At 39.6% G+C, this 72,089-nt stretch overlaps 4 protein-coding genes across 4 annotated transcripts; 2 read left to right on the forward strand and 2 right to left on the reverse strand.

Moving 5' to 3' along the window:
- Window positions 1–4,197: 4,197 nt before the first annotated feature.
- Window positions 4,198–12,412, reverse strand: LOC124284200 (neuronal acetylcholine receptor subunit alpha-2-like). The gene is made up of 6 exons (XM_046720265.1): window positions 12,008–12,412; window positions 8,703–9,029; window positions 8,226–8,441; window positions 6,641–6,935; window positions 6,458–6,463; window positions 4,198–4,289 (listed from the first exon to the last, which is right to left on the reverse strand). Exons 1-6 carry the CDS (start codon window positions 12,410–12,412, stop codon window positions 4,198–4,200), a joined length of 1,341 nt encoding a protein of 446 aa, XP_046576221.1.
- A 6,266-nt stretch (window positions 12,413–18,678) lies between these two features.
- On the reverse strand, window positions 18,679–22,455 carry LOC124284201 (acetylcholine receptor subunit delta-like). Its single transcript, XM_046720266.1, has 4 exons — window positions 22,051–22,455; window positions 21,574–21,789; window positions 19,806–19,811; window positions 18,679–18,708 (listed from the first exon to the last, which is right to left on the reverse strand). The coding sequence occupies exons 1-4, from the start codon at window positions 22,453–22,455 to the stop codon at window positions 18,679–18,681; spliced, it is 657 nt and encodes a 218-aa protein (XP_046576222.1).
- A 6,044-nt stretch (window positions 22,456–28,499) lies between these two features.
- On the forward strand, window positions 28,500–53,727 carry LOC124284216 (valine--tRNA ligase-like). Its single transcript, XM_046720278.1, has 21 exons — window positions 28,500–28,596; window positions 29,439–29,523; window positions 30,807–30,907; window positions 31,475–31,614; window positions 38,002–38,166; window positions 39,783–39,864; window positions 40,371–40,490; window positions 40,846–40,954; window positions 41,578–41,757; window positions 43,027–43,255; window positions 44,394–44,475; window positions 44,976–45,052; window positions 46,240–46,306; window positions 47,511–47,610; window positions 48,440–48,510; window positions 48,768–48,893; window positions 49,709–49,813; window positions 50,525–50,672; window positions 52,391–52,518; window positions 53,191–53,346; window positions 53,674–53,727. The coding sequence occupies exons 1-21, from the start codon at window positions 28,501–28,503 to the stop codon at window positions 53,713–53,715; spliced, it is 2,409 nt and encodes an 802-aa protein (XP_046576234.1). The 5' UTR covers window position 28,500; the 3' UTR covers window positions 53,716–53,727.
- LOC124284218 (valine--tRNA ligase-like) lies at window positions 53,700–58,340 on the forward strand. The gene is made up of 5 exons (XM_046720279.1): window positions 53,700–53,881; window positions 55,453–55,564; window positions 56,272–56,447; window positions 56,995–57,129; window positions 57,297–58,340. The coding sequence occupies exons 1-5, from the start codon at window positions 53,783–53,785 to the stop codon at window positions 57,363–57,365; spliced, it is 591 nt and encodes a 196-aa protein (XP_046576235.1). The 5' UTR covers window positions 53,700–53,782; the 3' UTR covers window positions 57,366–58,340.
- The last annotated feature ends 13,749 nt before the right edge of the window (window positions 58,341–72,089 follow it).

Below are 72,089 nucleotides of genomic sequence, written 5' to 3' on the forward strand. Positions count from 1 at the left end.
GGCCACTTTAATAACAGTTAACAATAAATGTGGTACAGCAAACATTCACATGTAAACTATGATATATGACTACACCGGAATATATACGTTAAAAAGCATGTCACATATGTTTCACTCTACGCCGTTACATCAGAAACTACTAGCGCCTCCTCAAGTCTATCAGGACAGTTCAGATTGGCAATGTTGTTACAGAACTCAATTTAGTGGGGAGTTGTGACATGCTTGAAAGAGAACCAACCTAACCATTTCCGTATTTTGAACTGTTGCAGTTTCAGAGGGAGGTGCAGTATCTTAACTCACTCTCAGCCCCGTTCACTGATCGTTTCTGAAAAAACAAACTCTTCAGATATATAATTATTTGATGTAAGATCAAGTATATTACCAGAGTGATCTCCCATTTTATCCTTGCGTACCGAACTCTTTACTCAACTCCATACGTGCAAATCATTGTAACGCAGCTGACTTGAAAACTTGACCGACCAGACTGAAATTTCTTTTCATGCTTAATATAGTTCATTCTAGATGTAGTCTAGTTATTCTTTGAATGCTTCACTCAGAGTGAGTGGATTTGCGTTTCACGCAGCTTTGAGCAACATTCAATCAATATCACGGTGGGGACACCAGAAATGGGCTTCACACATTGTACCCATGTGGGGAATCAAACCCGGGTCTTCTGCGTGACGTGCGAACGCTTTCGTGGATGTGCTAACGTGTCGTGATGGGGTGCTACACTGTTATATGTTAGAGACGCATCTAATATGTACAGTCAAGACAATTCTTACTGACAATAATGGTTCCGCCTGGCTTTTTGTAGGGACTTCAGACGATGATAGCATCATTAGGTCTGGTTAAAAAATCAGAAATATGAGAACTTGTAACGATTATTGATCTTAGAATTGTCATTGATAATATTTTGCATACATTATGGTGATGGAACACAGATATCATTTACACACACAATACTGTATCCAATATTATGCGCTAGCAAAGTTACATATGTTCAGAACATGTTTATTCCTCACATGGGTACAATGTGTGAAGCCCATTTCTGGTGCCCCCTCCGTGATATTACTGAATATTGCTAAAAACGTCGTAAAACCATACTCGCTCACTCAGAAAGTGTTTTGTGCTGCTAATCATTTCATAAGAATGTCGCCTCTCACACTGTACATGAACTATGTTGGAATTTGACGGTTTCTTTTGGTTCTTTGTCATGTTTCCCCAGTTATGTTACAGAAATGTATCTGCAATCGATTAATATTAGTTAACTATTACAAATGACTATATCGATAGACAACTCTAATATGCATCTATTGAATCGTTGACCATGTATTTCATTATCACAAATTGATAACATATCTTTGAGACCAAAATGTGCTGCTGATGAAAAGATAAGAAAATGTGATTTATAATGTTGGTTGTTTGTTTTTTTAAAACATGGACTTTTTTAAAATGTTTCTTTATACGTGCAAAATAATGTGTAAAACATGAAGTATTAAAACAATATGAATACTGAATGCGACCCAGGACAAATGCACAAAAATAGATGCGCTTGTTATAGAAGAAAACATATATTGAGAAAAACCTGGCAATAATGATCTAGTAGAATTAAAAAGAATTTCACTACATTTTAAAACAATAGATATGCATTGTGAAACATTAAATGATGTCTGAAGTAATCAAACAGCATTTTCAGGATAAAAGGTAAATAAATACCCTGCTGTTTGTACAGCTTCAATTGAAATAGATAATAACCCTTGCGAATAACGATAACATCTAGTAGACAAACATGCTTACTACATTTTCAAGAGCAGGACAAAACAAACAATGGTGAGAATGACTGTCAAACAAAATATAATGCAGAAACCGATTTTGTTTAAAAGATTTTCAACTTCTTTATTGCAATGAGTGTGACGTTTCGGTGTAGGTAATGCTTGATAGCGGTGTTAGTACCTACACCGAAACGTTGCACTCATTGCAATAAAGAAGTTGACTATCCATACAACTTGGTTTTCCTTCACCTTCACAACTTCTAAAACGCCTCTCAAAGAGATATTATTTGTTTACTAGTATGAAGTGAATGATAATAATGAAAGAATTGGGAACATTTCACACCAGAAAGGGGTTCTTGGGGAGGTTGTAAGATCTGTTTCCAGGCAGGGGTATTAGCCAAAAGACCATAATGGAATGTACGTGTGGATCAGTTCAATCAAATATGGATTTGCTGGGACAAGACTCTACCTGGTATTTCATGGAAAGGATTAAATGATCCACTCTTGGAGCAAATAGAAACCAGTGGAGTGCTTAAAACATAGGTCTTAATTGTCTTGTCACAAATATGTCGCCATCGGATCGTTCGTATCTTGTTTAGGAGGGTCGATGACAGGTAGGGTAAGTGACTGTTTAAAATAGTCCATGCAGAGCATCAAGGATCGAGCAGGTGCACCATCATGTTTCCAATGTTCTTGAGGTGGATGCAGCACTTTCTATACTCATCAGTCACATGCTGTTCCATTGTCAATCCAGAGTGAAATAGATCATCTAGTTCTTTGACAATATGAGACATTGGTATGTTTGCATGTCCAGTCTTCAGAGTGTTGAAAAAATACTTCCAACGAGCCCTCCGTCTTTTCATCGTTGATGAGGTTTGGCTCACAAGATATCTGATCCAACATTAATTTGCAGCAAAGACATAAGTTGGCATTAGCTTGACGTTCATTTCGACTTCACTGGACACGACCATGCCTATCATTTTGAGTCAGAGTGAGACGGGACCCTATCCCAGTTTCGTCAGTTTTGTCACCCATGGTACCCGTTGGTTTCGTTTCTATTGTGAAAATTAAAGCTATCACCGTGTGCATCTTCTTCCGACAGTGTTGTCATGGATTTTCAGCGATTCATCCACATACTTTTCACAGCTATTTTTCCTTAACCCAAAATGGAATTAATTGTGACAAGTATTTTTTCATAAGGTTAAGACCCACCTTACGCTAACAACCATGTTTCCTAGTAATACCTGTAGTGGATAAGGTGAGACATATTTTCACACAAATATCTTCTTCAATGTTATGTGAGGTGATAAAGACATGTGCTTGAGCATGTATATTGTCTTTATACTTTTGCAGTTTCGAGCATAGGATACGCATTAGTCGTTACGATTTACTGGGTGACTGTATCAACACTTTATATTAGATGCCAACATATCAGAAGAAGATGGTTAGGCACTGAACTTTGATTCTTGGCACATATCCCTGGTAAAAGAAACTATAACCCCCATCTTCGTTTTGAGAAGTCTACAAATGTCTCACAAGCAATCACCCACGCGAGGAAATCTTGCAGCTGAGTCAGTGGTTGGTTGACCCCAGTTCGTGGATGGTGAGCATTTTGTTCTTTAACCTGCGAATCCAATTACGTCTGTCTCTTGGAACTGCATTGTTATTATTCATCTGGACAAGAATTTCCTCTTTTGAGGAACCATGGTGTGTTAGTGAGATCTATGCAGTTGCTTACTGAAAGCTCCTTGTTCTTCAGAAGCGGGTACCAACATGTCTTTCATTACAATTAGGTCTCTTATGTCACTGCATTGTCGGGTATCTGGAATTGGACCGGAAAGTAACTTTCCATTTTAATGTCTGTTTTGTATATTGTGAAATACAAGGTAAGCCTTCCCCAGTCGTTCTTCTTCTCGTTCTCGTTAGGGTTTGTTTTACCATAGCGATCAAAACATAAATAATTAAAAATATGCATCAAATAGTGGCAGATTGTACAAGACACTGAACACACAAGACCCTCGTCTGGTCAACAGGTTAACGTAGGTCTATTACGTGCTCTACGCAACCTCTGTGTTCTGGTAGTATCACTGTAGTTATTGCCGGTGGGATCAATAACGAAACCGTGATATTGAGAACTATTATATGTTTGATGTTAAACAATCTCCAACTAGACATCAATACCTGTGACTCTCTTTAATTATAATCACAAACCACATTGAGATCTATGTCAACATACATGCTATGTGAGCATAAATAGCATTTCAATTGCTCTGTATTATTGGAAAGCAACGATGAATGTGTCCTCGAGACTATTTTATGCAATCATTACACAACAAATGTGTTTCGTTGCCTCCATTGTATGGTACATTAAATCATGATATGTGAGCATCACAGTTATTAAAACCCTTTACAAAACAGTGTTTGGTCACAGTGTAAGACAGCTGATGACGACGTTCTTGTGGCAAGCATGGAGATTCAGGGAATATTTTGCGAAGCTAGCTCTTTTGTTTTTGATGTCTGAAATAGGAAACATGGTGCATTACAAATGAAACTACACATCCACGTTTGATGTGCTTTGTTGAAGGAGAATACTGGAAAATATATGACTGGGTAAAGATAAAGTCATCAGAAACGTGTATCCCAATTCCAAAAGCAAAAGACAGATTTAGCCAGGAGAAAGGTTTGGATTCACAGGTGTCAATAGGCTTCATAATGACGTCAGGGGATTCCCCACGGGCTTTACAAGTAGCAAAATGGCATAAAATAAAAGCTGCAGTGCGTCCTTAATGTGCACCTATCCAACAAGTATACAATCTTTATAAACAATAACCGAAATACTTAACAGAATTATTACAAAATCAGCTCAGCCAAACGTCCCAATACATGTAATTAGGATCCAAAAGCAGAGCGCCCATCCTACGCCTCTCCCCACTCTGCTGTGATGGCTGCTCTTTGTGCTGAACTTGTAAAACTCCCGAATAGGTAACTTTATGACCACGTAGTTTAATTTTTGTAATTACTTCTACATATTGTTTTTCTGTAGATGTCGGTAGGAGCGTTTCCAAACATGGAGCGCCTCCTATTGAATTTCAACCAATTTCGAGATAGATACGTTCATGTTTAAATTGCGGTTAAAACAGTTTGCATCAGGACGTGTAACAAAAGACATTGAAAGTGCCTCCGTTTCGCTTGATTCTTCTTCATTTTGACTGGAATTTTCTTTTGCAAGATCTAAAATCGGCTCGTACTGATACGGTCTAACATCCATGTCCAAAATGACATCGGAAACATCTTTAACTGCTTCAGAATCCATGGTCACTGTCAAGTTGTCCAGCAAAATCAAAGAGGAAGCCATTGGCAATAGGTACATATGACGTCATGTCACGTGATATCTGCTTCTGCATTAACTGTCGGGTGTTTCCGTAATAGGCGGAAATAAGAGTGTGTTTTCGGCGTTTATTGCGATATTAAAAGTTTTTGTTCAATTTTAATCACGAAAGGTGACTTTTAGAATACTGTTACCCCTATGAAAAAAAATTGGCGTTAGTTTTCTCCTTTAAGCGACAATCTTTGCCCCAAGCACCGCCTAAAGACAAAAGTGATGCCCCATCATAACTGTCATCTGGTACATACTGATAGCGGCAGATGTTGGAGGATGATCAAGCGTCCCGTATTGTCATATTGCAAGGCTTTCCTCTAGGGTTCCCGCTTCATGTCAGCTGACGACGTTGCTGGTCTACTTGGCTTCTATGCTTTTCATGTGTTCGTGCCGAATATTACCGTGAAATATAACTGTTTGAGTATATAAACATTTTGTTCAGAAGCTGTCATTCAGATGCACACACCGCATAACATATTGCACCCAGTTCCATATTTTTTCTATTCAGCTTAACGTGCTATTTATTCATGGTAGAAAGAAAAGAAACATACTGCATTATGGTGCAGATCTAGACAACCTGTAGATTTAACAACACTAAATAAACATTTGAAGCGAAATGCTGCTCATTTGGTTCCAAATTTAACATAACTCTACTTTGATTCGTAGTGTGTTCACCTCCAGTTAACACTTCACTTTTCAGATAAAGTTTTTTATAAAATGTTTGAATCTATACACCATCGTCATGGCGTCATTATGATTTACAAACTGCAAGATCGCTTATTGTGACGTCACAGTAGGTGAGGGAGTAGTGCATGATGGCAAGATCTGTTGATGTTACTGAATGTAACAGTACACACTGGCAACCCTGCTTAACCAGGATTTCTGTCAGGTCCTTTTTTGCATTTGTTGTAAAATATCTAGAATCATCACATTATACTTTGCAAGGTGTCTACAAAGATCATTGTTCCAAATACATTTTAATCATCTCTGTTTGTCTGCTGTACACACAACATACACGTGTAAGATGCATGCATGTATATTTGAAAGGAAATGATTTTTTGTGAACTGTCCATTTTAATCAAATTTATTCCAACAACAAAACTCTCCAACACTAATACTGTACTTAGACAATCTAATGGGACAAACATGATCTCCAGACTGTATGGCAAAAGTGCTGCTAGTTGTCCAAGGAAACATTATTCAATGATGTTGAATTTACCATTTTCAAAAACAATATACGCTGGACATGCACTGTACCTGCAATGAATAAACACTGTGAAAAAGTAAACGTGTGTGACGTACGTACCGTCACCTACAAATCACAACAAAGTGGTTAATTATCAAGTCTTTCAACGGCCATTATACAAAATGAGTATAAAAGTTTTTTATGACTGTTTCAGTGTTCCAGCAATATCACAACAGTAAACACCAGAAATGAGCTTCATACAAATTACTCATGTGGAGAGTCAAACCCGTGACTTTCACGTACAGCAAAGTTGGCGTTCACAAATATTTCTTTGAAGAGCTTTTGAGCTTAGCAGTGACACGGAGGTCTTAAGATCTGATGGTAGAGAGTTCCAGAGGGGGGCAGCAGCATGGGAACATGAATTTGCACCAAAGGTTTTGAGTTTGATCACAGGGACAACTAGCAAGAGTTGATCACTGGAGCGGAGAGATCTTTCCGGTTTGTACAGTGTTATCAAGTCCTGGAGGTATGCTGGGCCAATGTTATTAATAGACTGATAGACAAGGGAGAGCAGTTTAAATTCAATCCTCTCGCGTATCTGGAGCCAATGAAGAGAACTGAGAGCTGACGTAATATGAGAGTGTAGCTTTGTCCTTGTGACGATGCGAGCAGCCTGATTCTGTATTTTCTGGAGACGCTGTAATTGCTCATCAGAGATACCAATTAGTAAACTATTACAGTAGTCCAAGCGTGATAGAACTACAGATCGAACGAGGGTGGTCGTTGCTTCCATGGTTAAGATGTTGCGTTGGGAACCAATATTGCGGAGATGGAAGTGATATATTTTGCATAAGTGGTTGATATGACTTTTCATATTAGTTAAATGTGAGTCAAAATAAACACCAAGATTTCTTACAGAGGAAGAGAAGGGGATTGAGGGTTGCCCAATGAAAATGGAAGAAAGCTGACACTTCTGCTGTCTTTGACGTGGAGCAATAATGATGGCTTCTGTTTTACTATCAATTAAGACCAGTTTGTTTTTTGTCATTCAATGACTTGACATCATTGAGATAAGACTCCATGTTATCCTTGGCCTTTTGCTGACTGTCTGGACTTGGTTTAAAGCTGTCCTCAATTGGGAGTCATCAGCATAAAAGTGTTGCCCAATGTATGGTTTGTTGATTATGGTTTCTCTGAAGTTGTATAATAGCAGAGTGGTTGCATTACAGCAATACAAAAGTCAGTCCATATACTCTCAATTTCAAGTATATTTGCTTGTGAGTCCTGTGTTTTACAATAACCCACGGCCTTGAAACATTCAATGAGTTTTGAGATGCACATCGTTTTTCAATGCCTATTGAGAGTAGATAATCCGCCTGGGAAGTAGAACGGTAGATGTTTCTATAAAAATACCCATGCTGATGATAGAATTATAAATGAAACAACATACAGTAGTCAAATGTACCTACTCCAACTACATTTTCAAGAGCAGAGCAAAAGAAACAACAGGTAATCCTTGTCAACAATTATAGTATGCAGTATTTAAACATACTTACTACAGTTTCAAAAGTAGGACAAAACAAACAATGGTGAGGGTGACTGTCAAACAAAATATAACGCTGAAACCGATTTTGTTTAAAAGTGAAGCAAGCTGTTTCCTCCCTCTTGCTCCTCTCTTCCGTTCAGACATGTTCTCAGGTGCACGATCGCATGTATCATGTGATGGAGATTCGTTTTCTGTCTCATTTATTCTACGGCTCGGGGAGTTTCCACACGAAACGTCCTTTGCTCTGTCTCCATGGTAAACGTTCAAAATGGCAACAGTAATCAACGTTGTCGTGACCTTGAGAAACATCATTGCAAGAAGGTAAATGCTGAAGATGCTGACAGTATCGGACACTTCCGGTAGACGTCCACTGATGGCAGACATGTAGACTGCGTAGCACAGCACAATGGATATACACAGCGATACCTTCTCCCCAGTCTCCGGTGGAAGCAAAAACACACCAAGGTTAAGGACGGAGAGAAGCATGACGGGAAGGATGTTGGTGATGACGTAATAGAGGTACTTGCGTTTAAAGACGAATGTGAAAACCATCTCTGTCTGAATAAGAGTCTCAGCATATGAATGAACAAGTGCATGCTCTAACTTTCCTACTATTTCCCATTCTCCATTTCGTTGAAATATAGTTGGTTCTATTTGGACCCAGTCTACTGTCATATTAATTTCTTTAATTACAGAAGACCATTGGAGAAAGTTGATACTGCACGTTTGGGTATCAAACGGAAACTTCCTCATGTCTAAAGGGCATTTCGTACGTTTTCTTATCCATTTGTACCACTGTACACGTCCATCGTTGCTTACCCTTGCTGTTTCTCCGTCCGGGTATATGAGAGGCGGGTCATCTAATCCATTTAGCAGGAGCAAGTCTGGAAACCACAACTTTTCAACAGGTATTGTTATATTGGTTATATTACCGTATCTATCTGAGTTCCACGTCAGCAGGTCGTCCGTCCATTCAAGCCATACGTAACCAGTTGAAATGAGTGTCTGAGTGTTTTCCTCCAAGGGTTCAACAGATGCCAGACTGTAGGAGACCAGCACATCCACAGTCTCACTGGCGTTCTTCCTGGGTCTGATATACGTCTTGTAGTTCTCAAGCAGGTCATTATATACGGCGTACAGAGGACCCTGGTAAGTAGCAGACTCAAGACTGCAGACTCCACTCAGAAAGACACACAGTGCTAAGACCCTACACCGGTCCAACATCATAAACCAAAGGGTACACAATCAAGCTTGATGGACGTCAGTACGCAACTGAATGATTCTCACAAGGCGATGTACAGGCTCCGGTAGAGCAGGGGCGCCATAAAAGACCCAAAGGGAATGTACATGTGAAATAGATTGACGATCACGTAGTTGTTTCACATTACCACTATTCCAAAAAATATCCATTAAATGCTCTCATTAGTTCTTGTCACTGTCACTGTATTTTCTTTACAATCGTTGCTCCTCCCATTTTAGAAAATAATGTCGCACATTTTCGGAAGGTCATGTTAACCTAACCTGTAATCACGATCAGCTAATGGAAGAGACAGCTTTGAATACTGGCTTAACACAAGACATAATTGTTCCGTAATAACTGAATGTTTGTCCAGCGTCATTCCATGGTGCTGTGAAGCAAAATCAATCATAAAGCGAGATCAAGTAAGGAGGTAGCAGTTTTCCAGAGTGCTAGATATATACAGGTCCAATGTGTTTGATGTGTTACAGCTCTGCCCTATTGTTTACTGTACACAAGCGAGCGCCGGTGTCACTGTCGAACGTGTTTAACTATGCAGCATTACAAACATCCATTAGCTGTCCAAATGAAGAAAAGCATTACCTTACTCATAATGCATATAAACGACTGCATGTGTACTCTTAAAAGACATGGGAAACTCGGAAATAAGTCAGAATATCCGAAATTATAACAGATATTCTAGGGGAGCTTGGACATGAATACACTGGTATGTCATGGAAAGGACTGCAGCAAGTGGAGGCCAGTGGAGAGTTTAAACATTTGTGTTATATGGAAGTGTATAACAGTTTTTGTCACAATTATGCTTGTTTCACCACACAAAATGACTGTATTACTCAAATTTACTAACGTTAGGAAATCTACGTTTCATCCGGCGGCCATATGAACAACGTTTGAAATCTACGTATCATCTGGCTGTCAGATTTACACACGTTTAAAGAGGTGTTAAAATAAACGAACACTCAGCTCTACATTTACATGTATTTCACAGGTGTGTAAATCTGGCCATTGTTTTCATGTGTTTTCTAGCATGTGTAACATATGTAAATGCTGTGATTGTAGGACTTGCATTTCAATACCTTTGAAATCTCGTATGACCAGGGTTAGGTTTGTCATATATTTAGTACACGCGTAAATAGTTGGTAATGGGTAAAAAGAGTGTTACATATTGACACTACTTTAACATGTATTTCAATGGTTCTTTAATATAACTGTCACATCGGGTTCGTTAGCGCGTCCGACCATGCCATAATGCACTGGGATCATTAGAAACACATGGCGAAGTGATACCCATGACTGAGCACCACTATTAACGTGCGTGCCTTTCTTGACGTACATATGATGTCTGTTTAAAAGGTTCAAATATCGGGTCTTTGAGCAGGCGATATGTATGTTAGGGAGTGTGTGCATGTGTGTGTGTGTGTGTGTGTGCATGTGTGTGAGCGGGTGTTTGATGGGATAGGCCTAGGGTGAGGTGGTGGCGGTGGGGTACTGATTAGCCTTTCCTATCAGTAGCTAATATCGTTTATACACTTTTTGTAACGGAAATTACATTACAGTTTAAATAACTGATCTTAGGTCCCCTTTTATATATTACATACAAAAAGACACTGCTTATTGCAATAAAACACAGACAGATGTGTTCAAACAGACATGAACCGGTAGGTCCCTTATTCTAGTGAACACTTGTATGAGTTATCTGACTGGTCATAGCTGCACAATTGTCATTACCTATACTTTCAAAACAGATGATTACAATGTATTAATGATTCCAGATGTAAATTACTGTTGTAAATGTGTAAACATGCACATACTTGGTGTGGCCTCTTTTTGATTCGGAATACAGATACTATCCCATACGGACGTTTTCTCAAATTTCAGTTACACGACGGAATATACTGTACACCTATTTTGATTCCATCTCTTGGGTAGATTATAGAAAATTCTAGTGATTGCAATTAGTTCATAAGCTTAGATAACTAAGCAGTTTCGATAATTATTGAAAGCTTACTACCTGACAGCATATATGTTGCTCATGCGTTTTCATTTTTTACTTTTTACTGTCTGATTTGTTATACATTATATAATAATATTCATCATTTTGGCATCCCAATATATGGAATATAATGTGTGGACAGAAGGAAATATATGTTTTCGTTTTAGCTTGGGTCAGCGCGCCCGAATACACCCGTCGCTATGCGTATATGTACGTGGGTTTTAAAATCTCGTGCATTTCGTGGGGATAGCTGACGACAGCGTTAATCAGTTTAACATCGGCAGTTAGTCAGACATATTGCTGAGGGACAGGGTCGTCCATATCGAGCTCCAGCCAGGAGTTACAAATTACTTAGTAGATTGCTTCCATTATCGGGAAGCATAGAAGCTTAGTTAACATTCACACTTTCGGTGAATGTACAGTGCGGGGGATTTTCATTGGGTTTACTGTTTTGTTTCGGTTTTGGTGTATTAAATGTTCAGACATAATTATTTTGACTTTTCGTTTAATTTATAAATGGGGAATACGAACTGCCTCATTCCCAATGTGTACTTATTAATCTATCAAAGTACCAGAACGTATTATCTGTATGTTTACTATTAGTGGGTGCAACTGTTAAATGTACCTACGTACAGAATTTCCAGGAAATACCGGCATCCTGACCACAACGACCATTCATTATGAACAAGCTCAAGGCGGCACACCAATGGAGTAGTTTTTTACCAGAATGATTCAAAACTTTATCGCAAAGACGACGTTTTGTAGTCACTGTGTCGAATATATACTTAATATCCTCATCTCCAATTGCATCTGATACACACTCATCAACGCTATCAGGTTCTTCGCCAGTTCTTGCATTCCGTCGTTGCTTACCCTTGCTGTTTCCCCGTCCGGGTATATGAGAGGCGGGTCATCTAATCCATTTAGCAGGACCAGGTCTGGAAAACACAGCTTTTCAACAGGTATTGTTATATTGGTAATATTACCGTATCTATCTGAGTTCCACCTCAGTAGGACATCCGTCCATTCAAGCCATAAGTAACCAGTTGAAATGAGTGTCTGAGTGTTCTCCTCCAAGGCTTCAACAGATGCCAGACTGTAGGAGACCAGCACATCCACAGTCTCACTGGAGTTCTTCCTGGGTCTGGTATACGTCTTGTAGTTCTCAAGGAGGTCGTTATATACGGCGTACAGAGGACCCTGATCAGTAGCAGACTGAAGACTGCAGACTCCACATAGACACAAACACAGTGCTAGGACCCTACACCGGTCCAACATCATAAAACAAAGGCTACACAATCAAGGTTGATGGACGTCAGTACGAAACTGGATGGTTCTCACAAGGCGATACACAGGCTCCCGGTAGAGAAGACTCGCCATAAAAGAACCAAAGGGAATGCACAGATGAAATAGATTGACGATAACGCAGTTGTTTCACATTACCACACGCTATTCCAAAAGTATCCATTAAATGCTCTCATTAGTTCTTGTCACTGTCACTGTATTTACTTTCCAATTACAGCTTCTCCCATTTCAGAAAACAATGTCGCACATTTACGGAAGGTCATTTTAACGGAACCTGTAATCACGATCAGCTAATAGAAGAGACAGCTTTAAAGATTGGCTTAACACAAGACATAAATGGCCCGTAATTGCAGATTGTTTGTCCAGCGTCATTCCATGATGCTGTGAAGCAAAAAACAATCATAAACCGAGATCAAGTCAGGAGGTAGCAGTTTTCCAGAGTGCTAAATATATACAGGTCAAATGTTTTTGAAGTGTTACAGCTCTGTCCTATTGGTTACTGTACACAAACTCCCCGACCGCGTCATACCAAAAGACGTTAAAATATGGTGCTTGTTGGTCCCTGCCTGGCGCTCTGCATTAATGGGTACAACAAGGACTGGTCGGGTCGGAGTAAGTATAATGTGTCTGAGTGGGGTATTCATGCTTCACTGCGGCATGGTATCTCAGTGGGCTAGCACTATAAAACCAGCTTAAGTCTGGGCTAGTACAAGCAGCTGCACATACATATACACACGCATGCACGTCGTCATATGAGCGAAATATTCTCAAGCACGACGTTAAACCCAATTTCACCTCACCTCACCTGTTCACGAACAAGCACCGGTGTCACTGTCGAACTTATTTAACTATGCAGCAATACAAACATCCATTACCTGTCCAAATAAAGAAAATCATTACCTTAGGTTCACTCATAATACATGTAAACGACTGCATATGTACTCTTAAAACACATGGGAAACTCGGAAATAAGTCTGACTTTCCCAAATTATAAGAAATATTATTTGAAGGAAAACCATCTTGTATGGATGGTCAACTTCTTTATTGCAATGAGTGCGACGTTTCGGTGCAGGTACTCTGTATAACGGTGTTAGTACCTACACCGAAACGTCGCACTCATTGCAATTAAGAAGTTGACTATCCATACAACTTGGTTTTCCTTCACCTTCACAACTTCTAAAATGCCTCTCAAAGAGATATTATTTGTTTACTAGTATGAAGTGAATGATAATAATGAAAGAATTGGGAACATTTCACACCAGAAAAGGGGTTCTTGGGGGAGACTGAAAGATCTGTTTCCAGGCAGGAGTATTAGCCAAAAAGACCATAATGGAATGTACGTGTGGATCAGTTCAATCAAATATTGCATTGCTCGGACAAGAATATACTGGTATTTCACGGAAAGGATTAAAAGATCCACTCTCGGAGCAAATAGAAGCCAGTGGAGTTCTTAAAACATAGGTCTTAATTTTCTTGTCACAAATATGTCTGCTTTGCTTCGGATCCTTCGTACCTTGTTTAGCAGGGTCGATGGCAGGTAGGGTAAGTGACTGTTGAAAATGGTCCATGCAGAGCATCAAGGATCGAGCAGGTGCACCATCAGTTGAAGAATGTTTCCAATGTTCCTGAGGTGGATGCAGCACTTTCTATACTCATCAGTCACATGCTGTTCCATTGTCAATCCAGAGTGAAATAGAACATCTAGTTCTTTGACAATATGAGACATTGGTATGTTTGCATGTCAAGTCTTCAGAGTGTTGGAAGAATACTTCCAACGAGCCCTCCGTCTTTTCGTTGATGACGTTTGGCCCACAAGATATCTGATCCAACATTAATTTGCAGCAAAGACTTAAGTTGGCATTAGCTTGACGTTCATTTCGACTTCACTGGACACGACCATGCCTATCAAGTTGGGTCAGAGTGAGACTGGACCCTATCCCAGTTTCGTCAGTTTTGTCACCCATGGGACCCGTTGGTTGCGTTTCTATTGTGAATAATTAAAGCTATCACCGTTTGCATTTTCTTCCGACAGTGTTGTTATGGATTTTCAGCGATTCATTCATATACTTTTTCACAGCTATTTTTCTTTCACTCAAAATGGAATTAATTGTGAAAACTATTTTTCTTAAGGTTAAGACCCACCTAACGCTAACAACCATGTTTCCTAGTAATACCTGTAGTGGATAAGGGGAGACATATTTTCACACAAATATCTTCTTCGATGTTATGTGAGGTGCATTGTCGGGTATCTGGAATTCGACCGGAAAGTAACTTTCCTTTTTAATGTCTGTTTTGTATATTGTGAAATACAAGGTAAGCCTTCCCCACTCGTTCTTCTTGTCGTTCTCGTTAGGGTTTGTTTACCATAGCGATAAAAAACATAAATAATTAAATTATATGCATCAAATAGTGGCAGATTGTACAGGACACTGAACACACAAGACCCTCGTCTGGTCAGCAGGTTAACGTAAGTCTATTACGTGCTCTACGCAACCTCTGTGTTCTGGTAGTATCACTGTAGTTATTGCCGGTGGGATCAATAACGAAACCGTGATATTGAGAACTATTATATGTTTGATGTTAAACAATCTCCAACTAGACATCAACACCTGTGACTTCTCTTTAATTATAATCACAAACCACTGAGATCTATGTCAACATACATGCTATGTGAGCATAAATTGCATTTTAATTGCTCTGTATTATTGGAAAGCAACGATGAATGTGTCCTCGGGACTATTTTATGCTATCATTACACAACAAATGTGTTTTGTTGCCTCCATTGTATGGTACATTAAATCATGATATGTGAGCATCACAATTATTAAACCTTTTGCAAACAGTGGTTGGTCACAGTGTAAGACAGCTAATAACGACGTTCTTGTGGCAAGCATGGAGATTCAGGAAATATTTTGCGTAGCTAGCTCTTTTGTTTTTGATGTTTGAAATAGGAAACATGGTGCATTACCAAAGAAACTACACATCCACGTTTGATGTGCTTGGTACAAGGAGAATACCGGGTATTGTAAACCAATAGTGAGTGCTTTCCGCAATCGGATTGGTTAATTACCCTTGTCGAATATTGTTCGACATACCTGAAAATGATGGCCTAATAACCGCACATTAATACGTTGGCACTAATACCGTACTATTTTCGCTGCATGAATTTGCATAATTGAGGAACATTACCACCTCAAATTCTTTCTCTGGGATTTTGATACAATCTTTGAAGACGACAAATTCTTGGAAGAATTATTCAAAGATGATGGTGTATACAATCACATGGCACATAATCATATGTGATCAGATAACAGTAAAGTGATTGAAGAGCCATAAAATAATATCCTTCAATGATGTTTATTCACAAATGAACTGCTCCGCAAATTTCAAGCATTCGAGTATTTAATTTGGTACAATATTCCAAGTTTAAAGATTATTATTCAGCCAAAGAATAAGTTAATGATACTAGTTTCTAGATAATGATCTTCCAAAATACACCAATGCCAGCACTCCGGACGTTTCCACTTCGAAATTCCAGCGCTAACGCTGACCCGGCTCCATCTTGTACACCGAGCGTCCCTCCACAGTCCCGCTTTGCTAAGGTTGATGAGAATGGCCTGAGGGAAATAATTGATGGGTCATTATCGAAAGCAACTGAGAGAAATACAATTTTCTTCAGAGGTGTGCAACGTTTAACATTTTGTAAACAAACCAAAAGGAAATTACATGTTAGTTACCTCCCTTTCGCTAGACTGTCACAAGGCTTCTAAACAGAATTATCAAAGGCATAAAAAACAAATATAGTTATTATTTCTCAAAAACAGCTTTCAACAAGATTAACATCTGATCTAACACTGAATGATAATATTATGATATACTAAAATAGCAAAAAATAAATACTAATCGGTAATAATGAAAAGGTACTAATGCAGTCTAGAAAAATCCCACTGACACAAGCCCAAGCATATCAAAACAATTAAAAATGTTGAAATCTTACCTTTTGTGTCCGGTTTCATCCTTCATACGACAAATCCCACATGAATCCCAATAATGAATCGTTCTTTCAACATCCGAAATCTGTCGTCGATATCTGCGATTCTGTTGGGTACACCTCACTTCAGTCACGATGCGTTGGCAAAAATTCACTGTCACAAATGATGAAAAACATCTCCAAGAATGCCAAGTTGCCACACACATACACAAATCACTGCCTTCGCGCAACAGCCGTCATTCTGCTATCCCATGCCGGAATCGAGTTGAAAGTTTAAAATCATACTGCACCGAATCCAGCAGTGTACAGAAGAGGTCGTACTCGGCCATTTTGCAAGGGTCTGATCGCCAACGCGTCGATTCTCGTGCCGTTGCCACTGTTTCATCATCTTGGCCCTTTTCACACTCGCAAAGTTCTTCAATTGTATCCGTGATGGGAATGTTTCAGGGCATACACAATTCTACCATAAATGTCAGCTTCGTTAATCGACATTCTACCATGAATCAAGAAAATACTAGATTCTGATTGGTTGTTCAGAAAAATCAGACGGCATCAATTGTGGATTGACGCTCATCTGATTGTAAGGCCGCTTCACCGCGCATTAACAAATCTTATTGTGAGAACTACTTCCGTTTGACCACAATGATGGCGGATCATAACAACAACTCCATGGATTTTGACGCTGACTTTCGAATATTCCACATAGGCAATTGGAAATTTTTGGATTAAAAATGCGTTTGATTTCATTGCGCTTCACTGCGTTCGGTTCCAATTGAAATTTAGTCGCCATCAATTCAGTAAAGCATGTCTCTGATTTTCAAACACACTAGGTTTATCTCCTAAGTAGGACTAACTTTACACGATCAAATCCTTGTGGTCATTCTTGATTGGACCAGTCTACGTAAGATTACATGAGGTGGAGAAGGTAGCATAAAATGGAATTCTTTCATTGTCATTGCAATTCCAGTGGTATTGCAGTAATTGAGATTGTAATGTTACTCATCAAGTTTAATTTTAAAAATGACTGAATACATTTTGTTTTGTGTATTATAGTGACAGTTATTCATTTCGAACATGACGTAACCTATCTCCCCCATTAGATAATAGCGTAACCCTTCTTTTGTCGTTTCTCGTATCTGGGGCGACAGCGAACTTGACCACGAGAGGCTAACCGCATTGCGACAAACGATCGCGCTACATTCAAAGAACTCCTTGGAAAAGGCTTCTCACTACAAATTGGTTTACAAAATCGATAACGCCGTCGGTTTTAAACTAAATTTGCCTATGTTGAATTCCAATGAATCCCGGAAATTGAACAAACCAAACTATTTATCTTCTAAATGATAAAGTCATCAGAAACATGTATCCCAATTCCAAACAAAGAAGACAGATTTAGCCAGGAAAAGGGTTGGATTCACATGGCATAAAATAAAAGCTGCAATGCTTCCTTAATGTGCACCTATCCGACAAGTAAACAATCTTTATAAACAAAAACCGAAATACTTAACAGAATGATTACAAAATCAGCGCAGCCAAACGTCCCAATACATGTAATTAGGATCCAAAAGCATAGCGCCCATCCTACGCCTCTCCCCACTCTGCTGTGATGGCTGCTCTTTGTGCTGAACTTGTAAAACTCCCGAATAAGTAACTTTATTACCACGTAGTTTAATTTTTGTGTACTTCTACATATTGTTTTCTGTAGATGTCGGTAGGAGCCAAAACCTCCATGGAAACATGAAAACATGCGTTTCCATGGAAACTCATGGAGCGCCTCATATTGAATTTCAACCAATTTCGAGATAGATACGTTCATGTTTAAACTGCGGTTCAAAACAGTTTGCATCCAGGACGTGTAACAAAGACTTGCCTCCGTTTCGCTTGATTCTTCTTCATTTTCACTGGAATTTTCTCTTGCAATTTCTAAAATCGGCTTGTACTGATACGGTCTAACATCCATGTCAAAAATGACATCGGAAACATCTTTTACTGCTTCAGAATCCATGGTCACTGTCAAGTTGTCCAGCAAAATCAAAGAGGAAGCCATTGGCAATAGGTACATATGACGTCATGTCACGTGATATCTGCTTCTGCATTAACTGTCGGGTGTTTCCGTAATAGGCGGAAATAAGAGTGTGTTTTCGGCGTTTATTGCGATATTAAAAGTTTTTGTTCAATTTTAATCACGAAAGGTGACTTTTAGAATACTGTTACCCCTATGAAAAAAAATTGGCGTTAGTTTTCTCCTTTAAGCGACAATCTTTGCCCCAAGCACCGCCTAAAGACAAAAGTGATGCCCCATCATAACTGTCATCTGGTACATACTGATAGCGGCAGATGTTGGAGGATGATCAAGCGTCCCGTATTGTCATATTGCAAGGCTTTCCTCTAGGGTTCCCGCTTCATGTCAGCTGACGACGTTGCTGGTCTACTTGGCTTCTATGCTTTTCATGTGTTCGTGCCGAATATTACCGTGAAATATAACTGTTTGAGTATATAAACATTTTTGTTCAGAAGCTGTCATTCAGATGCACACACCGCATAACATATTGCACCCAGTTCCATATTTTCTATTCAGCTTAACGTGCTATTTATTCATGGTAGAAAGAAAAGAAACATACTGCATTATGGTGCAGATCTAGACAACCTGTAGATTTAACAACACTAAATAAACATTTGAAGCCAAATGCTGCTCATTTGGTTCCAAATTTAACATAACTCTACTTTGATTCGTAGTGTGTTCACCTCCAGTTAACACTTCACTTTTCAGATAAAGTTTTTTATAAAATGTTTGAATCTATACACCATCGTCATGGCGTCATTATGATTTACAAACTGCAAGATCGCTTATTGTGACGTCACAGTAGGTGAGGGAGTAGTGCATGATGGCAAGATCTGTTGATGTTACTGAATGTAACAGTACACACTGGCAACCCTGCTTAACCAGGATTTCTGTCAGGTCCTTTTTTCGCATTTGTTGTAAAATATCTAGAATCATCACATTATACTTTGCAAGGTGTCTACAAAGATCATTGTTCCAAATACATTTTAATCATCTCTGTTTGTCTGCTGTACACAACATACACGTGTAAGATGCATGCATGTATATTTGAAAGGAAACGATTTTTGTGAACTGTCCATTTTAATCAAATTTATTCCAACAACAAAACTCTCCAACACTAATACTGTACTTAGACAATCTAATGGGACAAACATGATCTCCAGACTGTATGGCAAAAGTGCTGCTAGGTTGTCCAAGGAAACATTATTCAATGATGTTGAATTTACCATTTTCAAAAACAATATACGCTGGACATGCACTGTACCTGCAATGAATAAACACTGTGAAAAAGTAAACGTGTGTGACGTACGTACCGTCACCTACAAATCACAACAAAGTGGTTAATTATCAAGTCTTTCAACGGCCATTATACAAAATGAGTATAAAAGTTTTTTATGACTGTTTCAGTGTTCCAGCAATATCACAACAGTAAACACCAGAAATGAGCTTCATACAAATTACTCATGTGGAGAGTCAAACCCGTGACTTTCACGTACAGCAAAGTTGGCGTTCACAAATATTTCTTGAAGAGCTTTTTGAGCTTAGCAGTGACACGGAGGTCTTAAGATCTGATGGTAGAGAGTTCCAGAGGGGGGCAGCAGCATGGGAACATGAATTTGCACCAAAGGTTTTGAGTTTGATCACAGGGACAACTAGCAAGAGTTGATCACTGGAGCGGAGAGATCTTTCCGGTTTGTACAGTGTTATCAAGTCCTGGAGGTATGCTGGGCCAATGTTATTAATAGACTGATAGACAAGGGAGAGCAGTTTAAATTCAATCCTCTCGCGTATCTGGAGCCAATGAAGAGAACTGAGAGCTGACGTAATATGAGAGTGTAGCTTTGTCCTTGTGACGATGCGAGCAGCCTGATTCTGTATTTTCTGGAGACGCTGTAATTGCTCATCAGAGATACCAATTAGTAAACTATTACAGTAGTCCAAGCGTGATAGAACTACAGATCGAACGAGGGTGGTCGTTGCTTCCATGGTTAAGATGTTGCGTTGGGAACCAATATTGCGGAGATGGAAGTGATATATTTTGCATAAGTGGTTGATATGACTTTTCATATTAGTTAAATGTGAGTCAAAATAAACACCAAGATTTCTTACAGAGGAAGAGAAGGGGATTGAGGGTTGCCCAATGAAAATGGAAGAAAGCTGACACTTCTGCTGTCTTTGACGTGGAGCAATAATGATGGCTTCTGTTTTACTATCAATTAAGACCAGTTTGTTTTTTGTCATTCAATGACTTGACATCATTGAGATAAGACTCCATGTTATCCTTGGCCTTTTGCTGACTGTCTGGACTTGGTTTAAAGCTGTCCTCAATTGGGAGTCATCAGCATAAAAGTGTTGCCCAATGTATGGTTTGTTGATTATGGTTTCTCTGAAGTTGTATAATAGCAGAGTGGTTGCATTACAGCAATACAAAAGTCAGTCCATATACTCTCAATTTCAAGTATATTTGCTTGTGAGTCCTGTGTTTTACAATAACCCACGGCCTTGAAACATTCAATGAGTTTTGAGATGCACATCGTTTTTCAATGCCTATTGAGAGTAGATAATCCGCCTGGGAAGTAGAACGGTAGATGTTTCTATAAAAATACCCATGCTGATGATAGAATTATAAATGAAACAACATACAGTAGTCAAATGTACCTACTCCAACTACATTTTCAAGAGCAGAGCAAAAGAAACAACAGGTAATCCTTGTCAACAATTATAGTATGCAGTATTTAAACATACTTACTACAGTTTCAAAAGTAGGACAAAACAAACAATGGTGAGGGTGACTGTCAAACAAATTATAACGCTGAAACCGATTTTGTTTAAAAGTGAAGCAAGCTGTTTCCTCCCTCTTGCGCCTCTCTTCCGTTCAGACATGTTCTCAGGTGCACGATCGCATGTATCATGTGATAGAGATTCGTTTTCTGTCTCATTTGTTCTACGGCTCGGGGAGTTTGCACACGAAACGTCCTTTGCTCTGTCTCCATGGTAAACGTTCAAAATGGCAACAGTAATCAACGTTGTCGTGACCTTGAGAAACATCATTGCAAGAAGGTAAATGCTGAAGATGCTGACGGTATCGGACACTTCCGGTAGACGTCCACTGATGGCAGACATGTAGACTGCGTAGGACAGCACTATGGATATACACAGCGATACCTTCTCCCCAGTCTCCGGCGGAAGCAAAAACACACCAAGGTTGAGGACGGAGAGAAGCATGACGGGAAGGATGTTGGTGATGACGTAATAGAGGTACTTGCGTTTAAAGACGAATGTGAAAACCATCTCTGTCTGAATAAGTGTCTCAGTATATGAATGAAGAAGTGCGTGCTCTAACTTTCCTACTATTTCCCATTCTCCATTTCGTTGAAATATAGTTGGTTCTATTTGGACCCAGTCTACTGTCATGTTAATTTCTTTAATTACAGAAGACCATTGGAGAAAGTTGATACTGCACGTTTGGGTATCAAACGGAAACTTCCTCATGTCTAAAGGGCATTTCGTACGTTTTCTTATCCATTTGTACCACTGTACACGTCCATCGTTGCTTACCCTTGCTGTTTCTCCGTCCGGGTATATGAGAGGCGGGTCATCTAATCCATTTAGCAGGAGCAAGTCTGGAAACCACAGCTTTTCAACAGGTATTGTTATATTGGTAATATTACCGTATCTATCTGAGTTCCACGTCAGCAGGTCGTCCGTCCATTCAAGCCATACGTAACCAGTTGAAATGAGTGTCTGAGTGTTTTCCTCCAAGGCTTCAACAGATGCCAGACTGTAGGAGACCAGCACATCCACAGTCTCACTGGCGTTCTTCCTGGGTCTGATATACGTCTTGTAGTTCTCAAGCAGGTCATTATATACGGCGTACAGAGGACCCTGGTCAATAGCAGACTGAAGACTGCAGACTGCACTCAGAAACACACACACTGCTAGGACCCTACACCGGTCCAACATCACAAAACCAAAGGGTACACAATCAAGCTTGATGGACGTCAGTACGCAACTGAATGGTTCTCACAAGGCGATATATAGGCTCCCGGTAGAGCAGGGGCGCCATAAAAGAACCAAAGGGAATGTACATGTGAAACAGATTGACAATCACGCAGTTGTTTCACATTACCACTATTCCTAAAATATCCATTAAATGCTCTCATTAGTTCTTGTCACTGTCACTGTATTTACTTTACAATCGTTGCTGCTCCCATTTGAGAAAATAATGTCGCACATTTACGGAAGGTCATTTTAATCTAACCTGTAATCACGATCAGCTAATAGAAGAGACAGCTTTGAATACTGGCTTAACACAAGACATAATTGTTACGTAATTACAGAATGTTTGTCCAGCGTCATTCCATGGTGCTGTGAAGCAAAATCAATCATAAAGCGAGATCAAGTAAGGAGGTAGCAGTTTTCCAGAGTGCTAGATATATACAGGTCCAATGTGTTTGATGTGTTACAGCTCTGCCCTATTGTTTACTGTACACAAGCGAGCGCCGGTGTCAGTGTCGAACGTGTTTAACTATGCAGCATTACAAACATCCATTAGCTGTCCAAATGAAGAAAAGCATTACCTTACTCATAATGCATATAAACGACTGCATATATACATATAGTTTGGCATGAAATGCATGTGGACCCGGTTTTTTGTAAATATCTCTTCATCCAATGACCCAATCGATCTCAAACTGTGCAAGTGGATGTTTTGTCAGACAACCTAATCACATTGTAAATCACCGATTTCATGCATTTGTATTAAAGAATCTGTCTATGTAACTGTCAACAAAATGAACAGCAGAACGCAGACTGCTTGCAGAGGGAGGGAGCCAATGACCTGTAAAAGCGGCAGTGTTGGGTCATAAAGGTCAACGTTCGTCAATGTAGGTCAGCTATGCACATGACGGGTATGAAGAGGTGTCACAGGTCGTGAATAGGATAAGGTGGGCGCCAACTGTTAACCATCATACGGAGTTTGTTTCTCTGAGTTGTTCAACATTAACCACAAAACCCATTAGTGAGAATTATTCTGTAGGTTAAAATCTTTAAATTTGTAATGTTAATGTCATATTTTGTTTATGCAGTACCTAAGTGGAAATGCATTGACAGAACACAGAAAGTATATTTACACTAAATCATTAATCGGACCACCTATGGTTAGAACTCGACAACTGTTAAAGCCCCGTTCCCTTGGACACAAGCACATACAATCATGCACACTCATTGAAGAAAAGATAGAATGAAGACAAAAGTGTTATGTTGTGATGTCGTTCACATTCCAAATTAAGCAATGCATTTCTAATAGCTTTAAGCATATAGATAGTTAATATTTATATTTTCATGATAATTTTATGTGAAATGAGTGTTTCATGTTACACTATAAGTCGTTGGAATTAGTCAGTGCTGTCATTGTTAAAAGCAGTTATATTCCTTCGAGCATATCTGGCTGGATACTATTATTATCTGTAAATATAATAACAGAATTAAACTTCATCAAGTTCACTCCATTCTTCCACAGAGGAGTCATCAGTGTCCAGACGAATGACAACTGGATTAACTGTTTGCTCCTTCGAGCCATCTTTGAGCCAGTACTTTTTCTCCACCTTCTTGACATGTTCAACACATGCATGCCAGCGTGCAATGTCAATGTCACATATAGCAGTGTTGAATGATTGATTTTTCAGGGCCACTGTACTTTTAAGGTCTCCCCAAATAAGTTCGATTGGGTTGAGATCACAGTGGTACGGTGGTAATCTCAAGACCTTATGGCCGTGTTGGCGTAGCATGTTGTCAATGGGGACCTGTTGTGGGCACCTATTGTTTGGATCTCGAACACTGTGATAGGGAGCATTGTCCATGACAACAAGACTTTTGTAAGGCAGAGCTGGCAACAATTGTTCCTCAACATACTGTGTGAAAACCGTTGAATTCATTTCTGTATGATAGTCCCTACCATCTGTGCTCTTTGACCGAAATACCAGAACACACCCAGGTAGGAATCCACGGTGGGAACCAGCATGAAGAACGATTAAACGTTCACCTTTGCCTGTTGGTATTTTCCTACCATCACTGGGATCAGTGGGTAGCCACTGTCTGGCAGCAGTATGGTTTGCATTGACCCAGGTCTCATCCAGATATATAGGTTCGAACCCATCCTCTCTTGCCTGCTTAATTTCTCTCAGATAGTTACACCTTATTTTCACAATATCAGATCTCTCACACATTACAAGTTTCTGGTTCGCTACCTTCTTGTACTTGTATCCAAATTTGAGCAGTAGTTTGCTTAGCATAAACCTAGAAACATTAATGTCGTGATCCTCTGCAAGGATGTGTTTTAACTTTCTTGTGGACAGGTGTTCATTTCTAGCAAATAGCCGGCGAATGACATCTCTGATGACCCTGATGTCAAAAGAATCTAACTTTGGATGCCCACCTTTTTGTACAAGGTTTTGTTTCTTGGTTGTTGGTTTATTTTTCACAATTTTTAGCACGATGTTCTTTTTCATGCCAAGAGCAAAAGTTGTACGTTTCATGTAATCCGACCCCTTATAAATCGGTTTGCTACGTTTGCTCTCTTTTTAAAAAAAATTCAACACATTTCTAATTAAACATTTAGCATCATCTGAATAAGCTTTTTGATGACAGCTAGAAGTAGTCAATGTGAATGATCCAAACGGTCTATCACTGTGCAGTGCACAGGTAACTATCATGAACTGCACGTGCATTTACCTTTATGACCCAACACTGCCGTTGTTACAGGTCATTGGCTCCCTCCCTCTGCAAGCAGTCTGCGGTCTGCTGTTTATTTTGTTGACAGTTACATAGACAGATTCTTTAATACAAATGCATGAAATCGGTGATTTACAATGTGATTAGGTTGTCTGACAAAACATCCACTTGCACAGTTTGAGATCGATTTGGTCATTGGATGAAGAGATATTTACAAAAAAACGGATCCACATGCATTTCATGCCAAACTATAATGTATGTTTCCCCTGTGTTTGGTTATTGAAATAGTTATGGTACTCGGCCATAGCCTTAGAATGGCATCTTGTCAGCCAATGTGACCACAGAACAACTTTCACGGCACACACTACTGACAAATAGCGAGTCTGATGCCGACGTGCGTAATTGGACTAAATGGAAAACAATGAAAGCAACAAGTACTTCATGATTTGCCGTTGTATTCGGCAATGTTTCGGGTAGACTGCAGCATTAGGGCTCCAACCGAAAAGAGCGTCATAGCGAAACATTTTCAAGCTCATGTGAAATCTCTTACTGATTTTGATATCTATCTCATGGGTACCAGTGGAACTGCCCCAGCTACAAAATGCCCCAGCAAATTTGGTCATTCATTCTAATTTGGTCAAATGTATTTAAAATGATTAAATATATGCCGTAAATGCATAGTTTTTGTCAACTTTGATATTATGTTCTTCATATAAAAGTTATTAAGAAGTAAGATTTCTGATAAATGTTCCATCAGTAAACTCATAACTATGTATATATACTTTTATATGAAGAACATAATATCAAACTTGACAACACTATGCATTTATGGCCTATATTTAATCATTTTAAATAAATTGGGGCATTTTAACTACCCCACTGGGGCAATTTGACCAAAACTCAAGGGCAATTTGACCATATTTGCTGGGGCAATTTGCAGCGGGGGCAAATCGACTGGCAATCGTACTTGATTTAATTTATGTTAAAAATACCACTGACAGTAAGCTGTAACAGGGAATGATGGAGTATAAATGAATCTCGTGGGTAATTCTTCCTTTTTCAGCCTAGCTTTGGGATTTGTATGCCCCATGTGTGCTTGTCTCTTTCATATGCGTCCGACTGGGAATGATCGGACCATTTCTCCTGCCTAGTCTGTCTCTTTACTTGGAAAACGGAAGAAATGGTGGCTTTCCATTGTTCGATGATTCCGTGCATCCCCAGGCAACAGAATACACCATCGTACCACTTACAAAAACGACAGAAACTACACGATTTGTACTACTGTAGCGCTTGGTCTTTGGCAATATGGCGGACTCCAGGCACTCCGAGCGGAAAGGTCACGTGGGTTCCAGCGAAATATGCATAATGGCCGAAGCTGAGATTTACAGGATCTGTTTTCGCGATTAAAACATAATTATACATACTTTTTAATTGGAAATTTGGGAATATGTTTCTGATGCCTTTATCTTTCACCCAGCAAGTTATTGCAATTCACTCGTATTATCCTTTAAAAGACAGGGGAAACTCGGAAATAAGTCAGAATATCCCAAATGATAACAGATATTCTACCATGACTTCAGTAATGAATTGGACAATGCTGACAAGTGCAATACACATGTGCCATAAAACGTTGGACTTCTGACATGCGCAGATTATACCAATTATGCTCGCAAAATGGAATATCCCCTCCTTTTTTTAATGGTATAGCGTACCCTCCGATTTCTCCTCGTGCATACGTTTGATGCGCTCGTAGAATCTCCTTTTCCTGAGCATGCATTGACAAACCATCGTTCAAAAACACTGCCGGATTAAATTATCAGTTCAGATATATCGATGTAGAGGATCTCGCCCGAGTATCATTTAATAATATCAGATATATTTCAAAGGGACCAAAGAGAGCATGAAATTTGGCACTTTTCTCTCACCGAACTTTGCAATGAGCAGTATGAATGTACAAAGAAAAAAAGACATATTACAAAGCCAGTTGGGTAGATTTAATGTATAAAGATAACAATATAAGGGTGAAGCCTATGGGATTGATGGTATAACAATGTTAGACGATGCCAATAATAATTATAGAACAGTGGAGTACACAAGGTACATGCCTTGTTCTCAGTTAAGGGCTGGCTTCTGTCTTTGGAATTCGATGCTTTCTTGAAATTTCCGCTGTTTCCATTGGTTGATGTTGGTATGGAGAATCTTGGTTTGTTGCCAGGAAATATGGTGGACGGTGTTTTTGATGATGTGTTCGGAAACGGCAAATTTTCTTATCAGATTTTTCAACAGAGGTTTGGTGTTCTTTCATTGGACGTGGGCTAGCGACGTACGTGTTGTCTTTCCTATGTATTTGTTTCCACAGTTTCATTCAGACTGGCAACCAACGCATAACATTGGGCTTTGGGGAGCACCTTTAGAATCCCTCACCATGTTTTGTAAGGAAGTAACATACAACATAAAGTGACGTCACATGTCATGACAAAAGAGTTTTCCTTAATAATTTGGCAAAGCAAACATGAGTTAAACATGATGTTCTTTTCAAGGTTAGGTTAGGATGCCTGTAATTTCACATATAACATTTAGAGCTTTAGTTAATTTTTACGTTCAGTTCCAGATTCCGTTTCGCGTAGTTAAATCTCCAGGCAATTATAACCCATCTCTTCCGTGAAACGTGTGTGCTCTTATCCTCCTCTGTCCTTTATATTCATTAAAGTCTTAGTCTGGCAACCGTTTCGCATCAGCTGTAAGGTCAATTTTTTAACAAGATTGGCAGTAGAGACAACTATGACTTGATTTCCGTGAAAACTGATATAACGATAAATCAAAATATGTGTTAAAAGTCAGACCTGTTTTTAACACATATTTGCGATGTGTGTCCGACAGATTTTGTGAAATTCAGTGGCTCATAAATTACCATTTATCCTGTTCATACCTTTAATAATGTTTTTCATAACTAATCATTCCTAGAATAATGAATTCACCTGTATAATGTGATGAAGTTTGTACATTTTAACTATTTCATAAATTTTCTTATTCAGGGATATTCCATATGCATGACCGAAAACAATATCTATAAGCACTAAGCAACAAACCGATACATATGATAGTATATACACACTGACACACACACTTCACTTTAAACCATGAAAATCGTGACACCGCGTGTAATAAAGTCGACGCGGCAAAGAGCTCAATGTTATCCTTACCGCGCATAAGGCTGCTACTTAGCGTTACCCCATTCATAAAACAGGCTGCTCAGAGCTTGTGGATGCTGTCAAAATGGCAGCCTCCTGGTGTCACATGCGATTCTTCTATCGAAGATACGGCTTGAAGAAATACAAGGGACATCGGATTTCAGCTTCCAAATGTTATACGGTACTCATCTGTTTACTTCAGCTATTTACTGTGACTATAAGCCTTGATATGGCCCGTGCAGTGTCAACGCATAAAGCCACAGTAAATACACGATGTGGTCTGACAGGTCCATATAGCTGGAATATTGCTGAGTGCGGCGTAGAACTAAGCTCACTCACTCACTCACTCTGACAGGTCTTGCTTTTCCAACATGTAGTAATCTGTTTGTTAATTGTATGTGTAGTCCAGCGGTAAGAGCTCCTCCCGTTCCCCCTTCCCCAATAATATTTAGAAATTAATATATGCTAAAATTATTAACAAAACCTAAGGGACGTTCATAACTTATGGCTAGGGGATGATGATGATTTTTATGGAGAAGCATGTACAATGTGAATGACCCCCCCTAAAATTTATGTACAAAATAATTGACCCCCCTGCATGTCATGTACAAAATCAATGACACCCCCCTCCCCAACCCATAATTTCTAAGCATGATTTTAAACATAGTTTTAGGAGCAAAATTGATGACACCCCAGTACGTGTGTACAGATGACCCCCTAGCTCGCCAGGACATTATGGGTGCCCCCCATATCATATCTCTCACTCACACACACACACACACACACACACACACACACACACACACTAGCCATAAATTATGAACGGTCCCTAACACAACAATTACTAGAGGACTCACAAAAATAACTAAAAGCCCAAAAATTATTTACATATATAGGATCAAACCACCTAGCGTTACCTCTGTTAATCTGCGGTAGAAAGAATATGGGGGAACGGAAGGAACTCTTCCGAACCATCGTATGTGGAGCTGTATGTTAATGAAACACTTGTTTATCCATTGTCAGATACAAGTCTATTCAACGACTGCTGGTACGAGATACTCGGAGAAAACATCATCCAGGGTGTCTTCACCCCTAGCAGCTAAGAAAGGTTAGAATCTTTATGTATCACCGTCTGAAGAGAGATTAGAGCCTAGAGATATATTCTACTGGACGTTCTTGTGATTTCAACGATTGCATTGCTTGCGCTATATCGGGGGAGTTATTGAGACTGATAACACCCTTTGCAGTTTCTGAATTTCAAGGATTATATTTTCCATGTGTTTATCCAGTTTACTTGAGCATTTAACATTGTGTAGTATATATATTATATCCCAAAGCGAGCTGAATTCGACGTTCTGGTGATTTTGATGATTGCATTGCTCGCACTATTGCATAAGCACTTTGGTAGGGCAGATGCAGTAAGCTGTCGTGCGGAGAAGTTTTTCTTTGATTTAAGTAGAAAAAGGCAGTTAATACCTTCAGTGCAAAAAGTTGCCTAAAAGTAGCAAGTGAGAAGTTTTTACTGGCAATGTGATCACAACACTCTGAATTTAAGTTATAGACAAAAAGCAAACAAACATCAATATCAAGGCTATTTACACTTGAGATCGTAGATATATACCTTTACTTCAGATGTAAAAATTTTAAAAATAAAGATAAAAATTGCGTTGCCTGGGCAGACCTAATGAAAAAGCCTAAATCATAATAACAACTTCTTATTTTGAAATGTATTTTCTTTTTCATTTGAATCAGCACTTTATGTTTAATTTAACACTTTGTAATTTGAGTATGCCAACACGCATGATGCTTTTGATCCAATTACTATGTTTACAATATTGGTGAATATCATTTCACCATAAGCATGATAAGCTTCATAATGAAATAACGTTTCTCAGTTATTGAGATTGATAACACCCTTTGCAGTTTCTGAATTTCCACCATTATATTTTCCATGTGTTTATCCAGTTTACTTGAGCATTTAACATTCAGTGTCTTCATTTGATAAATTGTTGTCAATAAAATATGCCTATTGAGACTGCCCTTAATGAGCCTGGGATCCTATCCACAAAGTGTTCCTAGCACTAAGCCTGTGATAAATTATGGACTTACGATTGGTCGTAATGCTGACTGACTGACAGAGTTTGGTTTTACGCCGCTTTTAGCAATATTCCAGCAACATCACGGCAGGGGACACCAGAAATGGGCTTCACACATTGTACCCATGTGGGGATTCGAACCCGGGTCTTCGGCGTGTCGAGCCAGGCTACCCCACCGCCCCCGTAATGCTACGAAAGCTTTGTTGATGTAGACACTGGAACTTGTTCAGTCAATGCCATTACAATCTACTCATGGTAATGCCCAGAATTTTTAACCTTGAACATGTTTCTATAGATGTTTCTGGGCCCCTCCCATCCACCTACAACCCTGAACATGTGGAATCTGGATGGTACGAATGGTGGGCACAACAGGAATTCTTCACCCCAAAAACACAGGCAAGTCAGTCGGTCCTGTTCCAAAAGCAATCTCTGTGCTACAACATTTGTAGGCCTATGTTAAACTATGGAAGTTAACATTACCCCCTATGTTAACATGGTTAAGATCCCCTTCTGGATGTGGACACTTGTTACAGTCCATACCCATGCCACTCTGTTGATCACTTTGGTTCACTTAGAACTTTTTGGAAACCATAACAGTCTACTTGGCTTTCATTCCTATACACCAACTGTTAGTAACCTATCTGTAGTTTATGCCTTTAGGCCACATTGCAAACAGGAATAAAAATCATCATGTTGATGTTTTTGAAGCGGCGATGAGACTGTTCTCAGGAATGTCATATATCGCTTACTACCCCTCAAACACTGTCTGTATCCAAACGCTAATGCAAAATCTTACATAAAAAAGGCAGCTGTGTTGTCATTCTCCTCAGGGAACTCAGAATACATTTGCAATGAAATACATGCTGTTATTATGATTAGAGTTCTAATGATGTAGCCACATTAGGTCTACTTTAGATTTTATCATTGATAATATATTAATATTGTTTTCATAATCATCATTAGCAGCAGCAGCATCGCTTACAGGGACCGGTTGGAGGAAAGCAGCCCCCATTTGTGATGGTCCTCCCGCCCCCCAACGTGACTGGTACACTCCACCTGGGACACGCCCTGACATGCTCTATTCAGGATGCTATCATCAGATGGTAATTTCAACTAGTATAAACCTGTCTTAGGCTATGGTGGCGGTGGGGTAGCCTAGTTAGTAAGATGTTCACTCGTCATGCCAAAGGCCCAGGTTCGGTTCTCCACATGGGTACAATGTGTGAAGCCCATTTCTGGTGTCCCCCGCCGTGATATTGCTGGAATGTTGCTTAAAATGGCTGAAACTGCTGTACTGAGACATATTTTTCTGAAATTTTATATGAACATGATCAACCCCATATTGGTGCCAATGTAGCAATTAGTGTTGGGAATTGGTTAAAATCTCACAGTTATTACAACCAATCAATCATCGAAAATAATTGGTTAGCGTCATTTATCAAATTCTCCTGGTTACGTTTGTAAATGCACAAAAATATAAAAAAAACGTAGTTCTTTCGAGTTTTTTGAAAATTGCACAAAATGCATTTACAAATTTCACATCTTAAAGGATGACTAGTATGGTATGAACCTAAATTTCATGGATAATTCAATCATGACAAGGAAGGAGCTTGTAGTGATTCTGAAATGTAACAGACAAAACCAACCTTGTGAAAATGGTTGTTAATGCACATCAGTGTTCCAAAATTGTTTGTGTTTGATTATAAGAAAACATGATCGATTGCTTGGTTGTTTAGTCATTGCGACCAATCTTCGATTATTTCAATTAATCGGACCACCACTAGTAGCAATGAAGATATCCTTGTTGAAATAAATTCTGATGTGGACTATCTGTATATTAATTGTATTTCTTAACAAAATAGAATATGTTAGATTTTACTTACATGTTTCCATTTAACTTTTAAGAAGCATCAATAAGTCCAAAATCCAGACAATTTGGGATTCACTGGGACTAGCAGTGGCTATTATTTACATGGGTGAAATATTGTGTTTGTTATTTAATGCTACAGTCAGCAATATGATGACTACATGTTATATTTGAGTCTGAAGCAGACAATCCAGTGATTGAGGTCATGAGCATCAAGCCATGTAATTGGACACAGTGACATGCATAAACGGGGACAACAAGCTTGGGCCCCTATCAATAAAGCGTTTACAGCGCGCTACGCCATTCGTAAGCCTATGATGAAGTATAGAGTTACGATGGGTCGTAACGCTACGATTGCTTTGTGGATCGGGCCCCTGGCCCCGATTTCTCGAAAACAAACTTAAGCTTTGCCTCAAATTTCAAACTGAGTTTGACAATTTGAAACTGCTGAATTTTTAACTCAACTGCCTTTTTAAAATAAAAAAAAGCCCAAATAACTTAAAACTCAAATTGTCTACTAAGTTTGAGTTTAGTATTGATTTCAGTTTATTCTGGGAAATGCATTTTCCTGCGTTTTCTCAAATTTGAGTTAAAACTCAGACTTCAATTTGTTTCGATAAATCAGGGCTTGATCTGTTAGCTGGCCATTACAACAAGCAGACATTGCAGAAGATAAGTTCAACCCCAAATTTTCATGGGTGGAATTGTGTGTGTACTGGATGTAGTATTTTGTGTGGTAAAACCCTTCACTATCATCATGATGCTTACACTGGGGGGAGTTACAGCTCCCTACTTCTCTAACAATACAAAATTACTTTGCTTTTGGAATATGTCCCTGACAGACAAACTGGGAGAAGGAGCATGGATTTGTTAATCATTTATGTTTGTATAAGGTTTATATATTTATATAACAGCTGGGTTATATATATGTAATCTCAAAAACCAATGTTAAAGTATCTTTGTGTGTCTAACATATAATGCAGCCTTATACAAACATACATTTTTAAAAAACCCATGCTCCTTTTCCCAATTTGTCTGTCAATTGTTAGAGAAGTTGGGAGCTGTGAGCATTATGATGATTCTGAATGTATTGGGCTTGCTGCTCCAAGCTAATTATGTAAGTCCGTTGTTTGTCCCTTTGTTCTATTGTTGGGGACAGAGGGGGTTTGTCCCACATAATGCATTAGATAATTAGACTGGCTTGCTGGAAGATGCATGAGTGTCTCTATCTGTTGTTGAATATTTCTCTGGCAGCTCCACAGAGACTGATGTTATTATCAGTGTTTTGAACAGTATCATTATTCTGTGATTATGTCACTGAACAGCTGCCTTCTTGACCTCCCACTAGAGATCATCACCAACTTGGAGCGGCTCTCTTGTTATGATGTAGTTTCATTTAATATAGAGGAGTCCTCCAGTTTGGCTGTTGTGACAATCCAGTTTGACAAGCATCAGTCTGCCGGACATAAGCATGCAGAAACCCAGGTGCCTATCTCCAGCGGCAGCAACAGCAAGTACTGCAGTAGTGATGTGCAGCATGGAGGTGATAGTCAGACATCTGGTTGCCATGACGATGGAAATGATGACGTGGAGAGTTTGAGTGTGAATGAAGACCAATGTGGCGCTTGTCTTTATGGTTGGAGCGATGAACTTCACACCCCCTCTTGTGTCCATGTTGAAGAATCTTCACAGAAATGGTCATCTGATTTCTCATGTTCCGATTCCTGGAACGGATGTCCTTCAGAATATTCCGAAGCTGAGGCATGGTCAGCCGAAAACAGAAATTCATTGACAGCATTCTATGATACTGACGCTCATCAGCACAGCTCTTCAGTATCTGGACATATTCAAAATGTCTCTGAAGTGACTGAAACTTACCAGTATCGCTCCAGAACCCACCATCATGGCTCCTCAAAACCTTCAACAAATCAACACAACTCCTCAGTATTTGGGGCCAATGAACATAAATCCTTCATATCTGGAGCCAATCAGCATGGCTCTGAAATACATCGAGCACGTCCATCTGGATATATGTCCAGATCCAACAGCCATGGCTTCTCAATTACTGGATCGCAAAAGTATGGCTCCTTTATGTCTGAAGCTCATGGAGCCAAAGAGCATGGACACCTGGTGTCGTCCATGAAAACCTATCGACAGTATTACCAGCTGGCAATGAAGAATGTCAATTATCACTGGAACAAGTTTCCATCCAGGGAAATGGGTTTTTTCTTCATCCAGCAGATTAAGCCAGATGCAATGCCCAAACTGTGTTACCAGGCATCGGCCCAGTCAAAGAAAGACATGTGTGGGCCAGTCACTGTCTGGTGGGTGTACAACAACCGCTCATGGCTCCCGGGGAAGTTACAGAGACAGTTAGTGTACAGGATCCTGTTACAAACCATCCCCTTAGATCAGGGGCATAATATGGATGTTGTTGTGCCTACCAGAAAGAGGGAGCTGATCAACATGTTGGTGTTCTGAACCACTGGGATTCATTCACGCTCTGAAGTGAAACATTGTGACTGTTTTGTTCCTTGACTAATAGCAGGAATGTGTTGAGATAAGTAACAATGACGGGGCATCCCTGGGTTGTATGAGAAATATAAGGAGTGACTTGAGTTTATTTGAAATTAAAGGGAAGCTTTCAATTCATTTGAAATTAGAGGGAATGCTTTGAATTCATTTGATGTAAGAGGAATGCATTGAGTTTATTTGAAATTAGAGGGAATGCTTTGAATTCATTTGAAATTAGAGGGAATGGTTTGAATTCATTTGAAATTAGAAGGAATGGTTTGAGTCAATTTGATATACAATAAGAGGGAATGGTTTGAGTTCATTTGATATACCGTAAGAGGGGAGGGAATTCATTTGAATTTAGGGAAATGCTTTGAGTTTAGTTAAAATCAGAAGGAACTTTTTGAGTTGTGTTGAAATTTGAAGGAACGCTTTGAGCTAAGTTAAAAAAACTTCGACATAAGCTCATAAAAGCAGGAATATTTTAAAAAGATATATTAATAGAATTAGTTTGCGATAAGTTAAAGATATCAAATGCTTTGAGAGGAGTTAATGAAAGAGACACTTTGGGATATGTGTAAATATAGTAGTAACACTTTTAGTTAAGTCAAAAGTAGAAGGAATGCTTTGGAATTAGTTAAATATATCAGGAAGACTTTGAAATGTTTTTAAAAACAACCTACGTACTAGTTTGGGATAAGTTGAAACATTTTGCAACACTTGTTTAACCAAATTTAGGATATACATGTATTAGTACATATGTGCTTTGATATGTATTTGAATAAACTAAACTTTGACATATATTTGAATAAACTAAACTTTGATATATATTTGCTAAACATAATGAAACTATTTTTTCATGTATCATTCAAGTGACATTTTGTAGCAGAGTGATAAATCCATTTAGCATGTTTAGCATGTTTTATTCATCCTTACACTATTACATGTTGCTGATCACAGGATTGTCTGGTCCAGTCTTGCTGGAATATTGCTGAGTGCAGCATTAATAAACACAACTGAAACAGACAACATTTTGTTATCATGTTTTGTGTTGTAATTGTATAACAAGCAATAACAAAACCTGTTTTGACTACATATCCAAGTACACAATGTATCCAAGAATTTTGAATAAATTTGTAAAAGCGTAAATAGTGTGTGATTTGTTCACAACAGGGAGCACTAGACTGGGCTTATGCATATAGCACTGTTGACCTTTAGGTGTACAAAAATCAGTGATTATGGATTAAAATTGAAATTCACCCTAATTGTGTTTCCATTTTTGTCCACATCATCACTACAGGAATTCCTTCCACATCAACTTCCTGATTTAACTGAAATTCCCAGTTCAAAGAGAAATTAAACCAAGCTCACTCACTCGCTGATCACCCTTGTGAAGATCCAGGTTAGAAATATGTGTTCAGCAGCCCGTGCTTGTTGTATAAGGTGGCTGATGAGATCAGTAGTCCGGCTCACTGACAATTGTTCTGCTAATTGTGTGGTTGACATTATATCCCACCGCTCAGGTTGTCAATCACTGGATTATCTAGTCCATACTTGATCAATCCCACATGGCTGTCATGTGTCTGGAATATTGATGTTGGTTTAATGACAAAGAAAGAAACCAAACTCGCTCTATTTCATCCTCGATAATCTCCAGGGTATACGTTACGATCACTCTCCACTATACCATGGATGCATCTACGGCTTGTCCCGATGATTTTATTACCTCCCTTGGCTGGCTTTTTATCCAATCAGGTGTCACTTTCGCTTCTTAAATTATCTAACCATATAAACTTGGCAACACAATTGATGCAGAAGGTTCTTTTATATATTTTTTGAAAGTTTCAGATCTGTCAATTTGTCTGTATTATTTCTCCAAAAATCTGAGTGGTACTGCAAACAAACCTTCTGACTGCGACCGCTATTTTTATTGACACTGGCAAGCTCGGATGTAATGGCGGCTTAGCTGATTGGCTACTGTGAGAATGCGCAGCCAGCCAAGGGAGGTAATAAAATCATCGGGCCAAGCCGTGGATACATCCAGGGTATAGTGGAGAGTGATCGTAACATATACCCTGGAGATTATCAAGGATAACTCTATTTCGATCATTGTGTTTTGGAATACTCCTGACAGCATCCTCTCTGTGGACTCCTCTGCAGGGGTGTGTTATCAGATCTTCGATTATTGTGTTTTGGAATACTCCTGACAGCAAAGGGGGGTCAATTTGGGTCAAGTAAAGCATCTTGTTTTAATGACACTGCTTTCAAATGTATGTTACATCCTGCTATCTTAGTGAGACCTGTTGTTACCCAAGGGTAAAACTAAGAGATTTGAGTATCCGGTGTTGCATTGCTAGACCAGGGGTGGAAATAACCCATTGCCCAACGCCAGAGTCCAGTGTTTCTTTCTGTCGGGCAAGCAATTTTGTATATCACACTGTACCGGTGTCCAGTTGATATTCCAATGTTAATTATGTTGTTTATTTAACAAATCAACAAGAAAATGGCCGGTATAGTGGAAAAATTATCAGGGCAAGTGATTTTACATGTGCCACTGTACCGGAGTACACTATTTCCACCCCTGTAGACTCGGCCATGATAGCAGGGATTGTTGTTGATGATATCAACCACTGGTTTGAATGTGAACTTTGGGCTGTGGTGGCAGTGGACTGGGTCAAAATATTGTTTTGTTTTGTCTTTCAAGATATTTCAGGAAATAATGTCCTGTTGATGCTGGTAATATCTTATAGTTTTTGTTTGTTTTCTGCCACAATGCATTATAAAAATTTATAAACTATACATCAAATTTCACTTAAAATAGTTGTTGAACCAGGTTTGCATTGTCTTAATTGCTCATGAATGGACATTTAAGAGCTTTTTTTAAAGTATTTCTGCTTACCGTACATGGGCGGATCCAGGAATTTTAAAAAGGGGGGGGGGGAGAGTTCGAAGCCCCCATTGACTCTGCCAACGCAAATAAAATCTTCAATGTGGTCTTAAGTTATTTTCAAAGGGGGTTGGGGGTGGGGTTGTTTCTAACCCCCTGAACCCCCTCTGGATCCGCCAATGCCGTAGTATGTGAGGTCAATGTACATTGTTGATTTGGTAGGAATCGGATGCGAGGTCGTGAGACACTGTGGGTACCGGGCTGCGACCATGCTGGGATTGCAACACAGGTAGTCGTGGAGAGAAAGCTGCATCAAGAACGTCACCAATCTCGCCATGACCTTGGTCGCGACAAATTTGTGGAGGAAGTTTGGAAATGGAAGAATGAGTAGGTTTTTGATGATAGAGAGATGTCTGTTAGAGTGAGTGAGTGAGTGAGTGAATTCTGTTTTGTCACAGCAGCAACGTTCTGCCTCACAGCAACAAAAACAGTTCCTGAAATAAAAGTAAATTGAAGTTATACTTTTCACAATAAGGTTAAGCATTTATAGTATATTTATAAAATTGAAACACACACTGTGAGCCAACAACCAAACCTAGACCACCTTACTTGAATCAAGGCACTTCCTACATAATGTCCGAGCAAGATTCATCTCATAAACTGAAAACACCAACTTGTAATCAGACTGGGCATTGGGGTAGCCTAGTGGTTAAACCGTTGGCTCGTCACGCCGAAGACCCGGGTTCGAATCCCCACATGGGTACAATGTGTGAAGCCCATTTCTGGTGTCCCCCGCCATGATATTGCTGGAATATTGCTAAAAGCAGCGTAAAACCAAACTCAGTCAGTGTAATCAGACTGGTATTCAGTAGTACAGGATGTGAGTTAGTGGACTGGGTAACCATCTAATGCATGTTGCTATACAGAGTTGTGTCCCCTATGACCAGGATTCAAATCACTGATGCAAGAGTTATGCTTCTTGGCTTGTCAGCACAATATATGTGCTTGTGTCTACAAGTCACACATGACTTCCATGAAATAGATTTTCCTCCATTATTCTTACATGTGCTGATATAGAAATATGGCTCTGAACCCAACTCACTCACTAATGCTGGAGGTAAACCCATAGTGAATTTGGCCTTGGTGTTTGTTTAAATCCACTGTCACAGGTATAGTTCTGACAGACCCAAATTCATGATCAGCTTCTCTTGGGATTCAAGTCAATGTCATGAGGATCCTTTTTGCAACTTTGGATCCTTGTACATTGAGGGGAAGTAACTGTATGCAAGTTCCAATGCTTGGAACTTGTGGCTAATCTGGTGTAAATGACACCCCCTAAAATTTATGTACAAAGTAAGTGACCCCCCTGCATGTCATGTACAAAGTCAAAGACCCCCCTTCCCCTTTCCATATTTTTAAAGCATAATTGCTGACCCCCACCTCCCCAGAACAAAATGGGTGACCCCCACTTAATATCATCATCATCACCCCTAGCCATAAATTATGAACGGTCCCTAAGAAGATAAAGCCTTGAACCTGCTATCTTTGCTTTGTGACATTTGAAAGCCGTCCAATAGCTTAGGTTGCTAAACACCTCTCTCTTGTCAGCTGCAAAACAACGTAAACTTTTCATTGACAACTTTTAAGTCTGTCAATGTACGCAGCTGGTACAATCAAATTAGACAGGAATTATCTCGTACAATGACCTGGCATGTTCATTAGCTTAAGTCTAAATATGTTTTTGAGATGTCACTCTTTGCAAACAAAATAGATGAAAACAATTTTACACATTGAAATATTGGTATATGTATACCAGATAAATATATCATGGCAGTAAGCATATTGTGGTATCTGGAATACATTTAACATGGTTCAGCACCTAGAGTACCAAAAGGGCATTGTGTACCCTTGTAGCTCTACATTGAATGTTGAATTAAGATGGACATGGCACTTCTAAACTGGTTGTGTAAACTATCTTTGATGTTGTGCATTTTGAAATTCAGAAAAGAGGAGATAATCTATGACCAGATGAAACGACTTGGTTCCTCCCTGGATTGGAGCAGAGCTTCCTTCACCATGGACAATGTGAGTCACTGTGTGGATGTGGATGTGGATGATGTAGAATGTTCGATATCAGAAGGCTTAGTTCTGCGTTTTCTGGGCATCAGAGGGCTTGCTTCGACCACATCCCCGTTTTGTATGCGGATATATCGTCAGCCATTTGTGTCAAGATCATTTGGTTAAGAGTCAAAATCGGGTTTCAATCGACTTGCAGAAATAACAATTAAGAATTGGTAGGTTTCATGATTGGTGATTGATAGGCCAATCATCCATGTTTATGTTTACATTAAGTTTTAATCGATTGCATGTGATGGTAGTGAAGCGATCGGCAAAACAGTCGGGTGGGGTGTACCGAAGTGTCCGGCCTTGTCATAATGTATTATACTGTGAAGCATTTCGAGTTGGGGGTCATCTCAAAAACAATATTTTTTTAATCTTTAATCCACACAAAGACACGAGGGCCTGTGGGTGTAAACACTATGTATTGTTGGTGAACAGGTCAATAAAATGAAGGCAATTTTCTTCAACAGAAATTATCTGATGCTGTGGTTGAAGCTTTTGTACGATTACACGAAGAGGGACTCATATACAGGAGAAATCGTCTGGTCAACTGGTCATGTGCCTTACGCTCTGCCATTTCTGATATAGAGGTAAGCACATTCTGTATACAGACATACCCATTTTAGAGATAAGCACATTTTGTACACATATATACAGAACAATTCTCTTCACAATAATTCATCGGGGCAGAGGGGTAGCCTAGTGGTTGCAGCATTCGCTCATCACACTGAATGGGGACCTGTGTTCGATTCCCCACATATGTACAATGTGTGGAGCTCATTCCTTGTGTACCCCGCCATGATATTGCTGGAATAGTGCTAAAAGTGGCGTAAAACCGTACTCACTCACTCACAATAATTCTTCACAGTAGGTGCTTGAATTTGTTTCTTTGTTGCTTTAGAAAATATTTCTTTTCTTTTGGCTCATTGAATAATTTTGTTCCAGGTGGATGGCATTCCTGTGTCTGGAAGAACCCTGTTAACCGTCCCTGGATATGACAGGAAGATTCCCTTCGGAGTGCTTACATCATTTGCTTACCCAGTTAGTGAGAAAGGTACATTGGGAGCACTATATATATATTTTCTTGTTATGTTCCTTGGAAGAAACTATGGTCTGTTTTACTCAAGTTTCCGCCTACGATAATGATTACGATCAAGTGTATGGTGTCTTCTTTAGATTTAACAGGGAAGTAGTTTCTTCCCATGTGCATAGCAGGGATATAATTTCTTCCCAGATGATAACAAGGGAATTGTTTCTTCCCTTGAGTACAACAGGGAAATAGTTTCTCCTGTAGAGTATAACAGGGAAGTAGTTTCTCCTGCAGAGTACATCAGGGAAGTAGTTTCTCCTGGAGAGTATAACAGGGAAAGAGTTTCTCCTGGAGCGTATAACAGGGAAATAGTTCCCTCAACAGAGTATAACAGGGAAATAGTTTTTCCTGCAGAGTATAACAGGGAAATAGTTTCTTCTCCAGAGTATAACAGGGAAATAGTTTCTCCTGCAGAGTATAAAAGGGTAATAGTTTCTCCTGCAGAGTATAACAGGGAAATAGTTTCTCCTGCAGAGTATAACAGGGTAATAGTTTCTTTCTTAGAAATATAACAGAGATAGTCAGTCATAAGAATACTTAAAACAACAATGAAACACTGATGGACCTGTGTGTGGATGATGTTGCAGATGGTGAGATTGTAGTATCGACAACACGGCTGGAGACGATGTTGGGAGATGTTGCTGTGGCTGTCCACCCCGACGACGGCCGGTACCGTCACCTGCATGGCTGTCATGTCAGACACCCTGTAACACAACATCTCCTGCCCATTGTACTGGATGACTTTGTAGATATGGAGTTTGGAACAGGTACGTAGAATTTGTAGAAGACTTGATGATTGTAACCACAGAGCATTAACTTGCAAAGAAATGATATTTTGACACTCAAAACATTTGTTACACTATAAAACTGAGGACATGAGGTGCAGTATGTATTATAGCCGGCTAGTTAGTTATTGATTGCATCAGAGCCCAAGATGGGTCTCCAGCAACCTGTACAGGTCAAGGTGACCCAGTGGATTGGATGAGTAGACTTTGTGACATCATACCACTGACATGTTTAGGGGTATACTTGCTCACTATATCAACTGGGATGGAGGGGTAGCCTAGTGGCTAAAGCGTTCACTCGACACGCTGAAGACCTGGGTTCGATTCCCAACATGGGTACATAGTGTGAAGCCCATTTCTGGTGTCCCCTGCTGTGATATTACTGGAATATTGCTAAAAGCGGCGTAAATCTAAACTCATTGACATTATATACCCTGATACCAGGTTTACGCGTTACAAGTCCCTGTGATATGTAAGTCAGTAGTACAATAGTTTACTAACAGTTTATTTAATCTCTACACACAAACAGTAGACAACAATATGAAATAAAAATGAAATATTGCTAAAAGTGGCCTAACTCACTCACTTATAGTATGAACCCCTGAATTGTCTGATATAGACACAATTTGATTACAGGAAAGTCTTACAGGTGAAAGATTGCAATGTATATTGCTTTGCCAGACAGGCTGAATACTGAAACACGAGAACAGAAACTGTATTATCCTGATGTAAATGTAACTCACTGTAAGGAATAAAGATCATAATATAGGAAAATAAGAGCTCAAATATCAAATGGTTGGTCTCTTGGTGGTCAAGCTGTGTGTTCTTGTTGATTGTGTGCCGCCGTGCTCTGCTCCATTTGCATGGCATCCTTCAGTTGCTGATTTGCCAGGTTTTGACTTAATTCTGTACTGGCCTTCTGTTGGGATTTCATTGTTGATCTTTAACACTGATTCTGTTTGTTGTTTGTTTGTTGTGTGTCAAGTAACTTTGAATACGATGGTATATAGTAACTGTGGACAGTTACTGTTATTCGAAATTTACTCGGGATCGGGTGGTCTGGCTCGCTGACTTGGTTGACACATGCCATCGTATCCCAATTGCCTAGATCGTTGCTCATCCTGTTGATCACTGGATTGTTTGGTCCAGACTCAATTATTGACTGCTGCCATATAGCTGGAATATTGCTGATTGTGGCGTAAAACTAAACTTAATCACTCATGAAATTAACTCACTCATCCACCCCAACAGGTGCTGTGAAGATAACTCCAGGGCACGACCACACAGACTTCCTGGTCGGAGAGAGGCATGACCTGCAGAAACCGACCGTCATCAGCGATGACGGACACATGGTGAATGTCACAGCACCATTCAATGGCATGAGGAGGTTTGTTGCTCGACATCATCTCACCAAGTTCCTCAAGGAGAAGAAACTGTTCCGTGGAGAGGAAGAACACAACATGACTGTGCCTGTCTGTAGGTGAGTTCTTCTCATATCATAAGTTGTCTCCCTTCAGGGATTTAATAACAGAATCAGTTCCCAGTCCTCAGAACTGTGCCTTCACTTGTGATAATAAATCAAAACAGATCCCCAGTCCACCATGCTTGGCTCTCCATGTGGAATCCAAGGCAGATATATACTGAAAGGCAAAAGAAAATTCATAATATTGGAAATGACATTTAAGTATCAATGGAGAATTTGAACCTATTTTTCTTTAAAATATACACCGGAAGTCAAGTTTGAGGAAAACATGAATCGTGGTCATATAGCCTGTTTTGTGCAATAAAGTATTGTTTGAGATTGAGGATAGAAATGAAAGGGAAGAGTTTCACAACATTGAAATCGAGATGCACGTGCATCATGCATGCATTCAGGCATAAATTGCCGGGTTAAATGGCAATCGTTCACTTGTTTTCTGAACACAGCAGCTATGGCTAGGTTAAAGTGAGGATCAACAACAAGCCAGTTGACCAGTGTCTAGAAGTCCAATGGCTTGTTGTTGTTGATCTCTTGTTAACCGGTGTATATTTTAAAAAATAGGTTCAAATACTGCATTAATACTTAAATGTCATTTCCAATATTTTGACATTTCTTTTGCCTTCAGTGTATATATCCTCAGTTTCCAATGCCGGTTTCCTGGTGGAGATTCTTTGAAAGAAAAGGTACTCCTTGTCTCTCACAGGGTTCCCCCCACATGGGCAAAATGTGTGAAGCCCATTTCTGGTGTCCCCCGCCGTGATATTGCTGGAATATTGCTAAAAGCGGCGTAAAATCAAACTCACTCACTCACTCACAGGGTTCCATAGCAATATAGGGTCTCCAGTATCTAGTGCTTGTCTCTCCTTGGGAATTCTGTTGCAGAACAGGTTCCAAGTATCAGAGAGATTTCTCTCTCTGGTCATTCAAGGATAGAACAAGTTCCAGTATTTTGTGTTGTTAGAAGTGACTAAGAAGGATCAGGTTATGACATTAAAGTGTTTGCATAATGTCAACCACAGCTTTGTCTGAACCAGACTGATTATGTACATTTACAGGCTGCTGTGATAGATTGCCGACTGTGGCATAAAATAATATTCACTCACCCTGTTTCTGCACTTCTATTTCTAATTGTATCCAGTCGGTCCAAGGACATCGTTGAGCCCAGGCTGAAGGAACAGTGGTATGTTGACTGTCAACAGATGGCCATGATGGCTGCAGAGGTGAGCTTAGAATACAGGACCTCAGTGAGAATCTGATTAAGATAAGATATGCCCTGTGGTGGTGTGTGGTCATGTGAACAGAGCCCAGGTCACAAATCAGTTGAGGTTATGCAATTGCATCCTGGACAGCCCTTGGATGGGTGACCGTGTTTGGCAGCTTGACTTTTGAGAGTTTCTTGGACTTCACTCCTGCCCCACAACGAAGCACATGTGACACATGTGGTCTCACCTTAGGCAAGTGAGTTTGTTCATGAATTGCCTCTGTTCACCCAGCACTGAATGGGTACCCGGTGGGATAAGTCATATGACCGTTAACCTTCTAGCACCTCACTGGCAGCTTGGGTTATCAATGGTAACAATGCGTTAGCGCTTTGAGCATGTGCAAGTGAGTGAAAACAGGCGCTTTATAATCTTCATTTTTGAACAAATACTGTATGTTGTCAAATTAAGGCAGAGAGTGTTATTGAAATTGCCATCTGACATTGTGCCTCTGTACCCAGGTTGTAGAGAGTGGCGAGCTGAAGCTGATCCCCAGGAGCCACGAGAAGGTCTGGCTGGACTGGCTACATGGCATCAGGTAACCCACACTGGAATCTGCAGTACCCCCAGGGGCATTTTTGGGTTTATACCCAGCTCCCCCTGAAAAATTCCTGGTTAGGTCATCAGCACAAGTATTCTTGGTTAGGTGCCCAGCACGGGTATTCTTGGCTAGGTCCCCAGCACCCAGTGATATCCTTTGTTATTTCTCCAGCACCCATGGGGATTCTTGGTTAGGTCCCCAGCATGGGTATTCTTGGCTAGGTCCCCAGCACCCAGTGATATCCTTTGTTATTTCTCCAGCACCCATGGGGATTCTTGGTTAGGTACCCAGCACCCGTGGGTATTCCTGGTTATGCCCGAGCAGATATGAGTAGTTTAGGTTAGGTCCCCATGCACCCAATGATATCCTTTGTCATTTCACCAGCACCCATGGGGATTCTTGGGTAGGTCTTTAATGATTGACTGATACAAATTTTATTATCTTGCCTCACACATATATGTCGTTTTCTGATTGTCTGAGCGCTCTTCTATTATTTTCAATGTACCCTGCTTACAAGCGGGTAACATTTTCCATGTACCCCGCTGGGAATGCTGAACTCATGTGGTAATTAGTAGTAATTCTTTATCTCGAAAAACATTGAATCACGTATGATGTACGGAAATTACTGATGTTTTGCGAATGCAAATCAATAGAAGGGAGATAACTCTAACTTTGTTTTTCTTGTCGTCTTGTCGTCTGGTACTCCATACTATGATCCGACACCTGTGCTTCAAGCAGTTCAAAATTACCATTGAGGTGTTCGGTAAGATAAATACGTTGTTCACTGGTCCCTCGGGGCCCATGGGTTGATGTACCCTCGATGTTTCTCTATGTTCCCCTTCGGGCTTAGGGAGCATAAACAAACATCGAGGATACATCAGCCCATGTCCCCCATCGAGAACAGTGAACAACTTATTTTATCCACAGACTGCTTTAAATATTGTAAAATATGGCATTGAACAACAAATTTTACCAGTAAAATAAGTTTAATTTACTTATTTTACTGTTAAAGTTTGTTGTTCAGATATGAAATTTCTGGGAAATGGGATTATGCTGCAAACTTTCAAATGATAATGTCTGTCAAATGTGTTATGAAAAGAAAGAAAACAGACTAATGGAAGTTTGTTATTTTGTTGACCTGAAACAAGGTCAAGGTTACAAGGTCACTGATCTTTCCTCCACAGGGATTGGTGTGTATCGAGGCAGCTGTGGTGGGGACACCGGATTCCTGCCTACCAGGTGATGCACCAGGTGAGCTAATATCTATTCCCAGTATATATTACCTATGGAATATATTTAAGGTAAATTGAGGCATTTATTTCTAATGACCAGAATTAGTATAATATAAATGAATAGGTTTCTCAGCAGCATAAAGTCAGTGGATGAATGGTATTCTCTTGGGTCAGTTACAGATTGATCAAGGGGGAAAATGGTCAAGGAGCACAGCCCCGTGAAGTTCCGGGTTAGAATTGGTCTTCAGCAACCCATGCTTGTCATAAGAGGCACTCTGCAATATTCCAGCTATATGGCGGTGGTCTGTAAATAATCAGGTCTGGACCAGACAATCCAGTGAGAAACAGACTAATAAGGAAGTTTCATATTTTGGTTGACCTGAAACAAGGTCAAGGTTACAAGGTCACTGATCTTTCCTCCACATCTTGGCACAGGATTAGCTAACAAACTTTACTAAGTTGGTGTATAACAAGTTAATTATAATAGAGGCAGCTGTGGTGGGGACACCGGATTCCTGCCTACCAGGTGATGCACCAGCTTATTTATTTATGTCTTGAAAAGCTAATATCTATCCCAGGAATATATTTAAGGTAAATTGAGGCATTTATTTCTAATGACCAGAATTAGTATAATATAAAATGAATAGGTTTCTCAGCAGCATAAAGTCAGTGGATGAATGGTATTCTCTTGGGTCAGTTACAGATTGATCAAGGGGAGAAAATGGTCAAGGAGCACAGTTTTACTAATTATGTTTGATTTTTAGTTGCCCGTAAGGTGAAGATTTCTTGACCCGGTATAATATAGAATTGGTCAGTGGATGAATGAGTATAGCAGGTCAACATCTGGTAAATTCAACATATTTTAGTCTGGTTAAATCCATTTTGGACTGGTAACATTTTGAAGTTACCAGCCCTGATCTGGCTGGACATGAGCATCAACATGAGCATCATATCTAAGCAACTGGGATACGATTGCACCCAATCCCATTAATCGGCTCTTACGACAAGCATGGGTTACTGGAGACTCACTAATAACATATGGTACCTTACTTACAGAACTTACAGAATGTCATTTTACCCCTTTTCACAAGTATGATTACATTCCATGAAAGAAGAAATGTTATGAGTTTTTCCGGAAGTATCAAGTTGGTCTTTTGTTGTGACACTGTTGTAGGTATTAGATAATATTCTGAACAGTGTTTACTCAACTCCCTGTTTGCCAGGGTGAGACTATCTGGGTGAGTGGACGGACAGAAGATGAGGCCAGAAGGAAAGCTGCAGAGATGCTGCCTGTCACAGAAGGGGAGATAACTCTGCAGCAAGGTGTTTATTGGACAAAAAATAATTTATGTTGCGGAGATTATGTATCAGTTCAATGAAAGTTAGATTTACTTATAGCTTTTATATTGGATAAGATTAGAAGTGGAAATAAAACAAAAAATAAATATCACTGCAATCAAGCTGAGACTGTATTGATGAAGATGCACGGGTTAGATTATGTTATCAGTATGTCTCATAACAAATAGCTGTGATACTTTAATTTATGGGTGTTGAACATCATAAAAACAGTGTCAAGGATGTCTTTAGTTTGTTTTTGTGTTCAACACACAACTTGAAAGTAATGATGTAAAAGTAAGCAATACAGTGATTACAGGTTTTGTTAATCACAACAAGTACATGTGTCATCCTATTTTATCATCCCCAAAGACCTCTGCTGTGGTAATACTGTTCTGCCTTTCCTGTCCTGAACATATATCTACTCCAACCAAAGATTGAAGTCAATTAATAGTTTGCTGTGTTTTTTACATAATGCATATTGCTAAAAAGACGTTAACAAACTATGATTTATGTAAATATGCCTAATATGCTGTCATGCGATTATCAGTCATAACTATAGTCACATCATGTGTCCTTTTACCTCTTTTGAGAGTGTGTGTGTGCGTTCGTGCGTGCATGCATGCATGTGTGTGCGTGTGTAAATGCCTCATGCCCAACATTATGAAAACACTTAGTAAGATATAACAATTAACCTACAGGCATTGTAGCCTCTCAGTCGTGGCTCAAATATGGTAATGCTTTTGGCTTACCGCTCAGAGAAGGCAGCTCTATATAAAGTTCTACTTATTGATCCTCGTGAACCTGGTTGTTTCAGATGAGGATGTCCTCGACACCTGGTTTTCCTCAGCAATCTTCCCCTTCTCCGTACACGGCTGGCCGCAAGAGGTGAGACCAGGGGTGAAGGCCGTTCATGCCCAGACTTGAGGCACCAATCAACAATATTCGCAGGTCACATTGATATCACTGACAGGAGCTTAAGTTTTGTATCCTTATCCAGTGGTGATCCTTTGGAAAAAGTCAGGAAACTGTTTTGGTGTGTTCGTTTTTTGAACCTGGTTTAGATCTAAACGATATCATAAGGTGCTTATTACACAAGTCTGATTCCTTTGAAGACTATTCTATTCCTCGTCTTCATGTTTCAGAATGCTGACCTTACTCATTTCTATCCCACAAGTCTGTTGGAAACAGGAAGTGACATTCTATTTTTCTGGGTTGCACGGATGGTCATGATGGGACTCAAACTCACAAATCAGCTCCCGTTCCAAGAGGTAGAGTAGTTTACTTTTAACCATCTTATGGAGTGAGTGAGTGAGTGAGTTAAGTTTTAAGCCACGCAGCAATATTCCAGCTATATGGTTGCGGTCTGTAAATAGTCAAGTCTGGACCAGACAATCCAGTGATCAACAGCAGGAGCATCAATCTACGCAATTGAGATACAATGATGTGTCAACCAAGTCAGCGAGCCTGACCACCCGATCCCGACCATTTCTTACGACAAGCAAGGGTTACTGAAGATCAATTCTAACCCAGATCTTCACGGTCCCATCTCAGAGAAGCAAATTTTATTGATGTCACCTTCTTTATTATTAGGAACACAAGGTTTCGGAGTATATACTTACTCCTTCAACATCAGACCGCCTCCGTGGTGTGGTGGGATCGAAACCCACGAGAGAGCGGAAGGCCCGGAGAGCGGAAGGTCGCGGGTTTCGATCCCCGACCGCGTCATACCAAGAGACGTTAAAATATGGTACTTGTTGGTCGGCTCAGAGTCTGTATAATGTGTCTGAGTGGGGTATTCATGCTGCACTGTGGCATGGTATCTCAGTGGGCTAACACTATAAAACCAGCTTCAGTCTGGGCTAGTACAAGCAGCCGCACATACACATACACACGCATGCACGTCGTCATATGAGCGAAATATTCTCAAGCACAACGTTAAACACAATTTCACCTCACCTCACCTCACCTCACTTTCAAGATCACTTCATATTTAGGACTGAATATCCTGTTGACAGTGACATTTAACCTCATCTAATCAGTGACATTGCACAGAACAGCAACATTGTAAATCTATCTGTTAAAGGTTCTCCTTCATGGAATCCTGCGAGACTCCCACGGTCGAAAGATGAGCAAGTCCCTTGGCAATGTGATAGACCCGATGGACGTTATACATGGAACCACTTTACAGGTATGTCATCAGTCTTGTTGTATGAAGACATCAGGAATGTGCATCCATCGGGATGATGGATGAGAATTGGTCCTAGGAACTTATGCTTCAGTTTGGTTGGTTGCTTCCAGTATAATATCTCATTGGTTCGTCTAATGCTGAAATATTCACAGGTTGCCATGATAAAGATAAATATTGCTGAGTGTGGCGTGAAACAACAAACTAAAGTCCAAGTTTATCTAAGAATAGACATCTAACGCTATTCAACACCATCAAGCTGACCGTGCAGAGTTGTGCCCATTAGCTGCACCAGGATCTGCTGATTTTATTAAATCCAATAATTGTCCTGATTATCACCTTTATGATATGTCAGCACTATACCTTTGCTTTGTGGTTCAAATAAAAGAGACTACCACATGGCTAAGTGGATATGGTGTCTGGACAGAGTGAGTTTAGTTTTACGCCACTTTTAGCAATATTCCAGCAATTTCACCAGAAATGGGCTTCGCACATTGTACCCATGTGGGCAGTCGAACCTTGGTCTTCGGCGTGAGGGGTGGACGCTTTAACCACTAGGCTACCCCAACGCCCCTGTCTAGACAGAGAGTGGAGGGCTTGTGGTTCTGTTAATGACCATGCCATATAAAAAATGTATACATGTACCAATATAATATGAAAACTATCCTCAACTATTATAGTCTAGTGAATACAAAATAATTTAAAATTGTGCAGGATCTACAAGAACAGTTGAAGAAAAGTAACCTTGACCCCTCAGAGGTCAAGAGGGCATCTGAAGGTCAGCAGAAGGATTTCCCTCAGGGCATCCCCCAGTGTGGTACCGATGCTCTCCGGTTCACATTGTGCTCATATGACTTCAAATGTAAGTACATTCCACATTTCCACACTCAGGGAAAGAATGCTATTTGTGTTCACCAGTGTTGTAAGAACTACTTGATATTCTACCTGAATGATATTAACTATACGCTTCTTATGGGATGAAGAGAAACAGTTTACCCCAGGACCACTGACTTTATCACATGAACAGTTAGATTCTGAGGGTATAGGGTATCTGAAAAGACCGCCTCTGTGGTGTAGTGGTTAGAGCATCCGCCCAGAGAGCGGAAGGTCGGGGGTTTGAACCCCAACCGCGTCATACCAAAAGATGGTACTTGTTGGTCCCTGCCTGGCGCTCAGCATTAATGGGTACAATAGGACTGATCAGCTCGGAGTCAGTATAATGTGTGTGAGTGGGGTATTCATGCTTCACTGCGGCATGATATCTCAGTGGGCTAGCACTATAAAACCCGCTTCAGTCTGGGCTTGTACAAGCAGCCACACATACACATACACATGCATGCATGTCGTCATATGAGCAAGTGTTCTCAAACACAAAGTTAAACCCCATTTCACCTCACTTCACCTCACCTCACCTCACTTCACCTCACCTATCTGAAAAACTTCAACACAAAAAGCATTATTATTGTTTGTGTACTCTGAAATTATATAACATTGTGACAAACTCATTTGGTGATAAATTTTTGTCAAATTTACTTTAAAATTGAAGATGAATTAAAAAAAGAAATGCAACAGTCCTAGTATAACAGACTTTGTCTGCACTGTTTTCAACAATTAGCCTCTACTACTTCTTTTAGCTATTCCCCACATGGGGAGGTGAGGTAGCCTAGTAGTTAAGGAGTTAAAAGCTCGTCACGCCAAAGACCCGGGTTCGATTCCCCACATGGGTACAGTGTGTGAAGCCCATTTCTGGTGTCCCCTGCTGTGATATTGCTGGAATATTGCTAAAAGCGTCGTAGAACCATACTCACTCACTCTTTTAGCCATTCACCAGAGGGCTAGCAGAATATCAACCCATCACCCAGTGCAGACACACACACTGCACCAACTGGGATCAAAATATACATGCAGAACCCGTGAAGACCCGGGTTAGAATTGATCTTCAGTAACCGATGCTTGTCGAGGCAACTAATGGGATCGGGTGGTCAGGCTCGCTGACTTGGTTGACACATGTCATCGTATCCCAATTGCGTAGATCTATGCTCATGATGTTGATCACTGGATTGTCTGGTCCAAATTTGATTATTTACAGACTGTTGCCATATAGCTGGGATATTATTGAGTGAGGCATTAAACCTAACTCACTCACTCACTCCAAATGGAGAATGCTAGCTATGCTGTATAATAAAAGCAAATCTGTGTGTTGTGCTTTAGCATAAGAAAACTGATGCTGGCATAGATAATGGTGTTTGGCCAGTTACTGCTGTTTTGTGCTTCTTTATTCAGAAAAGTTTGAAAATGCCAAGTCCATATATTGATTTACAGAATATAATATTGCTGTTTATTGCAGTCTAAATCTTTAATCCCATCTCCTGTACGCACTATATATTTTGCTTGTAAATCATATTGTCATTCACCTGATGAAGGGGCAAGAAGTAGCCCAGAAATGATGTGTTGTAAATAATAAAGAAGTTGTAAATCCGTATGTTGTTGTGTTACCGTGTTGTTGTTAACTAAATGCTGTTCAAGCATCCAAGCATAAAACAACATTCATTTATTCCTATATTTTCCTGTACTGTACAGCTGGTGAAATCAACATGGACATCACTCATGCCCGAAACTACCGACATTTCTGTAACAAAGTATGGCAGGCGTTCCGTTTTGTGCAGACCAACTTGGATGAGGGCTTTCATCCAGGGGCTGGCTTGGAGGTACCGTGTATATCATATTTCTTAGTATTGCAAGGTTGGGATAAGTTACATGATATTTTCCCGTCTGAATGTTTTAGTACAAGTATGCACCCATGAAGATCCGGGTTAGAACTGATCTTCAGTAACCCTTGCTTGTCGTAAGAGGCGACTAACGGGATCGGGTGGTCAGGCCCGCTGACTTGGTTGACACATGTCATCGGTTCCCAATTGCGTAGATCGATGCTCATGCTGTTGATCCCTGGATTGTCTGGTCCAGATTCAATTATTTACAGACCGCCGCCATATAGCTGGAATATTACTGAGTGTGGCATAAAACTAAATTCACTCACTCACTAGTACCAGTATGCACAAATAGAACAAATAAAAATTGTCTAATTGTCTTGCCATCATATATGGTGTAACAGCAACATTAAAACTCAACTCACTCACTCATAGATGAAGTAACTGGCATCGTTCAAGGGCCCTGTTAAGGGCCCTGCTCCCATATCCAAATTTTAGACAGTTCAGGTTGAAGTATTTGATATCAGGTGATCCCTGAAAACAAATTAACTTATTGTGTATGGCATTTATAAGCCCTTGTTTGTGGAATTTAAAGGTGTTTGTAGGTTTTATTACAGGTAATATGGTGATATAGCTAAATATCACTCACTCACTCATGTATTGGTGTTTCAGTTCAAGGGAACCTATTCTGGTACTGACCTGTGGATACTCAGTCGACTAAGTCACATGATCAAGTCATGTGATGTAAACTTTGCCACTTATGACCTGCATCATGTGACCAGGGCACTTCACCAGTTCTGGTTGACTGAATTTAGCGATGTATATTTGGTAAGTATAAACTGATAATTCTGTCCCTGCATGAGACAGTTCTGAAGTTCTATGCACAGTTCTGATTCCAGTCATTATTTCATCAACATTTACTTGTAGTCAGTGATGTAGTTTGATCCAGCCTGTTAGCTTGAGATGAAGCATCACAATGCTTTGCAGACCATTGTGACATCATCAGCGATGTATCTGCATGACTAAGGGCTTTCCTCCCTTTTTTAAGCAGACCTGCCGTCATATTACCAAACTACTGTTTAAAACAGAATACAGCCCATCTAACTAGTCTTGCAGCTTAACATGTATATTTTCACCCTTAAATGTCTTTGCCAGGAGTGTGTGAAGCCAGTGTTCCCGGTCTGGGGCCCAGTCTGAGCAGGACAATGTTAGACAAGTGCTGTACCACTGTGTAGAGACATATCTTCGTGCAATCAGTCCTTTCATGCCTTTCCTGTCTGAAGAGTTGTTCCAGCGTCTGCCGGCAAGGGGAGACAACTGGCCTGTCAGTGTTTGTGTGGCGCAGTATCCCCAACCCGAAGATGTAAGCATGAATACTAATATAAGCATAACACATCCTCTTGTTGCATGGCAACTCCCTATACATTCCAGCATAGATTCCTTTCGGGATATTAAGCAAGACTGTGTGACAACAGTATAAGAACCTATACCTTAATGTCACATCATAATATAATATAGAAGTTGTCATCCATCAAGTATCGTACTTTCTTCTTACTCATCGACTTCTAAAATGCCAACAAATTATGTGATCATACTTGTACACTTGAAATATAGTCTGTAGTTCTGTTGAATTTGAGATACAATACTTCCCACCTTTTGGACAGGCTTCATTACCTGTTGAGAGCATGGGGCAATGTAAGGTTGCTGAGAAAAATCAATGTATTTTGTCAAATTTAAAATTCTATTTATTGCCTTAACCCACCCTTTTCTTGTTGGAATGTAATGAAATTTGGTAAGACATTAGTTTGTTGTAAAAATCAAAGACTCAAGACAAATATATTCCAGAAATTATATGTTGTGACCTTATTTTTACCTCTGTGTTTTGACTGGGATCTTGTTTTGACCATGCTGTTAATTCTCTCAATAATACTTTCTCGATATCATACCGCAGGGGTCAATTTAAGGAAATGAAGCCTACTTGCACCCAGTGCAACCTGAAGCAGTCACATTGTTGCACCAAACAAGAAACAGGTTGCACTTGCTGCTTAATATAAAATCTGATATAATGCTTGAGTTTTGGTAAATACGGTTTAGAACCGTGTTACGACAAAAGAAATCTGTTGTTATCTTACTTCCTAAACTTTCATGAACAGTAAGTCCTTCAGTCACTGTTCCTACAATAATCAGAGTCACTGTTCCAAGTCAGTTCCTCATCATTATGTTTTCCAGCTGAAGTCTGTGTTCTTTGAACACAAAATATTAACATGCACTGGGTCAAGTTGATATACATACGAGGCTGCACTTAGCAGTTTCAGGTTGCACCAGTGCAAGTTCTAAATGCTTTTATTAGTCCTGTACTGTCATCTTACGCAAAACAGAGCACTGTTGTGAATTTTGTAGGATGCTACTCAAGTCTGTGTGGATTCTTGAAATGGGCTTCACACATTGTGCCCATGTGGGGATTCAAACCCGGGTCTTCGGAGTGACGAGCGAACGCTTTAACCACTAGGCTACCCCATTGCCCCTGTCTGGTTGTAAGATGTTACTTAATGGATTAGGTGGTCCAGCTCAGTGGTTTGGTTTGTTGTGTGTCATCAAACCTTTATTATGTGGGGGTGGTGGGGGAGCCTAGTGGTTAAGGAGTTCGCTCGTCTCGCCAAAGACCTGGGTTTGATTCCCCACACAGGCACAAGCCTGTGAAGCCCATTTCTGGTGTGCCCCGCCATGATGATGCTGGAATATTGCTAAAAGCGGCATAAACTTAAACTCACTCACTCACTTTATGATGTGGATCAGTGTTCATAATATCAATCACTGGATTATGTAATCCAGACATTACTATGATCAGCCCCAATTGTACAATGGAATATTGCTTGTGTTAACAACAACACAAAAGGTCTGAGAACATATTTTGACAACTGTTTGATATTTCAGTACCAATGGAGCAGTGCTGATCTGGACAGCACCATGGCCACCGTGAGGGACATCGCCTACCACTCTCTGTCTGTCAGGAAAGAGCTGAATCTGACCAAGACCAGAGCTCCAAGTAGGTTCTCAATAGTCTTCACCATGTCTGTTATTTCATAATCCTAAAAGAAATAATTGTCAAGGGAGATAACCCTTGAAATTGATTTGCATTTTACCCTCACCAAATCACTTGTGGACGAATGTAACATTTCCAATGTCTTCTGCTTCACGATCGGGATTAAGATTTTTTTATTCAATTACAATAACAATGGACAGTAATCTGTGATTGGTTGAACTTGTCATGGTACACAGTGAGAAAAATAATATGGTATACGGCTGTAATTACTTCCATTCATATCTGCCTGTCTGTGTTTCTCTTTGTAATCAAGGGCGAGTATGTGTTGCTTTGAACAGTATTTCAGTTCTATCATGAAATCTCAGGTTAATGTGGGAGGAGTGAGTATATGTCGCTTTTAGCAATATTCCAGCAATAATACGGCAGGGGACACCAGAAATGGGCTTCACACATTGTAGCCATGTGGGGAATCAAACCCAGGACTTCGACGTGACGAACGAACACTTGAACCACTAGGCTACCCCACCGCCCCTAATGTGGGACGAAGGCTAGAGTGATTGAGATACAGATATCAAATGGGAATTCTGAATGCTGTACCCAGAATTTAGAATCCTTGACACTGATGGCAAAGTAGAAATGAACACTCATGAATAATTAGAAATCTTCTGCATGTCCATCTTGACTGCTAATGGCTTCATGGTTTGCTGCAGACGTCCTGGTGTGTACAGACGCCACCGAGAGACACCAGTTGTCTGACTTCAGACTCAGCCTTCAGACACTGTCCAGAGCTAGTGACTTCAGTCTGGTGTCTGACAGACAGGGAGTGCCAGATGGATGTCTGCAAATACAGGTGTCAGACACATGCTGTCTGGCTGTAGTGTTGAAGGTGACTTACAAAAGGAAACTGATCTGAAGCTGATCTCCTCAAGAACTGTTCCACAAAATGATTTTTAGTGCTGATGTTAACTCTGGCCTCAGATAATGGACCTTGATCCCAGATCCTGATCCCAAAGTTTGACCCCCAATCCAGCTCAAAGACATCTAAGAGCTCTAACTGTTACAAATCTATTCTAATGTGCATTTGATTCCAAGTCAATCTGAAACCCCAATCACCTTTCTTGTCTCATAATGGTCAATATGGCTCCCCAGTACCCCATCCTGTTTCTCAGCAGGGATGTTGGGTCCAAATATGCCCTCACTACCTTATGCCTGACTCCCAGTGGGAATTTCTTTTCAGTAGTATAAATACAATTGATCAGCTATGAATTAAATTCTCTTGTTTACGTGTTTGTAGTTTTGTCTCTGTTAGTATTTTCATCCATCAAAGGCAGATCTCACACCTCTTATAATTTGGAGGAATTTTGGAATTGTCCCAGACGCAAATCGATGAACCAAGACATGTGAAAACTGATGCATGTGTTCTGTTTGTCCAGGACGTCATCAATCCACAAGAGCACCTGCCCAAGCTGAAAAACAGACAGCGTAAACTTGAGAGTGATTTGGAGCGAGTAAACCTGGGGATGAGTCGGACAGATGACAAGCTGGTGACACACAAACTGGTGGAGAAGGTGAGGACAGGGGATAGTTGATCAGATTCTACAGGATTCAATCACTTCCAGTTTACAAAAAGATCGCAATTCCACAGAATTTTGGGGGTTATCAGTTCAACAATACAGCTGTTTTATCTTTTAAACGGCATGCTGTAATAAACAGATGTATTATTGTTTATTTTCAGAGTCAGAAGTTGAAAGCTGAGATTGAAAAGATCAAGATCTATATTTTGGCTGTGGAAAATCTACGATGATAAGCAAAGCAAGATCTTGAACATTCTTACATCACATCCTGAAAATATTTTGGATGGAAAAGGCACGTTATCATAAGAATCACATACTCCATCCAAATTATGATGTGGGTATTATATCTCTATTCAGTCATGATATATATCACCAACCTCTTTCAGCCACAGATCATGTTTTTAGTCCTGGTGACATGACACCATGATAATATAGCAGTATCTTACATTGTTTGAGGTGACTGCTTTGTTTGTGTTTGTGTCTGGGCTGGTTTATATTTCCGGTACTACGTCGTATCCCAATTGCGTAGTTCGATGTTCATGCTCTTGATCACTGGATTGTCTGGTCCAGACTTATTTACAGACCGCCACCATATAGCTGAAATATTGCAGTGTGCGGCGTTAAACAACAACATACCAACCCATTATAATTACTAATTAACCATCAAGGGAAAGCTTTTGTTGTTGATGTTATCTATAGGAATGTAAAGGATCTGTCAGTTTTTGAAGATAAAATAGTAGGCCAGTTTTATTATCTAAATAATGCACACTGTTGCATCGAAGGTGAAAGGACATTTATGAATACTCTAAGTTATCCACGGTTCGACACAACCAAAAAGTGCTGAATAAGGAGAGAATATGAAGAGAAACTTCTACTTTGCCACAGAAGCATTGTAAAATGGATCGCCATAGAACAAAAGACACCAATAAATATTTCGTGTTTCTTGTTGAAACTTTCCAAAGTTTGCAATATAATGTCATGCATTCATGGAAAGATATGTGGGTAAACTGTGTGAGATTCAATGTCACGTGATTGGGTAGCAAATCAATTATCAACAAAGTGACAGAAACCAACACCCACTTGTGGCTAGCTGTTTCAACATCAGCTGATAACAGACTGGGCGGGACCTGTTGCACTGATGTTAGTTATTTCATATTGTTGTCTACTTTTTGTGTGTATAGATTAAATAAACTGTTAGTAAACTATTGTACTATTTTATTTATTAATATTGGTATTTATACAGGGCTACAGTCCATCCCACATGCATGCTCAAAGCCCTTGTTTGTTTTCCCCTCCATCATTGGATGTCAATCTCAGCGGCACATTATTATCAATCTCAACTCGCTGGGGATCATACAACTCTTGCAGCCACTAGGCCACTGTTTCTGATTACTTACTCATATTTATGTACAAACGATCCCTGAATCAAGGGAAGAGTCCTCGCAAAATCCAGTGTACCCTTGTCAGCGAAGTCGCCATTTTCTAAGGAATCAGTCATCGGTTGTGATGTCACACGTCAACATTGTTGTATGTATTAGACAATTTCTTTGAGGTGAAGGTCGGTTGAAAAAGAGTAAACACAATCGCCCTATCCTTCTCATTACACTTTTAGTACTATGATGTATATTTTGTGTGACGTTCAGATATATTTTTTCATGAAACCAATTTCAGTACCTACAGTAGCTGGCCATAAGTGAGTCATCATTAGTGAAATTTCCATAGACTTACATGTTAATTAACTGTTGCAAGAATTATTTTCATAAATTTGGTAGAATTCATTTTGTTTTGATATTTTGCAAACATCTTGGAAATCATCTTCAGCTACGTGTACATAATTTCCTTTCATCTTTCCGTTGATGAGTTATCGAATGACACCTGATCAAGCACCATAGGTACATAAAACCTTTACTCTATCCCAGACAGCCATGTTAAACCTGACTGGTATGTCTAATATATGTTGTTTAAATAGTTGCAGTTTTATTAATAATCATCAGAAAATTGAATGGAAATTTGTTGTATGTTGCTGAGAAAACTTCCCAGCTGGTAGATAAGTATTGAGAGCAATTCGACAGAAACTAAATTTATGAAAATTATTCTTGCAAGAGTTAATTAACATGCAAGTCTATGGGAATTTCACTATTGATGACTCACTTATGGCCAGCTACTGTGCATTTAGCCTTGTTCAATATCATATCATACAGGGTATAGGGTATACGTTTTTATCCCCCGCAACGCGTTTTGCGGGGGGTATTAAAATGGACTCCGTCCGTGCGTGCGTGCGTCCGTCCGTCCGTGCACATTTGTCTTTCCCAGAGCTGAACTCTAAAAACATTCACTATTTCTTCACCAAACTTGGCACATAGATTGGTCTGGTAGTGTACTGGTGCCTTTTGGTAGTTTTGGAATTGTGAATAAAATATTTTTGGCATTTCCGTGGCAACAAGTTCGACTTAGACTGAAATTAGTGGTAGTGCTCTTTTCCGGAGCAGAACTGTAAAACCGTTCACTATTTCTTCACCAAACTTGGCACATAGATTGGTCTGGTGGTATATTGGTGCCTTTTGGTAGTTTTGGATTTCTGAATAAAATATTTTTGGCATTTCCATGGCAACAAGTTCGACTTAGACTGAAATTAGTGGTAGTGCTCTTTTCCGGAGCAGAACTCTAAAACCGTTCACTATTTCTTCACCAAATTTGGCACATAGATTGGTCTGGTGGTGTACCGGTGCCTTTTGGTAGTTTTGGATTTCTGAATAAAATATTTTTGGCTTTTCCATGGCAACAAGTTTTGATTTAGCCTGAAATTAGTGATAGTGCTCTTTTCCGGAGCTGAACTCTAAAACCGTTCACTATTTCTTCACTAAACTTGGCACATACATAAATCTGGTGGTGTACTGGTGTCTTTTGGTGGTTTTTGATTTCTGAATAGAATATTTTTGGCATTTCCATGGCAACAAGTTTGACATAGACTGAAATTGGTGATAGTGCTCCTTTCTGGAGCAGAGCTTTAAAAACCTTTCAATACTCTCCTTCCACTTTTCTGTATACACACCTAAATATTTGACATAATCATAACTCGTAAACATAACAGGGCTCGATTTAGTGCTTTGTTACTTGCACTGGTGCAACCCAATTTTGCAAAGTGCAACCTAGTTATTAGTCTAACTTGCACCAGGTGCAAGTCATTGTTTGAGAAATAATTCAACAATAAATCTAACAATATAAGCATAAATATGTCAGCTCCATTTTGTTCTAAACTTTGAATAGCTATGGCAATGAAACATTGCTATTCATAGACACGTCACGGCGCAACTGGTGCAACTAGGTTTTTATCTTAGGTTGCACCTGGTGCAAGTAGGTTAACATCTTTTAAATCAAGCCCTGCATAATTCTGAAGAGTATTTTGCCATTGAGGGGGATATTGAAGACTTTGTCTTCTTGTTATTCTTTGAAAGCTTTTGATTGTTTGAATAAAAGTTACAAAAGAAATTGACACATTTGGAGTATCACACCATATTTTAAACCTTTACACAAGTGTTAGTAGATCAAGCGTAGGGTATCCTCCCATTTGTGAGAACTCCCAGTTGTGAGACACATTAATTAATGGTTCAGTGCACATAGGTGCTGTTTCCACATCCCTACAATGAAAGTGGGATCAGCCCAGCCCAGTACCCACAGGAGGCATAGTTCATTTATGTGTTGATTAATGAAATAGATTATCAGAGATTATATTTACACAGAAGAAATAGTTCATTGAATATTTTATTTATTCAGAAGAATATGTAATTATGATAACACATTTTTATTGACTATTATGAAGTTTGAAATTCATTTTGGTTTAAACATTTTATTATTATTTATGAAAATGAATTGGGATTGGTGAAGTATTACTGCTTATGTTAACACCGCTCCCATGCAACATAAAATATAAAATGAAATGGAGGATGTGACGTCATCGATATTAACTATTGCATAAATATATTTTTAAGTACATATAAATATATACAGATTACATCAAATACAACTATTCTCTAAGTAGTCATAATTAGAGACTTACAGTTGTGTGTGTCTAACAGCTATTGTAGGAATATAAATCAATCACGAGAAGGTTGTTGAGTTAATTTCAGTATTTCCCTGTGAAAATTGGTAGGTTGTGATGATATAATCGTGGACGGATTCAACTATTTTCTGGTTTACACAAGGAGTAAATTCTTTGTTTCCGTTCAAAAAATTATCCAGGTTATAACGGGTAGTTGACATCCACAAGAGCAACATGCACTGTTTATTAAATGTCTGTTATACTTATCGGCGTTTGGGTCGCTAGATCCGAGCCTGAGGCAGCAATAAACGATTTGGCAAAAACAAGTGCCATAATTAAGATCAATATAAATCTTGGTTTTGGTTTTTGTAATTAGGTTTTAAAATTCTTTGAGACTGCATGACTCTTTGGACTTTGGTTGGGTATTCCATAAATTTATTGTGTCGGGTAGAAAGGGTTTGGCATAAGGGGCATTTCGACTGTAAATTTCAGAGTTATTTCTTAAACTATAGCTTGTAGTTTCGGAGACGGAGTAAATCTGAGTAGGTAACTTAATTCCTCTTTGATCACGAAGTTACCTACACAAAGTGTTTAATTATTAAAGACATTTACCTGAGTATGTTAATCAATTTATCTTATAAAGTTTCATTAAGTTACCTCCACAAGATACAGTTACATAGCAAATCAGTAATTAGCTAGGGTGAATCTATTCTATCAGACAGGGGAGTATGGTGTGTTTTCGTTGTTAATTACCGACTCCACTGTCTCATAATTGGGAGTCTCACAACTGGGAGTTCTCACAAATGGGAGTAGACCAAGCGTAGCCATAAGTGCAACATGTACTTTAGTTTCTATAGTGTGCAATATTCAATACATTGGGACTAATATTGCAGTTTCATATGAACAAGTTAATAGACAGCGATTGAATTCAAACATTGTACGTACAACTGATAATATAAATGGACATGATTTATACATTTTCTGTTTAGTGAGAGAATCCAAAATAATTGATTGATTGATATTTTTTTTACGATAAGATAACCTGTACATTCAATTAAAACCATAACAGTCCTCAGACTTTAACTATACTGAGTCAAAAAGGAAACTTCACAAAATGTAATTTGAAAAATAATGAATAATTTTTCTCTGATGATACATCTATGTATCCGAAATGGGATCACTATCTTTCGACTCTAGAAAAACGTTAGCAAAACCTACTCAAACCCATCCATTCGTCGTGCAAATGACGTTAGTGCCAAATCAGGTTTTGCATGAGCAGTCGATCACGTGATCTTCGCATCGAAGTTTTCTTCATATGCACGTGTTTGCATTGGCCTCAAGAATTGAAAAAACACTTTTAAACCACAGTTCTAACAGTACTTGAAATGCCACGTTTGTCAAATGTGCAACGTGAACGTGCCGTTGGCATGTTGCAAGCGGGAAGATCAGTTATTGACGTCGCAAGAGCAATGGGATGCAGCCGTCGTACTGTGTATGACTTGCGAGGTCATCTACAACAAACTGGCACCACTTCTGATCGCCCAAGGTCGGGTCATCCACGTGTGATGTCACGAGCAGAAGACCGTCAAATCGTCCTACGTCACCTACGTGACAGATTTCTGCCAGCTACACGAACCAGGGCTGAGATGTTTAGAGGTCGACTGTCCTCACAGACTATTCGAAATCGGTTGCGGGCTGCCAATCTCCATTCTCGACATCCATATCGTGGGCCAATATTGACGCCGTTTCGTCAACGTCTGCTGTGGGCCCAACGTCACCTCCGATGGACCCAGAGAGACTGGAATCGAGTCGTCTTTAGCGATGAATCCAGGTTTACCCTCAGATTCGCGGACAGCATAGAGTCTGGAGACAACGTCGTGAATGGTATGCCCAATGTTGTGTACAGGAAGTCGACAGATTCGGGGGCGGAAGTTGCATGGTGTGGGGTGTTTTCTGTGGGAACAAACGTTCCCGACTTCTGGTCATCCGTGGAAACCTCACAGCTGCTGCTTACCGCGACCAGGTGCTCACCCCAGAACTCGTTCCTTTCATGGCGGCTCATGGCCCAGGTCTACAGTTCCAGCATGATAATGCTCGGCCGCATACAGCGATGTTGACACGAAATCTCCTTCAAAACGCTGGAATCAACGTCATGGACTAGGACTGGCCATCGAGGTCCCCTGACCTTCATCCAATAGAGCACGTTTGGGATGCACTTGGGAGAAGGCTTCGTGGTCTTCGGAACCAACCTCAGAACTTGCAGGAACTTGGCGCTGCCTTGCAAGAGCAATGGCGCAGAATCCCCAACCACGTGTTCACAAGCATCAGGCAGTCGATTAGGAGACGGTGTTTGGCAGTGGTGAATGCGCGGGGCGGCCATACACGATATTGAACTGAGAAATTTCGCATTTTTATTCTTGTGACTTGACATTCTGTATACCCATGTTTTGGAACGGCGGTGTAGCCTAATGGAACTGATTATGGCACTGTCAGTGTATCGAGTACATCACACAGATCTCAGCAATGAAATAATAACAATTTAACCATCTTACCATCTCTTGTTCTTTTATAGTGCCCTGAAGAAAGAATGTGAAGTTTCTTTTTTGACTCAGTATATAATAGTTCAGGGCGAAAGTGTGTTTTATTACACTATACATGATGCGAACTGTATTTCTTTTCTAAGATGCCAAATTTAATACTTTCTAAGCATAATTACGATTAATTTTAAGGCAGAAAACAAACGACGGTGTCGGTGACCTAAATTAGGAATCCTCGCACAGGGCTAACTGGCGCGCAGTTCTATTGATGTGTCTGACCCCCTGGATGCCACAGGGACATATATGTCCTTCCCCTTCAACCCTCAATTTCAAGTCCAATAAAAATCAAAATATCCCACGCACACAAATACACTTCACAGTTTCGAATTCTGCGGGACATTTCCTGTTTCTTGATACCATCCAATATTATTTTAGACAAAGCTCAAGTGCTGAAAATGACCTTTCAAAATAGGCTTCATCGAAAATGTCGCCATTTTTGCCACAGTACGAACTCGCGATTCACAGCGTTATTTGCTGTATGTTTTGAAATGTGAAAATCGGATAATTACTGGGAGTATTGAATTTCAAAAATAACATACTCATGATCACTGATATCAGGTTTACATGAAATCGCTAATTATAATTCTGAAACGTTGCCGATGAATCTAGAATCGGTTGGGATGTTTTCGAAACTGCACTTACACGAACGCCGTATAGCGCTTCCCGCCATATTGGATAGTGTTTACAAAATCACGTTTCGCGAAGGCCGGTGTTGAGACGCCTATTACATCACGTATATTTCATATTCAGCTTCAAAAAATGTATCACTGAATTCCCCATACATTTTAGAAACAAATTGCAACTGGTCTTTGTCACCAATACCAACTGTCCAGATAAAATGAGACGAAACATATTGGGTGTGAAAACGAACGTTGTGCTCGAAAGGCTGCGCTGGTTCGAAATGTAAAAAAAGACAAATTCCGATTTTACACTGCGTAGCATCTTCTGAATTTTTTCAACATTCATCCGTTTATTCATTGCTTGCAATGGCTCAATACCTTTGGAATATGCATGGAAAGAGTATCGTAGTAAGAAATAGGACATTATAAATAGATACAATGCAATGATTTGATAATTCATCAGAAATTGTCAAAGTTTCCGTGGAGCGTGACGCCATGACTGATGCAAAATCACGCAGAACGACAACTGTCAGCATTTCTGGCTTCTTCTCTTACTTACAGTGAAAACGATAAATACATATAACAATACACAGATATTCAGATTCATTCTGATTACTTACATGTCACATTTATGTACAAACGATAACTGTATCAATGGAAGGATCCTCGCAAAATCCTGTGTATCCTTGACAGCAAAGCCGCCATTTTGTAAGAAATAGGTCAACGATAGTGATGTCATACGTCAACATTGTTGTACATATTAGGCAATTTCTTTGAGGTGAAGGTCGGTTGAACAAGAGTAAACACAATCGCCCAATCCTTCCGATTACACTGTCAGTATTATGATGTATATTTTGCGGATAGTTCAGATACTTTTTTATGAAACTGACCTCAGTGTCTACATTTAGCCTTGTCCAATATCATATCATACGTGCATATAGGATTTACGGTGTTTTATTCTTTGAAAGTTTTTGATTGTTTGAATCATATTTACATAAGAAATTGACACATTTAGTGCAGTACACCATATTCTAAACCTTTACACAAGTGTAAGAAGATCAAACGTAGCCATAACTGCAATTACTTTAGTTTCTATGATGTACAATATTCAATGCATTTGAACTAATATTGAAGTTTCACATGAGCAGGTTAATGAACGGCGATTTGATTAAACCTTATATGTAAAACTGATAATATTTAATGAAAATGATTTATGTATGTTATGAAATGTATATGCACACACATTTAAAGGAATTGTCTTGTTCATTACACATTTGTGTCGTTTTATAGAGAAAACAATTATGTATATTGATTGGCCAGGTGCGCGTTTGTCGGAAACGTTTTATGATTCACTATCATTGTTTTCGATAATATAATCAATTCATATTCGATTTAAAAATATTGTGATGACAGGATATCAAACTCTAACTATATTTATACGAAAATTGTTTAAAAATATATATACCATGTCATGTCTTAATTCATTTGGACAAATCTTACATCCATATTCTAATATTTAGTACGTACTAGTTCCATATATAAAAAGCTATCTTTTTGCTTCTTCCATTACATACTTATGAAGAGAAATAGCTACATAGTCATAAATAAATAAAATTATTATCCTAAACAAAATATTCGGGTGTTGTGAAATGTTATTTTTCATTTTCGTTAAATTGATGCCAAACAGGTGCGCGTGTTGCTCATGATAAGATACACAGTCAAACTGTCTAATTGTTGATATATTCAGGACACTATTTAAATGGAAAAACCAGTCATTTTATGTTTTGTCTAAAGAGTGTTAATTCTGACAAAGAAGCCGAGTCCTTTCACACAGTAAATGGAAATTAGGTGAGATATATACTAATCATCATACCAATGTCGTCCTTTTCCGACGTCGCTAAATGCATAAAACAAGCAATGACGTCAACTAAAATGTTGTATTATTTTCAGCAACTTCATTACATTCGAAGATATGGCTAGTACTCTGGTAATAACGATGCACAGTTAGTCAAAATACATCTACACAAACAGGAGAATATGGGAATCCAAGAACTAACTTATATATCGGATAGGGCCATTCAAATCGCTCTAACGTGCTTTCACATGAAGTACGTTGTCATCTTTTCTTATAAACTGTGAAACTACCAAAGCGTATCCGCTCACATTGGGGAACTTTGAATTGGAATAGTTTGGTTCACCGTGAACAACAAATAACGAAAATATAGTGTCCGTATCCACAACAAATTCTCTCCATGTGAACTGAGTTACATTGACCTAGTGTTAAGCATAACGGAGTTATGCCCCCTTATCATTATACGTGTATGACCTCTCTGTCGTCGTTTGACGTCGTAGAAGAAAATCCATTTTTGACATTTATTGCGAGTCATTTTTATTGTTGAGCGTATAATGTTAAGCATAAGCACATAAATCCAATTGAAACACACTTATGTCGTTCAGATATCTGGCTGTATTTTCTTCGCTCACACTTTCCGGAAAGATGCCAAAATAAAAAATTCGTAGCACAGTGCTTTAATCGGTGTGCGATGAAAAGCGGAGAAATTTACTGTTTTTTAACGCATAACAAAAATTTGGACAACATTTAGCAAGGTCTATTTCTCAAACCGCAGAGGTTGCTGCACTTATATTTATACCAACGGATAGGAAATTTAATATTCTACATTTCTGTGTAATTTTATAGCCGTACGTAGATCCAGCACCACGCGAGCGCAATTCTCGCACAACGTTCACTTTTCAAAGCGTATGAAAATGTGCGCCTGAAAAACACTCGGCATCAAGGGGGTTAAAGACGAATTGGCATCAGACTTCGACACATTTATACAGAAACTTCGCACTACCGACGGCGAATTCTACGCAAAGTCTGCATTTGTCGGCATCCGATCGACAATTCATACTCTAGGCGCCTGAGATCTCCACCATTTGTGAAAAAATATAAATATTTTGCAGGTCATTGAGTTCCATAGAGCCGACAATATGTTTTCCTGGGAATGCTTACAAACATTTAAAAAACTTGGTCAGGACAATGCCCAACTCCACCAGCCCATATCAAATCCAGATCTGGCGAATATTACTAGTTATCTGTCAGTTGACATACCTGTAAATTTGCAAAGAAAAGTCTGGTTTGATTTAGTTTTGGGCTCTGGTCGCAGGGGAAATGATAATCAAAGCGATTTAACCCTTATTGTTGAGGTCTGCTGTACAACCAGAGCATTTCCTAAAGAACGATGGCGAATAGATATACGATTGCCATGTCCAAATTGCTGACAATTGTAACACCTGAGTGGATTGGGGAGACACACCACGATTCCAATGTTGAAATAGCCTGAATCCTTTTTATGGATTTAGGGATGGAAAGGTGAAAAGGTGAACAAATACGTATGTTTGTTGGGACTAAGATTTCTTTCTCGCTGTCTTTTCATGAAACGTTTCACTAAGGTAACATGTTGTTCTTCTAGAATTTCTTCCTCGGTCATTTCCGCTGGGCAACAGGCTCTGTCGCGGATGACCTCTCGAATTAAATTTAAGGTTCTGTGGACAGAGACAGTAACTTAGGTTTTTGCAAAGGTGGAACATTTCAAAAGATTGATAGCTTGCTGTCTCTGTGCGAGACAGGTTAACTTTATTTTTAAACAAGGGTCCACAAGGGGGAAGTTCTCGCCATGACGAGGTTGCTCTTCACGAGTGCCGGACACGGGGTAGACTAAGTTCTCAGCACCATTTTGTTGGTAATCACAGGCGTCAAAGTGGACACACAATTTGCCCTGTGCTACTATATTATGTTGCATAATATTTATTATGTAAATCATTACATGATTATTGTATGTCATGACCAAATGTCTTCCAACTTCCAAATTTCAAATGCGTTTCAGTTTTGTTGTGAGCCTAAAGTCTTTATGATACTCCATAGTTGGTGAGGAGCTGTAATAATAAAACTTAAACGCGAAACACGAGAGTACTGGCCACGTTTTATAGTGAGCGAGTTACCAGAAAAAAACAAATGATAACAGTTTGATGACGGTTTACGTTCGGATTAAATATCTTCTCTGAATTATTTTAATTGCATCTGTCATAAACGTAAACCATATGGGGCAATATGATCAGTACATCCAGATGAAGCTGAGTAGTCAAGCGACATTCCACGATTGCATGGTGGGAATGTAAACATTGCGAACGTTACCGTGTCGCTGAAAACTTGTGAGTCGAGTTGACACATTTTAAACATCGTAAAACATAAACGTAATGTTTCCACCAGTGATGTTAGCTACGTGAAGCAACTGCAAACCAAGAAACGGGATGCAACGGAGTAGTTTACTGTAGGAGGCCGTACGAGGCGATGACAACTGACATGCATTGTGACGTCGCTTACATTGTGACGTAATGTAAAATGGTTCGATTACGAGGGGGCACACTAGAATGGCGCAGTGACGGGAAAACGTCATTCAATTTTTACGTCATCAAAAAAATATACCTTTATTGTCTGATAATGTTGCATTTTTTCGCTTGTTCTAACCGCTAGGCATCTTAGAAAGTCTAATAATGACACTCTGAGGCACATTAAAGTGTCTGGCAACTTGTTGACTTTGTCCTGTTTGAAGCATCCCTATTGCTTGGCCTCGTTCTTCAACACTCAGAAAACGCCTCATTTTGAAAGCATGCTGTGAGATCTAAAGTGTAAAGACCGATGTCATTTGAAAACTGTCATTACACACTTTCCACGTACACTAACACATCACTGAAAGTGTTCTCGTGAGCTGTTTTTAAGCACTGTTAAGAACACACCAAATTTCAGGAAAATTAATCTTCATTCAATCATTCCTTTTGGGATTGTGAACTAACCAACCTTGGAGAGACAAGTGCATGCGACAAAATGCGAGTGCAATGTTAGTGAGTGAGTTTAGTTTTACGCCACACTCAGCGATATTCCATCTATATGGCGGCAGTCGGGAAATAATCGAGTCTGCACCAGACAATCCAGTGATCAACAGCATGAACTGGTAACCGATAATATGTATCAACCAAGTCAGCGAGCCTGACCACCCGATCCCTTTAGTCGCCTCTTAGGACAAGCATGGGTTGCTGAAGATCAATATTCTAACCCGGACCTTCACGGGTTTTAGTGCAATGTTAATCGATGGCTAGTTGACTACAATACCATTATCAACATTAACAACAGTTGTTGTAAATCAATCATCAAAATATATAGGTGACCCTTGACTAATGTCGTTCAGTGATTTACATTTATCTGCCTAACAATATTATGACAAGGGAGTAACTACCCTCAGTATCCTGACAGTATACAATTGTAGATGCTAATCTTATTTTGTTATCTGAAGTTTTGAAAGTCAGGTGAGCTACAGAGCGCCATGACAGCAAATCGTACATACATCGAAGTAGATTAGTGAAGACGGCATTCTTTCAAGGTTCAGCCTTGGAGTCACCAACAAGACAGTGTCTCTGTGAAATGTTCAGCCTTGGAGTCGCAAACAAGACAGTGCCAGCTGTGAAATGCCACATGTACATAATCACACGTCTTGTTGGGACTAAAGCTTGACTTGGTCGATGATTATATTATTATGACTGTAATGTCATGCATTGCTTGGGTGGTTTATTTGTAATTGTAAACTTGACGGTCGTAGGAGCTCTGTACCATGCAAGTTATTACTATGAGCTTCATGATCCAAGATCAGAGAGATCATCACTGATCTCTTTAGCCATGTCTTGCATAGGTTGCTGAAGACCTGTTCGTTTTGTTTATTTCATGTTTAACGCTCAACTCAGAAATTGTCCTGCTCTTGGACGGATGTCTGTAAATAATCCAATCTGGACCAGACAGTCCAGTGACTGACATCATGAGCATCGATCTGCGCTAATGGGATTTGGTGGCATCTGTCAACCAAGTCAGCGAGCCTAACCAAGAGCCTTTTAGACAAGCATGGGTTGTTGAATATCATTTCCAGCGGGTGATAGCCTGTTCTAACCCTGATCACTCGTGAAGATCCGGGTTAGAATTGGTCTTCAGTAACCCATGCTTGTCATAAGAGGCGACTAATGGGAACGGGCAGTCAGACTCGTCGACTTGGTTGACACTTTCTCAGATTGCTCACTCCTGTTTTTTATAATAGTTATTTAAAGCGAATCTTAAAAGCACTATGATTATATTACTTTAAAACTGTTGAAAAATTCACTTTTATGGATGTTATTTCATAAACAATTCTTTTATTTTTTACATGCTTAGTCAAAGTACCACATATTTCATTTGTCGTCACGAATATTCTGTAAACAGTCACACGTACCGGATTGGGGATTGACAGTCCTATACAAAGCTTTGCTTGTTCGTCGGTCAACCTGTGCCAATGTCAAATATATTCACTCATTCCAGTCATGGGCTGAGGGGTAGCCTAGTGGGTAAAGCGTTCGCTCGTCATGCCGAAGGTTGGATTCCCACATGGGTACAATGTGTGAAGCCCATTTCTGGAGTCCACCGCCGTGATGTTGCTGGAATATTGCTAAAAGCGGCGTAAAACTATACTCACTCACTCATTCATTCCTGCCACCCTCAATGAAAAATATATCATGTAAGATTATATCTATTTTCAACAAAATAAAAACTTGTTGAAGAGTCCAGTTACTTTTTTCGAGAGGAAAACAGCCGAAAAACAATTATTCCCTTATGATGGCCTTAGTTTCACAACATACTTCTTCTGTTTCGTCTAAGAGTTAATTTGCCGTACCTCTGAAACGACGCAAGCCGCCTCCCGAGACGTAGACACAATGTAGACGTTATTGTGTAAGTCCATACACACGTGAAGCCACGAATTATAGCATTGCCAAGATAAGATGTAAGTTATTGTATCAGGGACTCAGATGACAATATTTATGACACTGTATTTATCAGCGTAACAAGACGGATAATTATGTCCATAACAGGACTTTTTCTATGGAATCCGAGAAGAGACATTGTCGCGTTGTCGCATTGTCGCCCTCTCAAAAACAAGTAAAATGAGGCAAAATAAACCAAAACGCGACACGCGACATCGCGACAACGCGACATTTCGCCCATTTGTCGCATTGTCGCGATGTCGCATGTCGCGTTTTGGTTAATTTTGCCTCATTTTGCTTGTATTTGAGAGGGCGACAACGCGACAATGCGACAACGCGACAATGTCCCTTCCAGGATTCCATATTTTTCAGATCACAACGCTATGTTTCAGATCTTCGAGTTAGCGTACCAGATATTCATTTGCGTAGTCGTCCAAAAGCTTCAGTCAGCCTGTGCCTGTATCAAGGTACTTGAGGTTTTTCACTTCAGTTGTAAATGTTTTAAATGTCCCCGCCTATATTTGCAACCGCGAAGTTTGCAAGTCTATTATTGATGTATCAGTTTACCAGGATAAGGTTGGGACGCTCTGACATTGTACACGACTTATTATCACGAGCTTAATACCGATCCACTTAAGGTTGGGACGCTCTGACATTGTACACGACTTATTATCACGAGCTTAATGACGTTCCACTTAAGGTTGGGACGCTCTGACATTGTACACGACTTATTATCACGAGCTTAATGACGTTCCACTTAAGGTTGGGACGCTCTGACATTGTACATGACTTACTATCACGAGCTTAATACCGTTCCACTTAAGGTTGGGACGCTCCCACATTGTACATGACTTATTATCA

This window comes from Haliotis rubra, unplaced genomic scaffold (assembly GCF_003918875.1).
Source record: "Haliotis rubra isolate DU_JTF1 unplaced genomic scaffold, ASM391887v1 Scf330, whole genome shotgun sequence".
Classification (NCBI taxonomy): domain Eukaryota; kingdom Metazoa; phylum Mollusca; class Gastropoda; order Lepetellida; family Haliotidae; genus Haliotis; species Haliotis rubra.

Bases quoted from the DNA above. Each gene is read 5' to 3' on its own strand.
- LOC124284218 (XM_046720279.1), top strand. From the start codon at position 53,783: ATGCCTTTCCTGTCTGAAGAGTTGTTCCAGCGTCTGCCGGCAAGGGGA. The intron at 55,565-56,271 runs GTAGGTTCTCAA...GGTTTGCTGCAG, and splicing joins GACCAAGACCAGAGCTCCAA to ACGTCCTGGTGTGTACAGAC. The intron at 57,130-57,296 runs GTGAGGACAGGG...GTTTATTTTCAG, and splicing joins CACACAAACTGGTGGAGAAG to AGTCAGAAGTTGAAAGCTGA.
- LOC124284216 (XM_046720278.1), top strand. From the start codon at position 28,501: ATGGCAGCCTCCTGGTGTCACATGCGATTCTTCTATCGAAGATACGGC. The intron at 39,865-40,370 runs GTGAGTCACTGT...TTTCTTCAACAG, and splicing joins CTTCCTTCACCATGGACAAT to AAATTATCTGATGCTGTGGT. The intron at 48,894-49,708 runs GTAGAGTAGTTT...TATCTGTTAAAG, and splicing joins ATCAGCTCCCGTTCCAAGAG to GTTCTCCTTCATGGAATCCT.
- LOC124284201 (XM_046720266.1), bottom strand. From the start codon at position 22,455: ATGTTGGACCGGTGTAGGGTCCTAGCAGTGTGTGTGTTTCTGAGTGCA. The intron at 21,790-22,050 runs GTAAGCAACGAT...ACACTTATTCAG, and splicing joins CGGACGGAGAAACAGCAAGG to ACAGAGATGGTTTTCACATT.
- LOC124284200 (XM_046720265.1), bottom strand. From the start codon at position 12,412: ATGTTGGACCGGTGTAGGGTCCTAGCACTGTGTTTGTGTCTATGTGGA. The intron at 9,030-12,007 runs GTAAGCAACGAC...GCTACTTACCAG, and splicing joins CGGACGGGGAAACAGCAAGG to GGTCCTCTGTACGCCGTATA. The intron at 8,442-8,702 runs GTAAGCAACGAT...ACTCTTATTCAG, and splicing joins CGGACGGAGAAACAGCAAGG to ACAGAGATGGTTTTCACATT.